Source organism: Camellia sinensis, chromosome 3 (assembly GCF_055761805.1).
Source record: "Camellia sinensis isolate YWXY chromosome 3, ASM5576180v1, whole genome shotgun sequence".
In the NCBI taxonomy this organism is placed as follows: Eukaryota; Viridiplantae; Streptophyta; class Magnoliopsida; order Ericales; family Theaceae; genus Camellia; species Camellia sinensis.
In genome coordinates, this window is record NC_138963.1 from 12057818 (window position 1) to 12129906 (window position 72089).

The 72089-nt window shown below is 37.8% G+C and overlaps 2 protein-coding genes across 9 annotated transcripts; both read right to left on the reverse strand.

The window, feature by feature from the left end:
* Window positions 1-5148: 5148 nt before the first annotated feature.
* Window positions 5149-13697, reverse strand: LOC114323943 (tubby-like F-box protein 2). Of its 8 annotated transcripts, none has more exons than XM_082919072.1 (12): window positions 13285-13696; window positions 12947-13180; window positions 11788-12140; window positions 11603-11694; window positions 9802-9855; window positions 9399-9542; window positions 9149-9190; window positions 8940-8988; window positions 7142-7369; window positions 6478-7004; window positions 6271-6394; window positions 5149-5536 (listed from the first exon to the last, which is right to left on the reverse strand). In XM_082919072.1, exons 2-6 carry the CDS (start codon window positions 13077-13079, stop codon window positions 9509-9511), a joined length of 666 nt encoding a protein of 221 aa, XP_082775198.1. In that variant the 5' UTR covers window positions 13080-13180; window positions 13285-13696; the 3' UTR covers window positions 5149-5536; window positions 6271-6394; window positions 6478-7004; window positions 7142-7369; window positions 8940-8988; window positions 9149-9190; window positions 9399-9508. The 8 variants fall into 8 exon arrangements, with proteins under 8 accessions (XP_082775198.1, XP_082775196.1, XP_082775195.1 ...); XM_082919070.1 differs by having other exon boundaries at window positions 9293-9542; XM_082919069.1 differs by having other exon boundaries at window positions 6478-6546; window positions 6695-7004; window positions 7142-8988; window positions 9293-9542.
* A 10600-nt stretch (window positions 13698-24297) lies between these two features.
* LOC114270373 (putative UPF0481 protein At3g02645) lies at window positions 24298-24873 on the reverse strand. The gene has a single exon (XM_028211843.2). The coding sequence runs from the start codon at window positions 24871-24873 to the stop codon at window positions 24298-24300; it is 576 nt and encodes a 191-aa protein (XP_028067644.2).
* Between the last annotated feature and the right edge of the window lie 47216 nt (window positions 24874-72089).

Genomic DNA, 72089 nt, shown 5'->3' on the forward strand with positions numbered 1-72089 from the left:
GATAAGGATAAAGCTCTAAGGGAGTTTATCTTTATCTATTGGAGAGTCCACGATGAGCATTGGGATAGAGTCCAGGAGAAGCTAGGCTTCTACAAGGATTATGTTAGTGCTGACTATAAGAGTAATGTGGTTCTAACGTGCGCTTTTTGTATTCTGGCTAGTGAGTTAAGCACTATTTGCTGTCTTTGAGAGATAATTGAGTACTGACTTGATCATAGGAGTGCCCCCGGTTGGAAAAACCACCGTCGGAATCTCATCTTTCTGTGACAGGTTGTTCGGGGGCAATCTATTCTGCCAGTCTTCTCCAACTGAGTATCTGATTGGCAGTGTGGTCAGAAAACAGCACACACAATATATATATATATATAAGAAAATAATTTTATTGAAGTATCAAAAACTTTTAAAAAATCTTTATACAAGGATACTTAGTACCAATTACGTTCTGTGGGAGTCAATACTCCTCCTATTGATATTGTTGCACAAAATAAATCTATTGCTCTTAATTTTGTAAGTGGCATATTTTTTTGTTGACAAATTTTTCTATATTCTGAAATTCTATCAACAGAAGACATAATAGTAACAACTGCATTTTTTATTATAAGTACAGAAGTTTCATATACATGCATAGCTTCTTTAACAATCAAGTTTAAAATATGGGCACTACAACGAACATGAAATAAATCACCATCAATAAGTAATTGTAAAGTTGATTTTAAATGGGCTACATTTTGATTATAATATGCTACATTATCTAAACTAATCGTAAATGTAAATTCCACTCATATAATACATTTCTTATTTTTATACTAAGCGAATGACTAGTGTATGGAAATTCAACTAATTTAAATAAAATAATTTTTTTTATTTAATTTTCAATCATTATCAATAAAATGTGCAGTGATATATTGATATTCTAAACCATTATTTGACCACATATTAGATGTTAAACAAACTCTTCCATTCATTTTTTTAAAGATGTCAAATAATTCAATTTTAACATCATCAAATTTCTTTAAAATCCTGTTTCTAGTAGTATTTCTTTAAAAACTTTGATAATGCGGTGCAAAACTTTCGTGAATCATTTCAGTAAAATCGGGACATTCACTAGTAGTAAAAGGTTGTTCTTTTTTAATAATATAATCAACTATAGAATTTTGTACACGTATAAGATCATATAAAAATGTTTGCAAATTACCAGTTGCTGAAGCCCCTAATTGCATTTGATTGCTAATATCATGTTGTTAACTTTGTAAATGTTTGTTAGCATGCCTTTTTAGATGACTAGTATCCCCTGCAGATGCAGCACTAAGTAAATGTGCACAATATTTACATTTGGTTTTAAATGTAATTATACCATCAGGATTATTTATAGATATTTTTTCAAAATGTTCCCAAACACTACTAGATGTGCCCCTAGATGATGATCCAACTATTGGAAGATGGATATTAAAAAGAGAATCAACAGATTCATGTTGTGTACTGTATATATCAACATCGACATAAACATTAGGAATATTAGGATCAACAGTAATGTAAGTAAAATAATATATAAGAACTAACAATTAACTTAAATTATGTGTAAATACAATGAATAAAAAATAATAATAAATATATGTTCACAAATAATTAACGAAAAAATGAGTAGCTAATAAATTTAATTAAACTAATTAATTTTACCGACTGGCGAATACGATACAGAAATTAGTTTCTTCTGATAAAAGTTTCTTCTTGTATAATTGCAATTGCCACTTAGGAATGACACTTCAAAATTAATTGAGAGTTGAGAGAGATTCAGAGAGTTTAAGAGAGAAGTATTTGTGAGATTTATTTTGAAAAATGTGGGATATTTATAGTAGTTTGAAAGGTTAAGTAAATTTGTTTAAAAATATATATATATATATATATGTATGTATATATTCATTCATAGGAATGATGATAGCATTAGCACTACTAGCTAGCATAGGGGGTAGGCTAGCTTAGCCTGGGCTGCTGGCTGGCCTGGTAGGGGGTAGGTAGGCAGGCTGGTCAGTGTACCTTTTTTTTTTCTTTTTTTTTTTCAGTTTATTGTAAGGAAATGACCGTTGTGTTGTTTTTGTTTTTACTTTTATTTTTGCAAGATCAAGCTTTTATTTTTTTTTATTTCTATTATTTTTTTTAATTATTTAACCATTGCAAGTTACTTTTTATTTATTTTTTTTGAAATTTGACCATTGGTGGAGAGGGGCCGGATGGACCGAGCCAATAAATTTTTTGGGTCAGGCCGGGTCGGGCAAATGGGCCCACATGTCGGGCCAGGTAGGCGGGGCTTCAAAACGATGGCCCATGTCCAAGGTCTCGGGCTTGACTCGGGCCCGGGCCCAAACGAGCCGAGCCTACTCCAGGCAGCCCACGGGCCATTTTTACACTCCTAAAGGCAGTGGTGAATGACTCCATTTGAATGAAAGGGTGCAACCCTCCATTTGAATGAAAGAGTGCAATCCTTTCATAGTGTCTCTTTATTTTAAAGGAAAAGTCATGTCTATTCTTCGTGCATTTTCAGTTTAAACTGAACATGTACCAACAAGCCTATATAAAAGGCAGGTCCCATTCCAATTTTTTTTTTGTTTTTTTTTTTTTTGGGGGGGGGGGGAAATTACTTACACCTCCCTTGAGGTTTAGCTAAATTACAGATTCCCCCCTAAAGTTTCAAAAATTACATCCCGCCCTCCAAGGTTTATATTTGCATAACAATTTAACCCCTATCGTTAACTAAACCTTAAGAATGGTTAGCTGACATCACCAAAATATAAATTGATGGACAATGTTGCCCCTGCTGAAATCCCTTTGATAAATCAACAAAATTTATAAAAGAATTACGTTAGATGGAAAAAAAAAATTTAAGTTTTTGGAACCATGTTTGATTTGTTGTTTAGAAAAAAATTTCAAAATTTAAAAAAAAAACTAATTTAATAAAAATAAATATGAAAAAAAAAATTTCATTTGTAAAAATTATTTCTAACCACTCAAAAGATAAAATTATATAAAAATAATAATAAATTTTTATTTTTTTATTTCTTAACCAAATTAATTTTTAATTTTTTTAAAAAAAATTAAAAAATAAATTTCTAACAATCAAACCAAACATATTCTAAGAATTTTTTGACAAGCCATTTCTTGTGTTTTTAACCTATTTAATTATTTGTTAATTTTATGATATTTTCACCATTTGACATTACAACATATAAGAGTTTTAGAGCCCAATTTTTTTGATCTCTAAAAGTGAAAATTTTGTTGCAAAAGACATTTAGGAACTAATTTCTATCATCGTGAGGATAATCACTAAAAAGTCTCACTAAAAAGTCAAAAATAAGGTTTTTGGCGATAAAATTTTGAAAATGTCAATAATAAATAGATCTTTAGGGACAAAATAATTTGGTCTCAAAATGGTTTATTTTTTTAGACAAAAAATTTGATACCAAAAAGAAAATAATTAATCACTAGTGTTCAATTTTCATTACTCAAAATATAATAACGACACTTTTTGCAACAAAATATTTGGTCCCCTAAAAACAATTTTGTCCCCAAATTTTGATCTCTAAAACGTTAATTATTTTGTAGTGATAAGTGTTTTTCCATTTTAATTTTGCATTTCATGACTTATTTAAAACTGATAATTTAGCTAAATCTTAGGAGAATCTGTAATTTAGCTAAATCTCAGGGGGAAATCTGTAATTTAGCTAAACCTCAAGGGTGTATAAGTTATTTGCCCTTATTTGTCAAAAAGGCATTTTAGTGAATTTATGATATCCGTTAACGGCGTTAATTGTGATGGGGCTCAGGGGGGAATCTGTAATTTTGTTAAACCTCAAGGGAGGTTTTGGTAATTCCCTTCCCCCCCCCCTTTGTTTTTTTTTTTTTTTTTTTTCCAAATTCCTCAAGTTCAAGCATTCTTCATGTGCTCTTTACTTGTGCGAGTCTGAATTTTGTGAGTGCAAAACATAATTTTGGTTGTACAATCAAAGAGTGTGCTCTCTTTGTTTGTGGTTGGTGATTGTTGTATCCTAGAGACAGGACATCCATTGTTTTTAAGCACCATTGTAGATGACGAAATTCTGCCATAAAGATACAGTGTTCAAACACAAAAGAAGAAAGTTGCTCGTTCAATTTTTGAAAACTTTTCTTTGAAATTTAGATTCGAGAAAGTTAATTTTAAATACAAAGTGGATGTACACGTGCCAAGTGTTTTTAAGTAATGAAAACTCGAGGATGAGTTTTTCTTAAGAGGGGGAGAATGATGGAGACCGAATTTTAAAATTAATATTTGATTTAGGAAAATACTCTAATTTAGTATAAAATATTATAGAATTATTTAATTATTTCTTGATTTGATATGATACAATTTTTTTATTTTGCTAGTTTTGATTTTTTTTTTCCTGCTTTATTGGTTTCTTATTTTATAATAATTAGATTCAATATAAATAAAAAAGGTAATCCTTAGGGCAAAAGATAATTTTTTATGATTAATAAAATTGTGAGTTAATATACTCTTTTTCTTCAACCTTGGATATTCTTTGAGAATCAACTATTGTTGATCATAACGAATTTAGAGATGAATCTTGCTTCCAGTATTCTTGTTGAAATTAACCAATTTTAAGATTGTTATTATTTCGTGTTTCGCACTACATCAATGTTCAATTGAACACCCAATGGTGGCTATAGAGTCACCCTTGTCTGCAGGAAATTATTCATTATTGGAGATGAAGAATTCATTATATCAAGACACTGCTGGAAATGAGACTTTTAGAGGCGTTTAAAAAACGCCGCTATAACTATCAAAAACGCCGTTAATTCTTTTTGCGACGTTTAATACCAAACGTCGAAGATGCGGCCGTCGCTGTATCTTTATGGCGTTTCGAAAGCGTCGTTATATGAGAATAGGCGGCGTTTTCAAAAACACCGCAAAATGTATTACATAACAGTGACGCCAACATTTAACGACGTTTTAAAAACGTCGTAATACCTTTTTTCTATTTTAAAAATATAACACTATAGTGGCGTTTAAAAAACGCCGTTATAGCTTCATTTTTCTTTTCTTTTCTTTTTTTTTTTTAAAAATTGTGCTAATTCTTTGATGCATAAGCCCTCATAAACACTTTGGCAAGTACACTAGCAAAAGGAAAATAGGCCTTCAACTACAAACACAAATACAAAAATATGGTTCCAAGTAAATTCTGGCCGTGACACAACGCAATACATCACATAGCCATTCAAGAAGAACAAACAAAATTTCATGCCAATGTATTACACAGTACATTCCTGTCTTGTAGGTAACGAGATTGAAGCATCATCTTTTGAGTGCAGGTAACAAAATTTCCCCCACAAAAATGTCGTCATCTTCAGCTCTGGAAACTTTAGGGCCTTGGTTCTCTCTTGAATCAGGATGTCCCTGCTTCGGAGGTGGAGGTGGGTTTTCTCTGTAAGTTCTTTAAAATTTCACCCTCAGGCTTTGACACCCTCTCATCTTCAACATATTCATTACCAATAATTGCTATCCTTCCTGTTGATTTGACAATGTGTTACATGCAGATGGAAATTACAGAGGTCAAGAACAAAGAAAAAGTAAAGCTAAAAACACTAACTAGTGTACCAACAAACATATCAACTAAGACACAAGACATACATGTGCGATCCACCACTTGACCTAGGACTCACTTAACATTGTGTAGTTGGTACATTAGTTAGTGTTTTTAATATTATTGGAGGGGGGGAAACAAGGATACTGCATTCATTACAAAACAGAATCAAATACCACCACACAGAAATGCACATATACAGAAAACAAAATAAGACAGCAAAGTGTGGAAATCCGAAAAAGTATAAACCTCTCACCCTCCCTAGGAAATCGAAACTAACCAATCTGATACCAAATGGCTGACACTATAGCATTATAATCCATGCATGCATTGCATGAAGGTCACATGAATTCTCTAGAAACTTACCCCTGGTAAGAATTAATTAAATCACTGTAGAATTTCCTTTCTGAGAAGAATTTTGAATTCATACCAGTTTGTTAAGAGCAATTATATTCATGCTAATCAAGGTGGCTATGTTCCCATTTACCCATTAGACTAGAGTTAATGTTTTCGTCATGTTCTAAAGCACAGATGTGCTGAATATGCTCTGAAAAGTCTCATGGATTTGGAATTAAATAGTTACTTGGAATATCATGCAAAAATACAAACCAAAGTGACAGTGGCCAACAAGTTTTTTTCAAAAAACAGTATAGCATACCTTTCACTTCTCTTTCTTTCTTCTTTTTCTTGAGAACCTTCCCAAATGATCCAAGGTGAAGATATGACATAATTTTAGCAATTCGATCTAGCACAGAACCATCAACACTGACAGTAACCATTTCCTGCAATATACGTAAAGATGAAAATTAAATAACTGGAATAACACCTAAGAAAATTTGCAATAAAGAGGAAATAAAATACAAACCTCTGGGACCGGGCAGTCAGCATTACTTCTATGCAGAGTGGTTGGAATATCATGGGAAAACCCACCGTCCTACCATACATGAAAGATAATTTAGGTTGAAAATTTTGCTCAAAAAGGTGCGTTTGCTGTTTCAGAGTCCAGCACTTTTTCTCCAATAGTGTAGATGCACAAAATCAGTCATAAATAAATAAATAAAATGAAAAATCGTAGCAACTACCAGATAGTACTGAGAAAATTTGATATGCATATAGCATAACACCTTCATCTTATAGATTACTGGCTTTTTGAAAAACCAAATCATCTATACTAGCCCCAGGCTCATTAGTCACAACTGACACCTGCCAGCCTAAAGTCCAAACTGTATGATAATTAGAGTACAGTCCATAACTCATGAATATGATGGTAAGACTTGGGAGTTATAACTTCTAGGTCTCAAGTTCAACTCTTGGTGAAGCCAAGGCTCTTGTTTTTCGTCCAGTGATGAGGAGTGGTGCATCTCATTAACCCCAAGACAGGAATTTTGTTACCTGCAAGACAGCTTGATTTTGATGTTTAGCCTAAAGATTATTTGAGAAAAAAAAAATCAAAAACAAAAACAAAAACAAAAACTTGGATCACTACTGATTATTGTTCGATCATTTAGCATGAAGAACAGAACAATTACCTGAGGTAATAAGGGAAGTCATCGAAGGTGACTTGCTTTCTTTGCCGTTGATGACGAGTCTGAGAAGCTCCTGCTCAATCTGCTCGGCGGTGACACTGTCGGCGGCGGAGGAATTGTAGCAGCTGGTCCATTTCGTCACCGTCTGTCCGGTGGCCAAACCCAGCCCCACATAGGATTCTAATCCATACCTCCATATGTGTAGGTTGCTGTCTTTTTTTTACCATTCTCCTATCACATAAGCATTAGACAGAACCTTCCCACTATCACAAACCCTCATTGGTGGTTGAAGAGTCATTTGGGTGTGATGGTGGGACACACAACAAAGACTTGAAAGAGTGAACCATGAGTGATGACACAGAGCATAAAATGTACTTGGGAGGAGATATATTGGCTTTGATGGTTATTGTGAGAAGGATATGTCTTAGTCAATCAGCTTTAAAGCATCTAAGCAGCATCTCATGCCGTGAAAAGGATTTTTACCTTTGCCTCTGTTAGGCCCTTTTCTCTAGTTAGATAGATTTTTTTTTTTTTGACTTGCATGTGTATGAGAGAGAGAGAGAGAGAGAGAGAGAGAGAGAGAGAGAGAGAGAGAGAGAATGGGAGAAGTATGAAGCATAAAAAGAAGGAGAAGAGAGGAGAAGATGAGATAAAAAAGGGTGTCAGACTATTGCCATGTTTAGGTTCAAAACAAAAAACCATTGAAGAATGTTTCTAGATTTATATATACATGAACTAATGCAGTAACTACTTATCACCTCTATTTCAAGATGAAAGCACACTTCTTTTTTTTTTTGGTCACAAAAGTGTATGGGACTTCGCATTACAGTTTTGTTACTTGCACAGAAACTAAATACAAAACTGGAGAGATACAATACAATCCTCTAGAATCACAAAACTATAAGACTCATGCGAGAAGATTGTCTAGCTCTCTGATTAATTTATCTGTTTCTAACTTTTTGGCCCTTGTTAATCCCGAGTACATAAAGTCCATGCTTCATATGTATCAAGTAATAACTGAGCATAAGCATTGAATGGCTCTAGAGTTATGGTGAATTGGTTGCAAACAGGGGAGAATGGTTTGAGTTGCTCTGCCATTGACATTTGTGTTATTGATCTATGGACTCTCAAGTTTGTGCATTGACTTTGCTCTGTTCTCTCTTCTCTTAGTGGGTTTTCATTTTCATTGTCATCAATTACTTATATGCTGAGTAGAGATAAGAGATAAGTTAGAGAGAAAAATGTTATGCTCTTCGAATGTAGAGAGTTTGCAGTGGATGAATCAAAATAACATGCTTTCAAAGAATGTTGGAGGACTACAACTGAATCAATGCTAGCCAAAATTCCTAATTTAAGCTTTTTTAAAGAATCTGTTAGAGATGCTCTTATGCTATTTTTAATAACTACTATAATTTTTTTTGTAAATTTAAATAAAATCATAATTTCATACATTTCTCCTCTAATCCGACCAAAGGTATAATTCTACATCCAAGTTAAATATCATACATGATGAAACAGATCTTTCACATTTAGATTCTCTCCATTACTAGAGTTCCATATATTAATGTTCCTTCCATAATCTTTAATTGCTTATTGATTGCATTTCTTATCCCAAAAATTGAAATTGAAAAAAAATAAAGTCCAATGAGAAGGGAAAAAGAAACATAGTTGTTGAGTTATAATTAATAAGATCCTATGCTATTCTGAATACTGAAGCAACATAGTTGTTGAGTTATATTAATATTTTAAGTAATTGAGAAGCAATGAGCCTAATCCTAATTTCTTTCTTCACAAAAATTACCTTGCTGTGGTGAAACGAATTTCTCCATGTCAACGACCAACATATTGGGCTGCAAATATTGTGAAGACTCAAAATCAAAAGTCTATATAACTAAATAATCAACTGCTAATGTCTTTGAGAAAATACAAAAAGAGAGCCCAAACTGTCTCAATGGAATAATGAAAACACTAAAACACTACAAGGGAGTATCAAAGTCTAGAGAAATTCACCTCAACTAGTGTCTGCTCAAACGCAACAGCGAGAAGCTTATCCTAATCAACAAGAAAGATTTAATAATAAAAAGAAATTAGTAAGAGATAATGAGAGAGACGGGTCGAAGTAATCGTTGCACATGAAACATGACAATAACTTACCAACCATCCAGCAATCCCTGGAAGTTCTGTAACATCAAGCCCATGAGTGAAAATAGGTTTCACTCAAGGACAGCAATTAATCGTATTTAGGAGGGTAGACTCGTACCACAGTCCATGGTTTGTACTTCTCCAAGAACCAAGGTATGATAGGAAGGAGAATTTTCTGTGAAACAATGGGCTCCATACAAACAGGCCAAATCTTTTCAACCGCATGGTTCAACCACCGCACAGTTTCAGAAACAAAGAGTACCTTTAGAAAAGTTATAAAAAAAAAAAGTTGAAATTATAAACATTTATACATATTCATACAGGCAAGAAAGTAAATTCTCAGAAGGAATCTCAATATCAGATTTCTGGGAGGAATTTGTGCAAATTAAAGTGAACAAATTTAAGCTTCTAGAATTGTCATTTCAATAGAACCATTTGGCCCAACTAGAATTGTCATTTCAATGCTATAGCACAGGTCCTTATAGGCAAACTAATTGAAAAAAAGAAGCAACAATTCTCACCAGTGATCAGCTACTCCAGGAAATGCACAAGCAAGATACCTAAGAATTGCATGACTGCAAAGCATATCAAATGCATAAGATAGTCAATATAAGCTTAAAAACAGAATGTATAATTTAGAATGTTAAAAGAACAAAAAGATTGAAGAGCATCATCCCAAAAATTTGTAGATGCAGCAGTGACCAACAGTCTCTACAATTCATATATGAAAAAGAATACTAACGCTATGGGAATGTGCATAACAGTGTGTTTAATACCTAGAGTCCAAGTACTACAAAAACTATGCAAAGAACACTTGAACTAACCAGAAGCCATGGAGGAATAAGCAAACTAAACTTTGCATTTTGAGCCAATTCATACCATACATTCCGCACATATACAGGGACAGAAAAATTATTATTTCTGCATAAGATTTTGGAATTATAAAAAATATCAATTGGTCAAACCAGACCACAAAGTCCCAAGAATTACCCGTTTCAGTGCTTCTAGAATCAAATTTCTCAATTCCCCAGAGTAGTCCAATCAGAAGAAGAAAAATGACTCATAGCTAACCAAGAAGAAAAATGACTAAGAATCATTTCCTTCTATCTGAAATCCGTTTCTCTGTTGGCGCGGTCATAATAAATTTCTTTGGCTCCATTTGATGCTGTGGTACATTTACATTAGAAGATTTTTTGCAGTCCTTAAGAATGCTTTACAGTGTTTTGGCTTTATTTTTAAAAGTCTTTTAGAGGTGATTCACCAAAACAGCACTAATCAGTGAAGTAACAACTAAATGGAAATGTTTGAGAGAGGGGAAGATCTAAACTAACATGAGACGTGATATTAATGAAAGATATAAATTTATTTAATTTAATTAAGCATATAACCCTTAACAGAGCTGCATGGCGAAAAAGGTTCATGTAGCCGACCCAATTGATTGGGATACAAGACTTAGTTTGGTTTGGTTAGCAATTCAGTTGCTTTGGCAAAAAAAGAGGAAATGAAATCTTTTATCAACGTGCAGAAACAAAAAAGTACCAAAGATTTTTGCAACAATCTCTTCTTTTCAAATTCTTAATTGAAGCATTTTATTGGAAGCCACACACCGCCAAATGGAGCTTTAACTAATGATATGCAAATGATACAATACAAAGGAAATGAGTTATATCCACAGTCAAATAGCTTGTAACTCTTATACTACAAGGACAGCAAGACAAAAACCAAATAACTACAGCAAGGGAAGACCTAAAGATTAACTGGGAGGACCAGATTTACATGAAAAATGTGTCATCTTTCACAAAAAAAATGGATGAAGAAGTAAATAAGAATGAAACGGAATTTCTTGCATATTTCTTCCTTCTTTTTCTTTTTTTTTTTTGAAAAGTGACGAAGAATTTTATTAAGCAAAAGCTAGAAAAGGAGACGGGACAAGGAGTCCTCGGACAATGTAAAAGATCAAAACAAAAGCCACAACTAAACAAGAGTTGGTCAGGGAAAAAAGGTGAACTAAACAAAAGCCACAACTAAACAAGAATTTCTAGCATTACATTTATGCTAGAGGAGCAAAACTACGTATCTATTGGCTCCGTTTTACTGTAGCAAACGTCTTATAAAGGGAAAAAAGTGACATCCATGGTCACAACCCGGAAAGTAACAAAAGAATCCATAAGTTTATGTGCCCATGAGCAAGGAATCAAGAAAAACTTATGTCGAGTAACGATGACATAAGCATAAGTTCAAAAATCTATAGGTCCTTAATTTAGGTGAATCAAGAAAAACTTAAAGTGTCAAGTAAGGATGACATAAGCGGGAATAACTGACTTATAAGGCATCAGACCAAAGTACAGACGATATATGGAAGTTGTTCTGTCCCTTTTAATAACGCCTTGAATAGGAGAATCCCTCGGCCCAGGCTACATAGAAATAAGAAGCAAAATTGCTCAGTTAGAACAATATAATCATAACAATGAAATAAGAATAATAACAAACATATGAACAAAAGTCACCTGTTTCAATGAAATGGGAAAGGTCAGTCTCCCACATTCCTCTGGAGTCTTGACAATCTCCTTTGTAGTATCCCTCCATGATTTGCAAACTGATGCACAAAAGACAACATCGGTCCTTGCAGGCCAGGTTGTTTCGCTCTCTTCAACCCTCCGAATTATATTCAAAAGCAATTCCGGAGGCAAGTTAGCCCACTTTCCTTGTTCAACTGGCTCAGAAGGGGCTACATCAGGGGCAATATGTGATCGGGTTCGGTTACACCAGTGCTTGCCTTCCACCCTTCGTTTTGATAGACTCCCCATTCCATCTTTCATCTCCCTCAGCTCGCGTACAATGCTTTTGAAGGACATCTCACCTGAACATACCAATCAATCCTTTCCTTCAATTGTCCAGCTTCAACCACATCAAAAAAGAAAAGACCAAAAAAAAATAAAAAAATTTCCCTTTTCATTACCTGGTTTTTGTTATGTATTGTAATTATCTTGATTTCAAGGAATAAAAAAACAAAATCATAAAAATGTTTCAAAGAAATCAAGCTGCAAATGAAAACTACTTGAAGAAAATTGAAGCAAATTCACAAAATTGAACAAAGCAAATAATGTAGCATTACCACAAAAAAAAAAAAGAAAAAAGAAGCAGCTATAACATTTCTGTGAATCTCCCATCAAAAGAAAAACAGAAGGTGCGAACTTTCACAGTCATGTGTAACTTCTATGGTCTATTTATCGATCCATTTCTAACTTATCTAACGAATTGTTCTAGCAATTCAACAAAAATGCACACAACAAAGGTGAGAGATAAATCAATTGCAGCCTCAAAAATCCAACAGAATCAGCACAAATTACAGCAAACAAAAAATTTAATTAAAAAAAAATGAACGTTAAGCACCAAAAACAAAAACAAAAAGAAATCAGATCTAGAGAATACCAAAAAAAAAAAAAAGAACAATCAAGCATTAATTACAGAGGAGAGAAGAAAATCACGAATTAACAGAACTCTGACCAGATCGGTAAGAGAGAAGTAGAGAATTCGGCGATTGAGACTCTGGAATGTTCGGATCGGAGATAATGAGAAGACAGCATACATAAACATACACAAACATATACAGAAGTTGATGAAAAGAGGTTTTTACTGAAACAAGAAGGATTCGAAGGAGCTTACCAACATATCTGATTCGAAACCCCCATATTTGGATCAGGTGTTCCTTGAAACCTTCAGATCTGGCTTTAATTAGTTCGAAATCCTTCAGATCTCGTCTCTTGTTCTTTTCTTCAACGAGCACCACCACCGCCATCCTCTTCCACCACTGTAGCTGTCGATCTGCGGCGATAATGAGAAGACAGCAGCGGCGGTGAGTATGGATGAGATCGGCCGAGGAGAGAGAGAGAGATGAGTCTGGTGATAGAGAAGAGTGAAAATGAGCGAGAGAGAAAAAAAAATGAAATCGAAATCAAAATCACTGAGCTTGATGCAGATCGACTCGATGCAGATAGGTTTACCTCTCAATAAATGAAATCGATTCTGAAGCTTGATGTAGATAGGTTTACCTCTCAATGATTTCTATGTAAATGGAATAGGTAAATAAATTAAATCACCGAGATGATTCCAATCGATTCCTATTCTGAAATCACTCTGAGATTTAAGGGATCACCGGGCTGAAGCGAGAGAGTGAGCGAGAGATTTGAGGCATCTTCTTTCTGAGACTGAGTAAAGAATGAGAGTCTCAAAAGCGGGAGAGAGAGGGTGTGAGATTATAACACAAATAACACATTCGGAGGCGTTTTCTATCAGCTAAACGGTGCCGTTTTGATTAGCACAAAAGGCGACGTTTATAAAACGCCGTTAAATATTAAAAAAGGCGACGTTTAAAAAAACGCCAATATATAAACTCCATTAAAACAAACATTTCTTGTAGTGAGAGTAAGAGCTGTTGCTCCAAAATCCCTTTGGGGTGTCGAATCACATTCATTGGAAAATGAACAAAAAAAAACTGAACCGGTCTTGATTTGCAGAAAGAAGTTTTGTCTACGCCTTCTGCTACACAAAGTTTCTCCAATACAGGTTTTAATTTCAAGGTACCAATTGGTTGCTTGTACTGTGAGGTTCCGATTATTTTTTTTTTTTTTCAATTGATTTTGTTATATGAAGTTTGTAGGTTCTTAACTTATTAATGAAATAGTATTTTTGTACATGGGGTGAGACTCTATACATCATACCTTTCTTAGATCTCGTAGTGGCGGGAGCATTACGCACTGGGGTGGTCTTTTAATTGTTCATCAAATGTATTTAATTTTGCTCTGTATTTCAGCAAAATTATAGATTTTTATCATGCTCATCAAACGAAACGGATAATTATCCAGTAATTCCTGAATATGAATACGTGGTATTCCATAATATTATAATTGGTGGAGAAGGTGGATAAGTGGGGTATTGTGTTGGGTGATTGGGGAACATGAGAGAACATATTGAATAATGATTGGTTAAGGAGTATAGACACTTAGTATTTCAGAAATATTAAATAATTTTCCATTGTTCAAAAAGATTGAGGTTGTTTTGAGAAATTGGTATTTTAATTTTTTACAAAAAGTGTAAAAAATTAAAGAAAATGGTTGATTTTTTTTTTGGTGACGTTTTGATTTTTTTGACTATTTTATCATATTGCCAAAATAGGCAAGTGGGTGTTCAGAATTTGCTTTTTTGTTGGCTCATTTTTGTATTTAGGGAATTTTTTTTAAATTTTTTTGAGAAGTTTTATGTTTTTAGATTTTACTAGACTAGACAAATAGAAAATTTAAAAATTTAAAAAAAAATTAGAAAATACAAAAATAAACAAAAAATAGTGGCCTTTTTTTGTGGAATTATTTATTTATTTTTTTATCTACACAAAACAGAAGAAACCCCCCCCCCCCCCCCCCAAAAAAAAAATAGTACTAATCTTGAAAAAAATTACTATAGACAAAAACATGCAACTTTTTTCCTTGTTTCCAAATAGCCATTACTAGAGTAACTCCAACTACACTCTCTATCTTTCACTAGCTAAAGTACGAAAAAAAAACACTTTTTATTTTACCTAATTACTTTAGCTATTGTGTTCTCCAATTACACTCTTTATTTTAGCTAATCATTCAAACTAACTTAATTAATTTTTAAAACAAAAAATACTAATTATTGATATTTTACTAATGTAAATTTGCAATAATAATAAATTTGCCCATACAAGCATACAAAACCTGTAGAATGAGGAGAAAAAAAAATACAAAATACAAAATAAGTTATTCCGTAATTCATCAAATGGAATTGAAAGAATATATAAAATTGCTACACACACATATACATATGTAAAATATATAAAATCCTAAATCCACGACATAAATATACAAAAATCAAAAACATATACATACATATTCGTTTGGAGAGCCTATGGGGCTCTTTAATTATAGCTAGCAAAAAGGTAGGATGGTAAAGTAGCTAACCCAATAGCCAACCTATTGGAGCCCAAAATTAGAGTTACATTAGCTGAAATACCTAACAAGCCTTTTTTAGCCATCCCCTTGGAGATGCTCATCGTTCTAATGTGGTGTGTTTAACCAACAAAATTTTAAAGAAAATGTTAGGTAGAGTTTGGTTTGTTTTTGAATCGTGATTTTAACAAAGAAATTAAGTTATTTATTTATTTTTTTAAATTCATGAGCAAACACACAAAATTTAAAACTCAATTCAAAACTATTTTCATAACTAAACACACAATTCAAAAACTTTTTTCGAAACTCTTTTTAAAAAAAAATCAATTTTTGTTCTTTAAAATTATTTTTATTTTATATTTTTTGAAAAATATAAAATTTCAAAAAATATTTTGTTTATTTTTATTTTTGAAGAAAAATATATTTTTAAATTTTTTAAGAAAAATATTTTGTTATTTTTTTAAGTATTGGCTAAATAATTTGTTATGATTTAGATAAATATGGGCAATCCATAATTTTTTTAATTAAAAAATAAATATTTAAAAAATTATAAAAAAAAACTCAAAATACAATTTTAAAAAATATTTAAAATATTAAAAAAATAAAAATAATTAGAAAATAAAATTAAATATTTAAAATAAAAATTACGTATTTAAAATAAAAAATACAACTCATTTTAAATTTTTAAATATTTAAAATATTTAAAAATATATATATATAACGCACACTTGTAGTAAAAACAACACACATCATAAATAAATAAATATTTAAAATAAAAATATTTTCCCTAAAAAAATAGAATTAAGAATTTTTTAAGGGTGAGACACCAATGAATCCAAGTTTGTGAACTAGTGCACTAATTAGTCTTGCCTTTTTTTTGTTAAACCAAAAGGTCCTAAAACAATCAGATTGACACGTTTGTCATCTTCCATGCACGTTTTTATGTGTTTAATGGGGGCGAATCAGAAATTTTGTTGTGGGTGAAATTATATTTGTGGACATAAAGGGCACTATAGGCATTTTTTGGTTTCCCTCTTTTTGATTGAATGTTTGATCTGCATTTGGAAACATTGTCAAGAAACATTCTCACATTAAAACATTTCCATGTTAGGGGATTGGAACACTATGTGATTGTGGGTTTTCCAAAGAGTTGTTCCCACAAATTCCACATTTGTGTTTTTGATTGAAACCCTAATTGGAGGAACCTCTTCGCCGACGGACCACCTTCAACAATAGCCGATCAAACTTTGCCAGTGAGGGTTTGACGTTGTGGTCTCTGGAGACATACATACAGACACAACGGACAGTATTTGTTGTCGTACACGCCGATTACGTCATTGCTGTAATTTCAAACGTCGACAGTGAAAGGCGAAGGTGTGTAATGTCTGACACTTTAATTGTTGATGTGCGTTGCAATTTGTTACCCTTTATTTATATTCAATTTTGGTTTTGTGGCTTGAGTCGTTGCATATCCTAATTGGTTGATGTAATGTGCAATGTGAGATTTGGGGTAAATTTAACATTGTGATTTTGATATATGACGATTCACGCACATCGAATGTGTACGATTAGAGGTGATGTTCATATGGTTTTAATGTTATGGTGTTGGGTATTGAATGTTAATAGTCAGAGTTATCTATTCGTTTATGGTGAAACGGGTATGTTGATATTGTTGTGTATAATTATAGTCGGAATAATGCCCTGTTTGGACGTAGCATTTTGTTGTTGTGGTAATTTATACATGTGGGTGTTGTTAACATCATCCATTGGTTGTGCATGTTGGTTTTAAAGTGAGATTGACGGGGAAGTGGTTATGTTTCCCGTGTGTTGTACCAATATGTTCAATGTGGAAATATGTTGTGTACTGTAAGTGTGTGTCTTGCAGTATGGCATTTCATTTCGTAATGTTTGTGATTTATGTTGGACATGTTGTAATATGCTTAGTGTGTGATGTGGTACATCGTGATGTTTCCTCGCAAAAGCAAAATTGATTCTCATGTTACAAGAAAACAACATCAGCAATTGAAACCCATCTACCGTATGTGACTCCACAAAAATCAAACACACAAAAATTGAAATGTAAAACATTACCCTCTCAATCATTACACACAAATAAGCAAAAAGGAATCCACCAAAATCGTAACAAGGGTAAATGTGTAAACTCCACCCATGTCAAAGGAAAATATTCCTTATGAATTAAATAGGACCAAATAGTTCATAAGAAAAAACATAGGATTAAGTGGATCATCATTCCCTAATTTGGGATTTATCGGTAAATTCTCCTAAATTTTATCACAAACGTGTAATTATTTTTTCTAAATATATACTGAATAGTTATTTCTCCATTATTCCTTCAAGAAATTGTAATTAAAATTTTAGAACTTATCTCTAATAATAAAAAATAAAGTTTTAATTATATTAATTTAAATTCCAATATTTGAGTAATTTTTGAATTTTTTTATAAAATAACAAATTAAACCATGAAGCAGGGCTCACGATATGTATTGAGAAAACCAAATCAAATAATAAAATCCAATAAAGTAAATAAGTCTAGTCGATAGGACCGGCCCACAAGCCTTTCATGTTAATATGACCCAATGATATTGTTAGGGTTGTTTTGGGAAGTGAATTGTAAATTGTTTTTTTTAATTTATTACCAAAAAAAAAAAGTAAAAATAGATGGTGATATGACCCCATTTCTTAAAATGGCCCCTGGCCCAATGCTACTTCTGTGTGGAAAATAAAAAGGGGAGTTACGGGCCAGTCCTTTGGACCGGACTTAATACCCATGAGACTCTGTTCCAAAATAAATTAGCCCACCTTTCCATTTTACCCCTGATAACCCACACGTTTGACTTCTCTACTTTGTGCACATTTCACTGTCATGACCCACCATCGCCCCTTCCAGCCATTGTCTATCATTTCCGATCACAGGTGATAACCTTTGGCGACCTCTGATGATCACCTCCGGCAACCTCCACTGTTGCCACTATCCTCTAACCTCCGACAATATTTTTTTTATCTGTTTTTCATCTCAAGTATGTCACTACGACCACCACCTCCTCCTCAGATCTATTGGTAACAAAAGAAAATGAGAAGAAAAATGATGAAGAGAATGAAGGAGAGAGACGAGAAGCCATTACCAGAAAATAGTTCTCATTATTTTTCACATTCACAGATCAAGACAAAGAATCAAAAATCAGATTCAGTGATACATTTATCACTGTTTGTTTGTAAAAAAATATTACAGAAGGAAAATCAAGCAATCACCATTATAAACCAACACAAGAATTAGAGATACATTTAGTGATAAATTTATTATTGACTGTTTGCACAAAAAAAAAAAATGCAAAAGGAAAATTTAATCATCACCGTAACAAATAATAAATTTATGGAGGAAGATGGTGGCAATGACGATGTCAGATTCAACGATAAATTTATCATTGACTGTTTGTAAAAAAAATTACAAAAGAAAAATTACCATTACAAATGATAAATTTTTCAATGTTTAGTTTATTAAGCTCTATACAAAAACAAACATATTCAACAAATTTACTGATAAATTTATCATTGGTTTAAACAAGATAGGAGCTCCGATCGGCATTGAAAATACCTAGATGAACTCATAATCGTTTTGATCTAACACCATGAACACCTCTCTCGTGTCTTCTTTTTCATCTCGCTTGTCCATTATTAACGGTTACAAAGCTCCAAACTCATCAATGTCGACACACCCATCTCTATTCATATCGATTTTCTTGATCTCTCTCAGATCTAACACCATCTCTCTCAAATCCAAGGGCCATAGAGGCATCTCTTATGTTCACCAACACCAACGAATAACCGTTCGATTGCCGAGTCTTCGTCACGAACTTCCTCACCGTCGTCGAAGCTAAGACCCCTTCACCTCCGCCTAACATTACAGTGGCACAATCAATGGCTCTTGCAACACAAAAGTATTCATAACAACAAAGGTAAAATTAGGATAAAAAAATACAACAAGACTTCCTGGTGCATGAGATAGAAACTTAGGATGTAATAAGTAATAGATTCAATTATTAGGGCCGGTTGAGAAAAAAACCCAAAATAAAACTATCCCAATTGGGTAAGCCCAGACTTAAAATTGGGCTCCTACTGGAGCTGGCAAAATTATGACTTCGTTAGGGCTAATTTTCTAACGAATTTGGAAGCCAACATAGATCTGGTTTGTAGATGTATGCCCAGTGACTTTGTATGGTTGGATTTTTTTATTTTTTATTTTATTTTATTTTTTTTGAGCGTAGAGTTGTTCAAATTACTCAGTAAAAAACTGAACTAAATAGATTTCTTTGGGTTAGGTCAATTTGATTTTTGAGTGTATGAGTTTGGTTCTGTGTCTTCAAATCATTAAACTTATAGAATTAGGTTAGTTATTGGTCAACAGGAAAACCAAACATATATATTTCAAAATTTTACTTATATTAATATGTGTTCACTTAATTGGTCTATTATAATGGACTTGAATTCAACTAATAAATTCCCACATACAAGAATCATTAGGTGAACGAAGAAAGTTCTAGAAGTATAAAGTTTGAGTCAGATTTCACAGTTGATTTAATTTGCATCAGTTATATTAATAAATTTAATTAATATTGGTTATGTTTAAGTTTGAGTTTGATTTATTTTGTATTAGTTTGCATTAAATAATATTTTGCTCTAATTTTATTTATTTATTTATTTTTCTTTGTTCTAAATCAACAATGGACAACATGTTAAGTGGGTGCGTCCTCATAGATGTGCTATGAAATGTCTAAAATATAAAATCTGATTTTGAGTGTTGATGTTGTTTCTCAAAAATAATTGCGTATTGACAGATGCAGTACATTTATGGTCAGTTTTTAAAATCATGAAAAACATTGATCCAACACATCTTTTATATTTATATACCTATATTATTATTAACTAAAGGTGTCAATTGGTGTAGTAAAATATTTACTATTCTTATGCCAGGTGTAGTGTTTTTTATTTTTAAAAAAAAAATTGCACAAAAAGGTGGGTAAGGCTTAAACCCACGACTATAGGTTTAAGGTAGGAGGACTCATATAATTTAAGTACAGTACACATTAAAATGTTAATTTTATTATTATTATTATTTATTCTTATTTATTTGAATTATACATGTATCGCATGTGCCACCAGTAAGTATTAATTAATGGGAAGGAAATTTATTTATGTATAACATTATTCATACAAGAATGAGAGATTACATATTAATCCATACACTCCATGTTTTAGAAACACATGCCTTAGACATTCTGGTTGGTACAATTCTTGTTGAAGCGAAGGCTCCGTTTGGGATATACATTTGGGTTAAAGTAGTCATTGTGGGCTCGCCTTTTTCCGCGCCTCCCACCTTCGGAAAAGGGTTTGAAAAGAAGGCCTCATAGTTCGGACTCTACCTGTGGTTCTAAATCTAATCTCACAAAGTGCAATGTGAAACTGATAAACACTAAAGAGTCCAAATCCAACAAATCATTTTGGAAAATCAATTTTGAATCAAATAATGCCAAAACTGGACTGCTTTGCCAGATTACAGAGTCGCCACCTAAATATTTTATTTTGGGAAAATTTAGGAAACCCTGACTCGTGCCAAAGGCCACGTGTCCGTCATCACCAAAGTTTTCTCGGCTCGGGAACTTGGGCACGAGAGGGGAAGGTCCTGAAATAAGCACCCCCGCTCGCCCGATCAAAAGATCGGCCTCTACGAATCGTGATATGTTCTTTTATAAACCTTATGTGTTCTTGTTCCGGTTATTAGCTAACTTTCCTATGTGACGCACACAAGCAAGTATAGACTAAAATCGCAAGCATTGGAATGAATTCAACTCATGTTTGTTTTCGAAAATGGTTTGAATTTTCCACCCTCAAGTGGGCTTAGAAATGCAGATTTGCCACCTCAAGTGGGCTTAAAACATGATTTGCCACTTCGCGAAGTGGGCTTAAAACTCACATTCGTTGAATCGTTCCAATTCAAACAATCAAGCCTTCATCCACAGGCAATCATGCAGTTTAGCATTTAAGCACATAGCCTCATTGCAAGCATGCGAAAAATGGCAATATGGCAATCACACTCATGTAAGTATGCTAAAGCGTAAAACTTACTGAGTACTCTAAGCCAAAACAAAAACTAGTTAGAAAGATGCATGATCTTAACTATACAAGATGCCTAATGCAACACATGAAATATGAAATTAATAGGCTCGGCTACTAATATGGCATACGAAGCAACTTGAACAACATGCGATTAAACACGTATTCAAAGAAGTATTGAAATGACTATGCAATTTGAATGATGCGCCAAGCTTTGATGCAAGCAAGACAAATGAATAAATGCAAACATACGAGCATAAGGTATGCTAATCGAAACATGATCCCTAATCTAACCATCAAAAGTGGATAAATAAAAGGAAGAAAGATGCGGGGTTAGAAGACATGCAAACACGCACGCACACTTATTATAACATTACGCCCTCGTGAAGGAGGGTCCGAATGAATAAGCTAACTAACTACGCGAATTAAGCTAAGTTATTACAAACCAAAACTAATTAACTATTCTAGTTAACAAATTGTTACAAACCGAATTGAATAACTAGCTATGCTAAGCTAATTAAATAATTATTACACTTGAATGAATGAATTAGCTACTACTAACTAATTAAACAAAGCAAGTAAATGGCCTCGAGGGCGAGGGACGCATGCATGCTCGGTTGGTTTCCTTTCGAAAATCTACCGCCTTGCCATCGGATGCCTCTGTTTGCACATTTTTTATCACTGAATATTGCGCTAACTCCCAGAACATCTCTTCTCCACCTTAGGAACACACTGAGCAAAATTCCATTTCTGGGCGGTCGGCTAGTAATGGTCGCTGTCGGCTACCATTAGTGGCCGGTCGGCTACTGCTGGTGGCCGGTCGGCCACCCCTTCCCCGAACATCCCTTTTTTGCTGCAATAGAGAGCAAACAGAGGCAAAGTAGTGTATTCTCAAGGAGTGTATGTACTGCTACCCTCCTTCTCATCACACAAGCTCAAAGGAGTGCAACTCTTGGCCCTCAAACCATCAACCAAGCATTTCCATGCATGATAGCCAAAGAACCAAGCTTGTACAAGCTTAATGAGTGCAAAACAAGACTCAATAAAACCACCACTCTATCATGCATGCTCAAGGGTAACGGTGACCAAGGGAAATGGCACATTTCATCACTTTTGAATATGAAATCTCCTATTTTCCTCGTGTTCGAATTAACGTCCGATCCGAACACATGCAATGCAACATGGAAGATGCTTATCTTGCCTCTTTTACTTGTTCATTTTTATTTACTCATTTTAGCTTACCAATCCTTTCTTTAATTGATTAGTCCAAAAGTGAGTGTCCTCTAATGGAAAGAGGGCTTAAACCACGAGTGCCTCGAGCATGAAAGAGACCTCATGCCGTTGGTTAGTAAAAACCCTCAAAAGAGGATTAAAACCATTAAGCACAAGTGTCTCAATTTCATACTTAAGCTAACAAGAGGTTCCAAGCCCCTTTCAAAATAAATGAAAGAGTGAAGAATAGAGGGAGATTGCAGAGATTTCAGTGCTGAAATGGAGTGCAAACAGGCACTAAAACATGCAAGCAACTCATGCAATTCATGTTTAAAAGCCTAAAACATTAAGCTAGTGAAGGAGATTGCACTACAACCACACAATACAAGCCTTAAAGGACCAAACCAGCTCAAAACAGAGCTAAAACCAGTCAAAATAGTAGCAAAAACATGCTGAGATTGAGGTACAAAATGCTAGAAAATCATGCTCGCATGTTAAGCTATCTAGGCTTGCAAGTGAGGCACAAGGAGGGAAGGCTACCCCCTATGATTTTGGACTTCAAAACCAAGTTTTTACCACTAAAATAACTCTGAATTTCAATGGTTTAAAGGGCCAAAAATTTTGATGTGAATATGCTAAAAGATGGTACAAAAGCTTACACAATAAAGCAACAAGAAGGGTGGACTACCCCTTTACACAAAATGACCTCAAACCATCATCTGAAGGCTAAAAAATCAGAGTTTTTTGTAGTTGAAAACAAGGCCAAAAATAGTAGAGAAAGATGGCAAAACAAGTAGTCAAAACAAAGCCTACAAGGTTAGTCTTATACCTCTTGAAGCACACCACAAAACAGCCACAATTTCAGGCTTAAATCTCCTTCAAAAAACTCAAACTAAGCTCCAAGGGACCTCAGCTCCAAGGTAATCAAGTTTGGTTAAGAGTTAGTGTGCAAAGGTGTAGAGAAAATTAACTACAAAGCACAAAACAAGAAGAGAGAGAGAGAGAATTCTAAAGAGAGAGAGAGAGAGAGAATTTTGATCCAAAATGTCTAACCCTCCAAAATAGGGGAGGACACCCCCTATATATAGAAAAACAAGATTCAAGCTTGTATTCATCCCTTCATACACGTGTATGGAGATGCATTTCAGTGAACAACAGCTGGCACAGCTAGCAAACAAATATATAAAAAAGGAAAAACATGGTCGTCGGCCATCACCGATGGCCGACCGGCCATCAATGTGGCCGACCGGCCACCACGGATGGTCGGTAGGCACAAGCCATGGCTGATGGACTGTGGGGATGGTCGACAGGCCACCCTCTCCTCCAGACTTGAAACAACAAGCTCTTGGTCCTCAACCAAGCATAAAGCAGACAAGTTTAGAAGCTCAAAGGCAATGTGCTCGGTCGAGAACTTTAGGCACTCAAAATGAACACGAGTGTACAAAATCATCGAGTGTTCAAATGATGACGTCCAAGTCTTGAGGATGGTCAAAAATGGGGTGTCTACAATCATATAGAACAAAATTATCTATTTTATCAAATAGGACAAAATGTCACATTCAATTTATAATCATTTCATTTTTTCTCTCACAAAAGTCAAAAAAGCCAAAAAAAAACTTATCTCAAACGATACTTTTTAACCCCAGGCTAAAATAACCAAAAAGCTAAAAGGCCAACTCACATTCCAAACTAATCATCCTCATTAATTAATCATACACGGGCGATATGGATATGGAAAGTATGTGTGATGAATTTAAATGCAGTGACAACAAAAGTGACAAAGCCAGCAACGAAAGCCATGAACGTCCATGGACTCGCAAAGTATTTACGCCTTAGACGTGCCATAAAATCAGACCAAAAAACCTTGTTGTGGCGATCAGCAACACTGATTGTTTCAGCGAAATAAGACTCCTTAACAACTTCCTTGCAGAGATTGTTGAAGAGCTTGGTCGCATCTTCACGGGCGCCTAGATGGTTACGTATGATTCCAATCTTATGAAGCATATGAACATCTCCGTCACTGCTTATGAGGGTATCTATAAAATTGACATATGATGTAAAGTAACGACGAACACATGGGCGACACTGCTCGTAGGCAATGAGGTTTCTCAAGAATGGCTCAGTGAACTCGTAAAGGAACAAAGTTGGGATTACAAAATGAGGTCGACAAATAAACTTGGAAAGACCTTTATATTCACTAAACCTGATCTTAAGCTCTTCTCTGACTAGGGGTTGATTGGGTACAAACTTGATTCCTGCGAATTCAAAGTCTGATGCAGAAGGCATGGACTATTTAAGATCGTGAGTCTTGGTTTTTTGTAAGAATCGTAGAGGTTGTGAAGAATATCAAGGATATGAAGATAATTAGCTTTCTTACTCATCTTCTATTTTGTTCTTTCATTGATTTTTGATTCTGTATTCAAGATGTCGCCGAAAATGAGAAGACATAATCAATAAAAGTAAGATTTATACACGGTATAGGCGAGACTGTAAGCCCAAACAACCTCTGGAGAACGAAGAAAGGAAGCTAGTTCTCGAGCAATAACAAGTCATGTCGGATGTATTTAGCAATCAGAATGCTGCTGCCCAAAATAGGATCACGGCTTTTCTTGCATTCCTCATATTAAAACTTGTAGAGAAGTTTGAGTATGAAGCAACCATCGATCACCAACATCTCTTCGTTGAGCTTATCATAAACTTTTTCCGTATGGCATTTCTTGGCTTCCTCTAATGACTCTCTCATTTGAGTGAGACATTCGAGCATAATCAATTGACGTTGATTTGACCCCCCTCACTGGTGCTTCGACAGAGGAAGGAATTCACATAACTGGATTTGATATTGTGTACTGGTGATTTGAGATTGTTTCAGTCCTCACTGTGAAGAAGATCGATAGAGACAAGGCGAGGGGTATAGGCACTTTCGTTGAGCTTACGAAGCTCATTGGGGACATACTCTTGTCAAATATTGAGGAGGGGGGGATGTTGTCTAAAAATTCAAGTCCAATGAAGAGATGAAATCTAATTTCAGACTAGTCAATGAATGGCTAAATGAGTGGTGTGAATTTGCTACAGAATGGAAGCCAAATATGCACCTAGAGCAAGAGAGATGTTTATGGTTAAGATGTTATGGCGTCCCACTAAACCTTTGGAACAGAGACACATTAACCCAATTAGGAGGAATATGGGGAAAGGTCCTAAATCTCGATAGTAATGCTTTCCAACCAGTGTCCTTTTGCTATGGCAAAGTTAGGATTACAACTAAATATATGGAATAGATTAACAAAGAAATCCATCTGGAGTGCAAGGGCAAAATCTTTCCAGTCTTAGTTTATGAAGAACAAACTAATACTGAGAATGATTATAATTCATCCATTGATTATGCACAAGATAGTAGCTCCAATGTGATAGCCAGACAAGAGCATGAAGATCCCAAAGGGATTGAGAAAGATGAAGTTGACCTAGCAAAGAGAATGGAAAGAAATGATGCTAAGCTGGCATCTTTTAATGATGTGGACCCTGTTCAGAGGGTATAACAGACCTGTGGCAGAGCTCAGATGGACAGAGTAGTTGAAGAATCTAAAGTGGAACATCACTGTGGTAGAGAGGAACAGGATACGGTAGTTGCAGAGACCAAAGATGGCATGGGGAGCAGCTATGAAGATGATGTACGCATGGCAGATCCATTAAAAACAAAGGCGGTTGAACTCAGAACACTTGCCAATAATGACAATCAAAGGTTAGAAGGCCACCTGTACACACCTGGTTTTATTAGGAGCCTTAGTGCATCTGCAGGGCTTAGAGTTGGCATAGACTTGGAGATTGATTTGGGCCACATCCTTCATAAGCCTGGCCCATCAGTTACAAGCATTAACAGAGTTATTAATCTTAGCTCTACTAATGGTGGATCACTTGGGCCCACAAGGACCAAATCAATTTCAGACATACCACATAATAAAGGGGCTTAATCTTGGAAGTGTAAACCCAAAACTAAAGTCAAGCTAAAAGGAAATAAGAAAGGTAAGTCTAAGGACTCACTCGATCTGAAATCATCCTCATCTTTGTCAGGTTTCATGGGCATAATGGGGCTTCCTCTAGTAAACCTCCACCAAAAAGGGCCATATTTAGAGCTGCTATTGCAGCTATGTCACTTTCAGCTTCATTTGAGAATGGTGATAGAAGGGGAAGATATATCCTAAATGAAGCTCAAGCTACAATGTAGATGGGGAAAGTTCTAGGGCTCAACTTCAAAGGCAAGAAATCTGATATTCTCCACAAAATAGCTGAATTAGAGCTCAAAGACAAAGAAAGAAATGGAGAGGAGAAAGGTGGGCAATAAACAGCTTGAACTCAAGTGATTTTGTGTTCAATTTTGTTAATTAATGAAGCTGCTGTCATTGAATGTTAGAGGCTTGGGAAAAGCTGAGAAAAATGGAAGAATAAGGAAATTAATTAGGGAAAGGCAAGTGGAAATAGCATTCTTTCAAGAAACTAAGAAATCCTCAATTTCAGAGCATGAAGCTAGAGCCCTATGGCCAAGAAGTGGTATGGAATTTATATCAGTTGATTCAGAGGGATCTGCTGGAGGCCTATTATGCATTTGGGATCCAGAGATCTTCAAGTTACATAGCTGCTGCAGCAATACAAGATTCATTCTACTCTCAGGTACACTTCACAATTCTTTTGAATGTATACTGTTAAATGTATATGCCCTAAATAATGCTAGCAGTAGAAACAAATTGTGGGATTGTCTTGTTAACTTCAAAAGAATCTTCCCTAACCCATGGTGTATGGGTGGAGACTTCAATGAGATAAGAAATATTGGGGAAAGGATTGGATGCCCTAGAAGGGACAAAGAGATGAAAGAGTTTAATGAATTTATTGATAGAAGTGAGCTAACTGACTTACCTTTGCTTAGAAGGAAATATACTTGGTGTAATGCATAGGAAAATAAGAAGTGGAGTAGGATTGGCAGAATTATGCTCAGTCTTGAATGGTTCACCAAATTCAAATTGAAGTTATTGGGGCTTCCTAGACTTCTCTCTGACCATTGTCCACTTCTGATAAGGGAGGATGAGAGGGATTGGGACCCAAAACCTTTCAAGTTTATCAATGCCTGGACCTTGCACCTGTAGGCACCCCATTTTTGACCGACCTTGAGACTCAGACGTCACCAGTTGAGCGCTCGGTAATATTGCATATTGTGCTCGTTCAGAAGTTTCAGAGTCTCGGCTGCGAGCCTTGCCTCCGGACTTCCGGACTCTTTTGTGCTTTGCCTCGGTTTGCGAACCAGGCTCCGTTTTCTCTGTTTTCTCTTCCCAAAGGGAGGGAGAGGTCTCGTAGATCATCTCTCAGTGGCCGTAGGCTACGTTTTGTGGTCGTAGGCCGTTTTGCCCGTTTGGAGTCCGGTTTCCGGTTTTTCGGAGCCGTTGGCCGTGTGCCTCGGTTCGGGACTCCTTAACTACCTTCGTTTGCTCTAGTTTTTGGCATGCATCTTATTTACTCCCTTTTGAGGGACACTGCGGTCCGAGAGACCAACTTTGTGGTCGGACACCACTTCCGGTACCTAACAGCCCACTTTCGGGGCCCCAAACTGCGTGTTTTGGCTCCGGAACCTTCATTCTGCATTTTTGGGCTCTGACCCAAACTTGATATAGTCATATTTTGAGGTCCTTTTCATGTTTGATTAAGGACATTTTGCTGTTTGAGATCTCCTACTGCCAGTTGCTTCTTTACCCCTCTTTTAGGCCTTTTCTTGCATGATAGTTTAGGCCTACTTGTATTTATTTTCGTGGCTTGTCATAAACTACAAAGTGTCTTATTTTTAGCCCCTCTTCAACTTTTTTGAAGGGCTCTCTTTGGTTTGAGATCTCCTACTATCACTTGCTCCTTTATCTCCCTTTTAGGCCAATTTTGGGGGGAAATTTGAATTTCATTTCCCCCCCATTCTTCCCCCTCTTTTCCACCCTCTTGTGTCTATATAATAGACCCCCCAGCTGTGTTTTAGGGGTTAGAAAATTTTGGTTTGGAGCTCTCACATTAAATCTCTCTCTCTCTCTCTCTCTACTCTAAGCCTTAAAAAAACCTTTTGATTCTTACACCATTTCCTCACCATCACCTAGCACCACACCACCACTCCATTCCAGAAGCTTGGAGGGTCTTCTTAGAGCTTAGGAGGCAGCATTTCTTGGTCCAAAAGGCTGTCAAAGATTATTCTTCAAGGGTAAGTCCTCTTCTCCCCTTTTTGACCCTTTTCTTGGTTCACATCTTAGCTCTTTGTGCTTGCATGTTGGGGCTCCGACCTTAACTGAAAATATCATTTTTTGAGCTCTATTTCATGTTTGTTTAAGGGCCTCTCACTGTTTGAGGCTCCCCTTTTGCACTTGCTTCATTACCTCCTTTGTATGCCATTTTCTTGCATATTATTTTAGGCCTATATGTAAACTGTTTTGAGCTCTAGTCCGAACTGTAAAGAAGCTTATTTTGAGCCCTTATTCAACATTGTTGAAGGACTCATCACTGTTTGTGGCTTCCATTTGCCACTTGCCTTTATATCCCTCTTTTGGTCTCATTTTTGCATGATTTGTTAGCCCCTTGTGTTTGTGTTTATGGACTTTGGTCCGAACTGTAAATGGACTTATTTTGACCCCCTCTTCATGTTTCATCAAGGGTCTTTTGCTGTTTGATGTTTCCTTTTTCCTCCTTGTGTTTAGACCTCTTTTTAGGCCTTATTTTGTATAGTATTTTGAGCATGCTTGTGTACTGTTTTTGGCTCGGCCACCAACTGTAGAATACCATATTTTGGGCCCCTCTTCAACATTGTAGAAGGGCCCTTCTCTTTTTAGGGACATTAGCTGCCACTTGCTTCATTATCTCTCTTTCGGGGCCATTTTTGCATGCTAGCTTAGCCCCATTTGTGTTCACTATTTGGCCTTTCTTAAAACTGTAAATATGCTTGTTTTGGGACTGCCTTGAATCTGTATTCATGCTTCATGATCAAATAATGCATGCTTTGTATAGCTATAGGTCATTGCGTATGCCTAGTTTTGCATTTCGGGTCTTATTTCATGCATCGGGTGCCATGTTTCCATGATTCGGGGCTGTTTTGCATCGTATTTCAGCGCTGAAATTTGCATTCTTGTATGCCATATTCCATGCCTTGCCATGTCTTGTTAGAGTGGCATTTGGTGCCTTAGGGTCGGTCCTCGGTTTCCGTGCACGTGTGCACGCATCTCGAGTGTCTCATTTTCATCTAATGGCCTCTTATGTGAGTGTGGCTGAGGTCCACTTGTGTTGGTGTAAGTCCATTATGCATTGTGTATGCCATTTCATTTCATAGCATTGCATATGCTAGGTTGTATGTTAGCACATTGTGTATGCCATGTTACCTCGTGCATCGTGTATGTCATTTCATAGCATTGTGCATGCTAGGTTGTATATTAGTTGCATTTCATGCATATCATGCATATTGCATCGTGCTTGGGATAGGGGTTAGCCCGAGTACGGGAAACGAGGTACGTTTCGTACTCCGAGTGACGGAACGTGTCTCAATTCCCGGTCGCCGACACTCCGGGTTATCCATGATGGAGTTTAGGCCCTGTTATGTTTTTCATGTGCATTCATTCTATATTGAGTTGCACAAGTCGACTCCTCGGCCATCATGCATCGAGATGCGTGATTGGTGGCACGAGGATCGAAGCATGCATACATTTGTGAAAATACATTGCTATGCCCCTTTCCTGCTCTCTGTTGCAGCAAATCAAGAATTAGCAACCTTCCGGAGCTTGGCGCGCTTTCCAAGAGTAATTGTAAAACAGAGGCTAATTGGGGCATCCCAGTGGATTTCCGCGCAAGGCAGCTCAGACATGCATCATCCATCATCTGAAGAAGAGTCAAGGCAGTCCCTGGCTTGCATGCTAGTTTATTATTTTTCTTAGTTAATTTGTAAATTAATTAGGAATCTGTATTATTTGGACTGTATTATTTGGACTGTACTATTTATTCGGACCCTCTGCGCGAGGGCACAACTGTAATAAGTGTGCATGTGTGTGTTGTATGTCTTCCAACCCCACGTCTTTCTCCCTTTTATTTATCTGCTTATGATGGTTAGATTAGGGCATGTTTCAATTAGCATACAGTATGACAGCATGTTTGCATCATTCATCTATTTTGCATGCACCGGGCTCGGCGCATCATACTAACTGCATCGTATTTTCAATTCCAAGTTGAATACGTGTTAGCTGTAGCATTTCATATGCCATGTTTAGAATAGCCGAGCCTGCTATAGTTGCATTTTTGCATGTGTTGCATTAGGCATTTCTGTATAATTAGGATCATGCATGGATTTCTAATTAGTTTCTGTTTTGGCTTGGAGTACTCGGTAAGTTTTATGCTTTAGCATCCTTGCATGCGTGTGAGTGACTGCCATGAATAGCATGCTTACCATGAGGCTATATGCTTATGTGATATAACTGCCTGAATACCTGTGGGTGAAGGTTGGGTTATTTGAATTGGAACAATTCATCAAATGTGTGTTTTAAGCCCACTAGATAGTGGCAAAATCATGTTTTCTAAGCCCACCTGAGAGTGGCAAATCCACGTCTTAGCCTACTTGCGAGTAGCATCATCAAACCATTTTCAAACAAACAAACATGAAATGTTTTGTTCCAATTCAGGCGATCCAGTCTATACTTGTATGTTGTGCGCATCACATAGTAAATCTAGGCTAATAACCGGAATAAGAACACACAATGTTTTCAAAATTTGATATCATGGTTAGTAGAGGCTGATCTTTGATCGGGCGAGCGGGGGTGCTCACGAAGTGACCTTCCCCAATCGTACCCAAGTTCCCGAGCCGAGGCGACTTTGGTGATGACGGACACGTGGCCTTAGGCAAACGAGTCAGGGTTTCCTAAATTTCCCCAAAATAAAATATTTAGGTGGCGACTCTGTATCTGGCAAAGCAGTCCATGTTTGGCACTTTTTTCAAAATCTGTTTTCTCAAAACGATTTTCCGGATTTGGACTCTTTGGTTCAGATTTAGAACCGTGACAAATTGAGAGTCCGAACTGTAGTGAGACCAATATCGAACAGAACGGGGACTCGTTCCTCTCCTGGGGCGTTCGGGAGACGTCTACAGCACCCCTCATTTCCTTATTTTTTGGAAAGCACCTGGAAGGAAACTACTATCAATGGAGGACCTAGGTATACTCTTCTGCAGAAGCTAAAGTTATTAAAGCTTGCTCTTAAAAAGTGGAACTGTGATGTCTTTGGTAACATTTCTTCTAAATTGAAAGCAGCTGAGGAAGCGTTGCATGTATTGGATCTCACTACTGAAGACAGATCACTAGTAGAATCAGAAAGAGAAAGCAGGAAAGTGATGAAAGGTGAAGTATGGAAACTAAGCAAAATGATGGAACGGATATGACAGCTGAAATCCAGAGTTAACTGGACACTTAAAGGGGACAAAAACACTAGGTTCTTCCATGTAATGGCCAGTTGTAGACAAAACAGAAACGTCATCAATTCTATATCTGTTAATGGTGGTACTCATGAAGATCCTGTCAAGATCAAGCATGAGGCCTTTCTACATTTTAAGAAATAGTTCACAGAAGATTGGGCTAAAAGGCCATCTTTAGGTGGTGTGTTCAAATCAGTTACAGAGAGTCACTCTTTCCAAGAGTTAGAAATTGAGTTCTCTAAAGCTGAAATTAAGTCAGCTATTAAAGAGTGCAATGTCAATAAAGCTCTAGGTCTAGATGGCTTCAATCTGCTATGCTTTCAAAAATTTTGAAAGGTTATGAAAAAAGAGGTTCTCATGTTCATGGTAGACTTCCACACCCACCAAAGACTTGCTTATGGGCTTAATAGTTCCTTCATCACACTTATCCCTAAAAATGAAAATCCTGTGGGATTGGGTGACTATAGACCTATTAGTTTGGTGGGCTCCGTTTACAAGATTCTCTCAAAAGTCCTAGCACATAGACTGAAAAAAGTTCTTCCTGAAGTAATCGAAGTTACTCAATCTGCTTTTCTTGGAGGAAGGAATATTTTGAATGGTGTTCTCATTGCCAATGAAGTTGTGGATAGTTAGGAAAAATCCAAAAAGAAAGGTATCATCGTTAAACTAGACTTTGAAAAAGCTTTTGACTCAGTTAATTAGAACTTTCTCCTTTCTATGCTCTCTAACTTTGGTTTTGGTCCAAAATGGGTTGCTTGGATGAGAAAATGTATCTCTACAGTAAGGCTTTCTATACTAGTTAATAGATCACCAACTGCAAAATTCTCTCCACAAAGAGGGTTGAGGCAAGGTGATCCCTTTTTCCATTTTTGTTCAACTTAAGGCTTCATTTGGGAAGTGGGTTGGCTTTTTGGCTTTTTGGCTTTTTTGGCTATTTTAGCCTGGGCTAAAAAGCTTGGTTTGGGAAGGGCTTTTCGACTTTTTGATTTTTTTGGCTTTTTTTGTGAGAGAAAGGTGTAATGATTATGGGTTAGATGTGATGTTTTGTTTGTTGTGGCTAAAATAGCCTATTTTGTCTTTTGTGGCTAAAATAGCCACAAACTATCTTCCCAAACCTAGCCTTAGTAGCAGAAGGGCTCAACATACTCATGACTAGAGCTTACGTGCATAATTTTATTAAGGGTATGAAAATTGAGAGGAAGGACGTAGTTATTTCTCATCTACAATTTGTTGATAATTCAATTATCTTCTGTGAAGCAGATATGGAGCAATTAGTAAGCATTAAAAGGGTACTTAGATGCATTGAGCTACTCTCTGGGCTGAGAATAAACTATCACAAAAGTGTTTTATGTGGATTTGGTGTTGATAATGAAGTCTTATTAGCCATGGCTGACCTCCTCAATTGCAAAGTGCAAGGCCTACCTCTGAAGTTCTTAGGTTTGTCGCTAGGTGCCAACCCTTGGAAAAAGTCCACTTGGAAGCAGGCTAGAAGAGAAGGCTCCTGTCCTTTGCAGGTAGACTCACCTTAATCAAATCAGTGGTATCCAACCTTCCTCTCTATTACCTATCCCTATTCAGAATGCCTTAGGGGGTGGCCAAAGAGCTAGAGAAAATTGAAGCTTCCTTCCTATGGGAAGGTATTGAATTGAAGAAGAAAATCCATATGGTGAAGTGGGCAGAAGTAACAAAAAGTGCAAGTCTTAGAGGCCTAGGAATACGAAGAATTATTGATGTCAATACTAGCCTCTTGTTAAAATGGTGGTGGAAGTTTGGTTGTGAGCTTAATGCTCTTTGGAGAAAGGTTCTCTGTAGTAAGTACCTAATTGATGAAGATAGGTGGTAGCCAATCTTAAGGCCTTCTTACAAATACGCCAGGGTGTGGAGTAACATCATGTCTATTACTATCCACAAGCAGCCCCTTTGCAAATTCTTTCTGGACAACTTTCTAATTAAGGTTTTTGATGGAAAGAGAGTCAAATTATGGCTTGATAAATAGTGTGAACATTTGTCTCAAAGATGAATTCCCAAGTCTCTACAGATTATCAACTAATAAGGAAGACACTCTACCCTTGTTCTATTAAAAAAGATCATCCTTAGGGAATTGGAACTTATCTTTCAGAAGAGCTCCATATGAGTAGGAAGTGGTAGAAATTGCTAGGTTGTCCAGTGCATTAACTACTGCCCCAACCCTCAGAATTTGAGAGGCTGATAGACTTATCTGGCTTGGTTCAACTTCCGGTTCTTATAAAGCAGCTAATGTGTATAATTTTAGCAACGCCTCCCTTGGTCCTAGTTACAATATCTATAAGTTCAATTGGAATAAAGATATCCCTCCCAAAATTCAATTCTTCAGCTGGTTGGCATGGAAAGATTAAATCAAATCTGCTGCTTTCCTTCAAAAGATTGGGATTCTTAATGTTAATGCTTCTACACTATGTACCTTCTGCAAATCAAAATCTGAAGCAGCCAGCCATGTGCTATTATTTTTCCCATTTTCTTGGAATGTCTGGTCCGAATTACTGCAGTGGTGGGAGTTTCAATGGGTGATACCAAGCTCAATTGATAGTCTCTTTCATTGGTGGAAGGGAGGTAAGTTTAAAAGTTTGGACAAAAGGATTTGGAGGGCTCTACCATTAATTACCCTCTGGTCACTCTAGAAACAGAGGAATGAGTGCATTTTCAATGGAGTACAGCCCAATTACTGTGAGTTGAGTGAGCTTATAAAGGTAAGACTTGCATTATGGATCAAAGCTTCAATACAAGACTTCCACTACTCAGTGAACGACTTAATATTCAATCTTAGTCATGTGAGGCCCTACGTCTGAGTGTGTCAAGGTGCTTGGCTGATAGGATGCTTGGTATGCTGCATGCTACTGTCAGGTCTGCTGGGTATGCTGTGTATGCTGTTTGGGTGGTCATCTGTAGCATAGAGGTGTAGTGTTCTTGCATTGGCATGATCCTGCTATTCAATCTTAGTCATGTTGCTGTTGAATGCTGCTATCTTGGGCTGATGCATGCTGCTGCTGTATGTTACTTCTGTCTGTGGCTGTTCTGGTCTGTGGAGGTTCTATGGGGTGATAAATGTTGATTTTGCTGATGGAAACTCAATGGTTTGGAGCTGGTGTAGAATGGTGTTACTTGTTTGTTGTTGTTTTGTTTGTTTGGCTTTTGAATTATTTTGATTGGCTTCTCGACAATCTTGGGTTAAATGCTTGCATATGATTGTGCTTCCTTTGTGGTGCCAACTTAGTTGGGATTGTGGGGGCTAGCTATGATGCTTGTGCACTTCCCTGATTTGTTGATGTATCTTTGCATGTAATTTGCTTTTTTCATCAATAAATCTTTTTTTTTTGTCGATAAAAATAAAATAAAATAAAATAAAAAACGAAGCTCATTGGGGACCCTATAAATGCTAGCAGAAGATGTTAATTCAGTCTTACTTGTTCCTTCATCAATTATTTTACCAACAGCCAATGTTTCTGTATCGATCTTGGGTTATGCTTAATTTGGGCCAAAATGGTTTAGGATTTATGGGTTTGAGCAAAGAAAAACCCACTATTTATAGATGGTATTGGGCCATTTTAATATCTTTTATTTATTTATTTATATTTTTTAATATGACTTTTTGTCTTGTTCATGAATGGAGCTTAATTGCAAATTCATGGACTTGGTGGTGAGTTAATATTTGGAGACTCTCCATTTTCTCTAGTTTAATTGTCATTTTTTTTTTTTGTGTGTAATTTGTAAGGTTCTAGTGGTCTATAAATAGTTCATCTCATCTACTCTTTTCTATACCAACTATTTTTTATACTTGAGAGATTACTAGCCAAAGAATGGTGTTTTTTCTTGATGGAGCTTTGGGTTCACCATCTTATGCAGAGTTGGCTTGAACCATATGACAAGTGGTCCGGCTATTGTATCCTAGAGGGGACAAGTCATAGTTTAGTGATTGCTGCATCGGTATTTGGGTTCTTCCTACCGTAGTGGGCTTGATCTCCTTTAAAAAAAATGAGATATCCGTGCCTTAGCTTGATCTATTTGTATCTTATTTTCTTTGCATTATTTATCAATAAAATATAATTTTTCTGGTATTTTCACCAACAATTTTAAGGAGATAAAAAATGGAACAAGTACCAGAAAAATCAATGACGGAATTGGAGATCTTAACAAGCCTTTCAAGTTCAAGAGAGTTCATTTTAAGAGGTGGAAATGAAAAGTTCTTTTTTACCTCAACCTTTTGAAAGTTGCTTATGTTCTTTCCGAGAAGAACCCAAACAAAATCTCAACCGAGGAGATGAATGATGAAGATTACGAGGCAGATGAAGCAAAAGTGACTTCCTACAATACATATGAGTATAAATGTCACTTTTATCTCTTAAATTGCCTTGCTGATTAATTTTATGATCATTACTATGACACCATTTACATTTTGTTGTCTATTAATTTTTGACATGTTCGCTTGTGTCATATTAACAGTAAATATGTGGGAATCATGAGTAGTTTAGGATTAATTCCTAAAGTGAATTATTTATTTATTTATTTTATTTTTTTTGAGAAATGTGAAGTTTGCAGTAAAGAAAAAATTACCAAGAGGCCTCATAAAAGTGTTGAGAAAAATACCGAATTACTAGACTTATTTTATCACTTTTATTGATGATTTGTGTGAGTTTGAAGGAATTTTAACTCATGGTGGTAACCGATATTTTATCACTTTTATTGATGATTGTTCAAAATACACAAACGTATACTTATTAAAAAAATAAAGCGATGCTTTTGAGAAATTTAAAAAATTCCTTCTTGAAGTGAAAAATCAATTCGGTAAAAAGATTAAGAGAATAAGAAGTGATAGAGGCCTGGAGTATGAATCTCCTGGATTTAACTCTTTTGTTCAATCATTGGGAATTATTCATGAGTCTACTGTTGGAACAATCTTCTGTGTAGAATAAATAATGTGAAACAAAACAAACAAATAAAAATAAATTACTTACATAATTTATTTTACCGAAATGTAAAAGTACAAAAAGATCAAGTCAAGTGTGTGACACTCTGTCCTTAAGACAGATTTGCCCCGCTACGGTGTTTACGGACTAATGGCGTCTATCTCCCAGGATACAATGATCTTTACAAAATGTAATAGCATTCCAAACAATTTGTATGGCGAACAAAACCTGTGTTCTATACTCTCCAAAATTTTTCTAAAATAATATGAAGAATAAGTTGATGCAAGAGAGCAAAATGAAGGCAATAAAAATGAATTTTCAAAATCAACAAATGCTGGAACATATATGGTATTTAAAGACCCGAACATGTGTTATTTTCAAGCTGGAACAAATTGGTTTTGAAACCAACAGGGGCACTACTGTTTGAATAGATAACTGTTGGGCAGTTTTTATCTGTTTGAAATAGCAACAGTTATAAACCTGTCCAGAAAAATCGAACAGGTATGAAATTTGCCGAATAGATACAGATTTGAATCTAAACAGATATGCAACTGCTTTGAACAAATACAGTTCAAATTTTGAATAGATCTGGTCACTATAGAATTTGTAAACTGCTGGCAGTTTTTGGCAGATTAAAAAACCTGTTTAACAGTTGGGAATTTAGTGGAATCTAGAGGCATAATTTTTGGACAATAAATTTGAATTCAAATTTGAATTAATTCCAATTTGAAATTCAAATAATTTCTGCAAGAATTTGAAAAAATTCAAATAAATTTTGTCCAAAAAATTAATGTTAGAACTGACCCGACCCATAACCCACACCCGCGCCCAGCACGGCTCAGTAGATCGGACGGACACCGGCGGCGACGCTGCGTGCGCGCGTGTATAGTGGTTTGAGCCAAGGTTCAATTTGTCCATAACTTTTCCCTTTTACAAACTTGAGGTGCCCCTTGGGGCCCAACCCAAGTGTTGTCACCTAGAACTTATATACACACATAAGTTCTTTTTAAGTTTCAATATGAGACAATCCATTTCAAGGAAACTTACATTTACTTCTTTAATTGTCCATTCCACGAACCTGAAAACAACGTCAAGTTCTCATTCACTTATAAATGGTTTTGACGTACCATCTTCACCGTGTGACTTGCCATACAGCAAGGAACACGTCACCTCTTCAGACTCACCCCAAAAGACGTTTAGGACCCACTTAAAATTGGGCTCAAAGTCTACCCAAAATAAACCTATAAAAACCAAAATTTCCAATAATCCCCCACATGAATGGAATTTGATGGAGAGAAAATGCAACAACATGATCTAATTATAGAGAGTACAGGAGTTGGGAATATTCTACAAAGGATAGGTAGCTTTTGGCTTTGAACCTTCCCTTGTAAGACACTATCGGATTTACTAGCTAACCAGTGAATATGATGTCTTGAACTGTTCAGCCGTTTGTGTAAACCAAGACAATAGAACTCACACAGTATATTACTAGACACAGTTTAGTTCTTATTATTGTGTTCATTTTGGCCCTGAACAACTTGGTCTTTCATGAGTGCTCTAGAGAATTGTAGCCCTTCACAAATCTCATAAGACCGGCCCAGTTCACACTCATATAGGTGATTCTTATGAAGAGTATTCTACTATACTCCACTAGGTATACCTAGATATAAGAATCATTAAACGTATTACTTAACCTAAAATGCTACAGATAGGGGTGTGCGCGGTGCGGGTCGGTGCGGTTTGAGAGAAAAATAGAAACTGTATGGCGGGTGGCGGATTGATAAAAGTGTCACTAGAATTTGCCATTTTCCTTATCAAAAACCGGCGGTTTGGTTGGCAAATAATGGCGGATTTGCCTTGGCGGTTCGGGCGGATTGGCGGTTTATAAAAAATATAATTCAAATTACAAAACTTAAATCAAAGAGTAAAAAAGACGAGAGATATCGTGATGTTAAGCATCTTGCGAAACTTTCTTCTGATGCAGCAAATGTAGCAACAACATGATAATATCAACGACTATGCCATCAGTTCATTACAAGTATCTGTGGAAGCTACAATGATGAAATACAATACATAAAATTCCCCTCGAGCAGTAATGTAATACTATATTCTAAGGTATAGAACAACAAGCAAATTTAAGTAAAAAAGAATTTTTAGAATCCTATAAAACATGATTTAATAGCGGTGCGGGTCGGTGCGGTTTGGAAGAAAAATAGAAACCGGCGGATTGATAAAAGTGTCACTAGAATTTGCCATTTTTCTTACCAAAATCGGCGGTTCGATTGACAAATAATAATGAATTTGCCTTGGCGGTGCGGTTCGGTGCGGTTTTGGCGGTTTCGGCGGTTTCGGCGGTATTATGCACACCCCTAGCTACAGACATCACTATTTCATCATAGAAATGGGTAGGAGTTTGACTCCCTAGTGATCCTTATGAGTCATACACAACTCGGTTGTCCCTTTGAACCTAGATCTTGGGATCTCTAGTCAACTAGGTTGGGTTGCCGTTGTGGTAACTCTTATGGAATAGGCTTAAGTCTCATTCCCGTCGATGAATTTTCAACTAACTCTCTTGCTAACCCTTTGGTTAGTGGATCCGCTATGTTGTCTTTAAACTTCACATATTCAATGAAAATAATTCCATTAGAGTAGTTGTCTCACAATGTTGTGTCAACGACAAATGTGTCGTGACTTACCATTATACATATGACTCTGTGCTCTACCTATTGCTCTTGATTGGTTTTTTTAGGTTCTTCATGCATCTCAATCTGGTCTTAGATTTGTGAAATGAGTGCTAAACCACTAACCAAGTATCTCTATTGATTCCCAGGTTGATAACTTGGACAGAGCAGACCAAAGTGGCCAATGGTTTTGTGGCCTTAAATTTTTAACCAAATATGATTGATAATTTGTTAAACCTCCTTTCGTGGATTTCATTTTTGGGTACATGAAGTACTACTACCAACACCTCCTCCTTATTGTTACTTTGGTAATAGGAAATCTCAGATCACCCATAAACTCATACAACTCTTCGTAAAAGCTGGTTACTGTTTACACTTGCTCCCTACTCATAATGATACTGTCTTCCTTCTTCGTGCTGTTTTACGTCTGAAGTTGGCAGAAATTGTAATTCCCTATTTCCACTTATGTGTTTCATATTCCAACGAAATTGTTGTCATTGTGAATTGATATAAAAATGCTATGGATCCCAAGTAAATTACCAAATAAATTACCAAACCTCTCACATGGGTGTGGGATCCACACACATGTGATTTGTGTGGGTCCCACACCTATGTCAGAGATTTGGTAATTTGTTTGGTAATTTATTTGGGGTCCCTAACATAACTCGATTATTTATGCAGCAGTGAAATTGTTACTCGTTTTACTTTATTTATTTTAATTATTTTTTCTAAATTACTGCTTCCAAACATTATTCAAACTGTTCCTTCAGGCATGGCCATAGGCTTACAGTACTACATAAATATTTCAAGACTACAGAAGAATCAAAAATCAAGACTCTTTGTAGGTAATTTATATATCAGCCCATTACCACATATGACTCCAGACAAATGGTTCACTTCATCTATCTAACGCAAGGAAGGTTACAAAAAAAATAAACAAATTTACATATCTGATGCATCATTAGTAGTGTCTTCTGAAGAGTTGTTTGTACTGTCTGATTCACTGTCCTCGTCCATTGTTTTATTAGACTTCCCTTCGTCTACCACCAATTTCTCATCGATGAGCCAATCAACGTTCTGCTTCATAGTACCGACTTGCCTCTCCAAAGTTGACAACCATGTCTCCACTTGATTCAACCTTTCGTAGATGACTTCTAATTACTGCAATACGGGAGCAACATGAGCTTTAATAATAGATTCAATCTTCTTCGAATCACACATTTTGATGGTGCAGTTTAGTAGTGACTGTTGCGATTAGACGTGTAGCGGATGCTATGATTTAGCATCACGGTAGGAAAAAATTCGACATATATGGATCCCAAGTAAATTACTATTTTACACTTGCTCCCTGCTTATAATGATACTGTTTTCCTTCTTCGTGCTGTTTTACGTCTGAAGTTGGCAGAAATTGTAATTCCCTATTTCCACTTATGTGTTTCACATTCCGATGAAATTGTTGTCATTGTGAATTGATATAAAAATGCTATGAATCCCAAGTAAATTACCAAATAAATTACCAAACCTCTCACATGGGTGTGGGACCCACACACATGTGATTTGTGTGGGTTCCACACCTATGTCAGAGATTTGGTAATTTGTTTGGTATTTTATTTGGGGTCCCTAACATAACTCGATTATTTATGTAGCAGTAAAATTGTTACTCGTTTTACTTTATTTATTTTAATTATTTTTTCTAAATTAGTGCTTCCAAACATTATTCAAACTATTCCTTTAGGCACGACCATAGGCTTACAGTACTACATAAATATTTCAAGACTGCAGATGAATCAAAAATCAATAGTCTTTGTAGGTAATTTATATATCAGCCCATTACCACATATGACTCCAGACAAATGGTTCACTTCATCTATCTAACGCAAGGAAGGTTACAAAAAAAATAAACAAATTTACATATCTGATGCATCAGCAGCAGCGTTTTCTGAAGAGTTGTCTGTACTGTCTCATTCACTCCATTGTTTTATCAGACTTCACTTCGTCCGCCACCAATTTCTCAGCGGTGAGCCAATCAACGTTCTGCTTCATCGCGCGGACTTGCCTCTCCAAAGTTGACAACCGTGTCTCCACTTGATTTAGCCTTTCGTAGATGACTTCCAACTGCTGAAATACAGAAGCAACATGAGCTTCAACAATAGATTCAATCTTCTTCGAATCACATATTTCGACAGTGCGGTTTGGCAGTGACTGTGGCGATTAGACGTATAGCAGATGCTATGATTTAGCGTTTCGGCAGGAAAAAATTCGACCATATATGTACATCAAGGTGTTTTCATATATGGTACATAAATAAAAACATGAATTATTACCTAAAAAAGAAGGATATTACCTAAAAAAATAAATAGAAACATGAATCATTAGGTTTAAATAAGATAAATATTAGCCATTAAATGAATAGATTGTAAAATTAAGTAAACAAAATAACAGTTTCATTTGGTTTAATTTTAAATTTATGATTTAAGTGGGAAATTGTATTTTGAATTTTGAAAAGAGAAATGAGTTTTGAAAAAAAAAAAAAAACTTATTTGGTTATGAATTTTGAAAAAAGTTTTGTGTCTTGTGTTTTGAGTTATATTTTGAAATTTTTTGGGTTTATTTTTTTTAAATATTTAAAAATTTTCTTAATTTTAATGACAACACTTTTCGCAACAAAAATATTTGGTCCCTAAAATATAATTTTGGTCTCTAAAATCTTAATTTTTTTATAGTGCATAATTTTGAACCAATAAAATTCATTTTTTGAAAAAAAATTCAATTTCATAAATTGTACTTTCGAAATAATTATATAAATACTAATACTCTTACTAAAAGTATGTAAAAGGTGAAATATGATTGGTTGTAAAAAATTTAATTATATTTACGCCTCTAATAATATTTAGACACATATACATTTAATTGTACAAAATTATGAAAATTAATTGTATTTAATGATAAAACCCAAAAAAAAAAAAATGAAAAGACTCCAACAGGAATTGAATTAAATTTAACCAATCGACATGGGGAATGGAGTTAATGTTTAGGGAAAGGATTAAATGACAGGTTGACCTGAATCTAGTTGGGAAGAAAAAATTCTAGGGCTGAGCAAGTGATCCGTGAAATTCGTAATCCGATCCAGTCCAGTCCAATCCGATAGGTTTGGATTGGTTTTTTGAATCCGCGGTTCGGTTCCGGATTGAAGAATTAAAAATCCGTAGTTTACGGATTGGTTCCGGATTGAACCACACGGTTCCGGATTGGAACCGATCCGAACCGTATACAAATAGTCTATATTTTTATTATACATTCTCTCCCATAGTATCTTCTCTTAATTCTATATAAAATCTAAACTCAAACCTAAAACCGTATAATATATTCTTTTATTACTCTTGTTTGTTGGTTTTTAGTTTTAAGTTGTAATGGTTTAAATACTTATAGTGAAACCAATTTTCTTATGGTTGTTTAAATTTTAGAATAGTATGTCGCTATTATAGAAAAATATGTTGCTATTGTGGAACTAATATAGTGCTATGTTTATATTTTTATAAAATTAAAGTGTTATAAATATATTTTTGTTATTTAATTATGTGAATCCGTGGTCCTAAACTGATCCAATCCGTATTTAAATGGATTGGTTCGGATTGGTTCCATAATTTAAACGGATTGGATTGGTTCCAATTTTTTAGGAACCGTAGATAACGGATTGGTCCTGGTTTTATCCCAATCCGGTCCAATCCGGACCATGCTCACCCCTAAAAAATTCATCCATATTTGACACCTTAATAATGACATATTTTAGAGAGAGAGATGCACCCCTTAATCTGTCATTAATAAGTTACCCTCACAATAATATTACAGTAATATTTTAAATTTATAATAAAAAAATAACATTTTAAGTTAGTGAAAAGCACATTGTATTTTTTTTTTCCCCCTTTCTTGTACTTCATGAAAGCTTGTTAGTATGATTAATAGAATTTATTATTTTAAATGAGGTTAATATATTTTTTTGAAGAATAGCCCATAATTTACCTCAACGGTGAATCTATAATTAAGCTCAACTTAAATGGGGTGTAAGTAATTTGCCCTTATTTGTCAAAAGGACATTTTAGTCAATTTATGATATCCGTTAACGGCGTTAATTGCAATAGAGCTTCGATGTAATTTGTTAAACCTCCTTTCGTGGATTTCATTTTTTGGGTACATGAAGTACTACTACCAACACCTCCTCCTTATTGTTGCTTTGGTAACAGGAAATGTTAGATCACCTGTAAACTCAGAAAACTCTTCATAAAAGCTGGTTACTGTTTTACACTTGCTCCCTACTCATAATGATAATGTCTTCCTTCTTCATGCTGTTTTACGTCTGAAGTTGGCGGAAATTGTAATTCCCTATTTCCACTTATGTGTTTCGTATTCCAATGAAATTGTTGTCATTGTGAATTGATATAAAAATGCTATGGATCCCAATTAAATTACCAAATAAATTACAAAACCTCTCACATGAGTGTAGGACCCACACACATGTGATTTGTGTGGGTTCCACACCTATGTCAGAGATTTGGTAATTTGTTTGGTAATTTATTTGGGGTCCCTAACATAACTCAATTATTTATGTAGCAGTGAAATTGTTACTCGTTTTACTTTTTTCATTTTAATTGTTTTTTTCTAAATTAGTGCTTCCAAACATTATTCAAACCGTTCCTTCAGGCACTGGTATACCCTTACAATACTACATAAATATTTCAAGACTGCAGATGAATCAAAAATCAATACTCTTTGTAGGTAATTTATATATCAGCCCATTACCTCATTTGATTCCAGACATGTGGTTCACTTTATCTATCTAATGGAGGGAAGGTACAAAAAAAATAAACAAATTTACATATCTGATACGTCATCAGCAGCGTCTTCTGAAGAGTTGTCCGTACTGTCTGATTCACTGTCCTCATCTATTGTTTTATCAAACTTTGCTTCGTCCACCACCAATTTCTCTTCGGTAAGCCAATCAATGTTCTGTTTCATAGCGCCGACTTGCCTCTCCAAAGTTGACAACCGTGTCTCCACTTGATTCAGCCTTTCGTAGATGACTTCCAACTGCTGCAATACAGGAGCAACATGAGCTTCAACAATAGATTCAATCTTCTTCGAATCACTCATTTCGACGGCGCAGTTTGGCAGTGACTATGGCGATTAGACGTATAGAGGATGCTATGATTTAGCGCTTCAGGCAGGAAAAAATTCGACCTTATATGTACATCTAGGTGTTTTCATATATGGTACATAAATAAAAACATGAATTATTACCTAAAAAAGAAGGATATTACCTAAAAAATAAATAGAAACATGAATCATTAGGTTTAAATAAGATAAATATTAGCCATTAAATGAATAGATTGCAAAATTAGGTAGACAAAATAACGGATTCATTTGGTTTAATTTTAAATTTATGATTTAAGTGGGAAATTGTATTTTGAATTTTGAAAAGAAAAACGAGTTTTGAAAAAAAAAAAAAAAAAAAATTCATTTGGTTGTGAATTTTGAAAAAAGTTGTGTCTTGTGTTTTGAGTTATATTTTGGAATTTTTTGGGTTTATTTTTTTTAAAATGTTTAAATTTTTCTTAATTTTAATGACAACACTTTTTTACAACAAAAATATTTGGTTCCTAAAAAATAATTTTGGTCTCTAAAACCTTTATTTTTTGTAGTGCATAATTCTGAACCAATAAAATTTATTTTTTGAACAAAAATTCAATTTCAGAAATTGTACTTTCGAAATAATTATATAAATACTAAATGCTCTTACTAAAAGTATATAAAAGGTGAAATATGATTGGTCGCAAAAAATTTAATTATATTTACACCTCTAATAATATTTAGACACATACATTTAATTGTGCAAAATTATGAAAATTAATTGTATTTAATGATAAAACCCAAAAAAAAAAATGAAAAGACTCGAATAGGAATTGAATTAAATTTTATCCTTTCATATATTTTTTTGATCAATTTAATCTGTGTCATTTATTGTTATCAACCATCATCCCATAGTGTACATGCCACACGCCTAGTTGTCCATTGAATATTGATGGATAAACTTCAGGCTTTTATGAGGATGAATCTTTTTAAGATAAGATTATATCAGATCTATTATTACAAAATAAACTTTAAATATGCATTCACTCATTAATCACATATATTATTTAACAATGGATATAGGATTGGAGAAGTTATGAACCTAAAACATTTAAGACTAGACTCCATTTATTAAAAAAAAATGAAGACTAGACACAATGCTCGAAGAAATTTAATCTAGAACATTCAAATTTACAAACTCTTTCTCATTGGATTTCCAGTTGATAAATTTTTGGTTATGTGCTGCAATCTATTTCTTCTTGTCCCTTCATTGGAGTTTCTTTTCATCACTTTATTCTTGAATCATCTCTAATATGTGATCATCCCAAACAACCCCAAACAACCCAAACAACCCCATAATGCAAATCTAACTTGAAGTCGACCCACCCCAACTCCATGGTTATCCCACCCAACTCACACTCTTTCCTTGTCAATTTCATTCATCGGACGTCGTACGGTGTTTATTGTGAAAGATGCATATCCTTTTCCTTCACGTGTATTATTAAATTTGTTCATTCAATTTTGAATCATACTTTGCGCGCACTCAATTTATTCATTTATTGAGGGTTATTTGATGTGAAATGATAAAAGGTTTAGTTATAAATTAAGTAAAAATGATAAAAATTTATCTTATTTTGCCTATTTTATTTCTCATCAAAAGTGATGAGATTGGCTGGTAAACAAATTAATTGATTATAAAATTTTCATAATATTAAGATTGTCTATTAAAATCAAAATTAGAAAAAAAAAAAAAATTCTCATTCTTGTTTTTTTCTTTCTTCATATGCTTTACTTTCTTAATCATTCTAGTAGTAAGAATACATAATTATTCTCACTCATAATTATTATTATTTTTTTTTTATCTGTTATGCTAAACCAACTAATAATTACTTCTTTATTTCGATACAAAATCTCATTATGATTAATAACAATGAACCTTACGTTTACAAGTAATAAAATCACATTAAACACATTGTATATACTAAATTTGTTGAATGATACATGCCAATTTTATGATGAAAAGTATATCACTTAAAATATATGTGAATAAGATTTATAAATATTAATAATTAATATTATAAGATTTTAGTGTATTTTTAATCTAAAATACACCGAATTGTAATTGTGACGTACAATTATGATCAATAATAATGAACCTCACATTTAGAAGTGAGAGGGTAATTTATGTGAAAATTGGGCCGAGCTAGGTAATGGGCCGTTATGAGCCGCAGTACAAAGGGCCGAGTGAAACGGCCATATAAGTTACTCCGGTCGTGCAGATATTTTGAAGTTAGTCCGGTCCTAAGGCCGTGAAGCTAGTCCGGTCCAACAGAAGATCGAAATTAGATCGGTCTAATGGTACTTTGGAATTAGACCGGTCTTGGAGTTACACCGGTCATGACATGATAGTTCGGTCTAACCACGCCATGGGTTGTGCATGAGAAGCTGACGTAAGAGCAGTAAAGGAAGAGCTAGTTCGGCTTAGTCTGCGGCTATGCACAGTCATGTTTACTTCGGTCATATTGGAGTTCAGCCATAATAAAACCATCTCACTTGGTTTAAGTAGTAAGGGGGGTGTTGAAGGATAAGTATTATCTTTCAGGAGTATGAATCCTATGAGGACTCTGCATGGAGGAGTAGAAGTCCTACTAGGATTGTGTCACACGAAACCTATAAAAGCTCACAAACATCACCTTTGGAGAGGTAACACACAATTTTACTTTTTGAATACACAGAGCTTTTGTCTATTTGTCAAGTTTACTGACTTAGGCATCGGAGAGGTTTCCGGCACACACCCGCCGGCTACCTCACGTTTGTGTTTTCAGGTGATAAACCGACGACGTACAGAGGAACGCAGACTTGATCAACAGGATTATACAAGAAGGTTTATTTCTTTCCCGTACAATTGGCGCCGTCTGTGGGAATAACAGACAGGACAAAACCTCTTGATCAAGCTATACCTCTTTAGGAACAATGGCGCACATTGAAGAATTACCACAGTCCGCCATCGACGGGCAAACACCAGATGGGGGGGCCAAGCGTGAAGGATTACCTTCTATCCCTCCCATGGCGGACTTTGAACCCCAACGACACAACGCCAGGAGAGACACTAGGGGGAGGCGAACTCACAGCCCCCGTCACTCTCATTCACAAAGTCCTGACAAGCAAAGGCGGAGGATTGATCCTCAAATTCTGAAGGACCGGGTGAAGGAGCAAGACGAATTAATAAGGAAGATGGCGGCCGACATGGAAGCCTTGAAACGCCAGATGAAGGAAAACAGAGTGGCGACAGGAGAGGGGCTCAAAAACAAGACGCCCCCTCGCCGCTCAGAAGACCATGGAAGGTATTCAACGCCATCACAGGCAGAAAGTAGAAGCCCCAGGACAGGCGATACTCAGTCTGGAACCTCCAGAACTCTTTACTCCAGGTCTGAGAGAACAAGATCATTGAGGTCTTACACAGAAGGGAGTACCTACCGACCCTCACACTCGCACCAAACATCATCCAAACAGACGGAGTTGCCCAAATCATCCGATTTGCGGATCATGCTGGAAGAAAAGGCACGATGGAAGAAGGATACCAGGGCGCGCGACCCTCGCAGAGTTTCTGCCCTTCAACGATTGGCTCCTCGATCGCATGAAAGCGTCAAGGTTGGAATGCCATTACCATGCCCTGCCTACGAACCAACAGACAAGGCATTAGCAAGACTGCAGACCTCACCGTTCGTTCCGGCAATCGAAAACGCGCCCCTACCTACAGGCTTCCTTCAGCCCAAATTCACTACGTATGAGGGAAAGATGGACCCCTACATTCACCTAAGCCACTTCCGCCAGGTTATAGCGGTATATCGGCGAAACGAGGCTCTAATGTGCATCCTTTTCCCGTCAAGCCTTGGCGATCTAGGCTTGACTTGGTTTGAGAAACTTCCAGAAGGCAGCATAGCCTCTTGGGCGCAATTGGCAGAGGCGTTTGTCACAAGGTTCATAACAAACACTCCCCATCAACATGGGCAACAAAGAGACCCTAAGATCCTACAATAGTCGCTACTGGGAGACATTCAACCAGATTGGGGACTACCCCACCAATCTCGCCATTGCGTAGTATAAAAGAGGCCTTCCAGTCGGGAACAGACTAAGGGACTCGATCACCATGACGCCCCCCATTACCATGGAAGCCTTGATGGAAAGAGTGCATTAGCACATCAGGGTGGAAGAGGATGGCGCACGTGCCAAAGCAAAATCTGGCACGACCACAGCACCAGAAAAAAGACCTCAGCAAAGGTCAACACGGTAGATCGACCTAACAGAAACAGACGTGGCAGGCGAGACAATGGAGAGGACCAGGATAAAAGATGACTGAGGGTCCGCACGGCCATGACCACAGTATTCAAGAAATCGATCTATCGGATTCTGAGCGAAATACGCGATGAGCCTTTCGTCAAGTAGCCAGCTAAGCTAGGAGAAGCACAGAAAGACTATGACAAAAGATCACGGTGCACCTTCCATAAAGAAAAGGGGCACCGCACTAAGAATTGCACGCCATTGAGACAGCACCTGGAGGAGTTGGTGGCAGCAGGACACTTGGATAAATACATTGAAGGAGGGACGCAACCAGCCCCCCAGGATCATAATAACCCCAACGGGATGCCAGTCGACGCCCCACCTCAAGGCATCATCAATGTGATACATGGAGTCTTTGAACCTGAGCGTGTATGCGAGCTCAGGGGATCAATCAAAAAGGCTGAACACTTTAGAGAGGTGCTAAGTACCCAACCTGCAATCAAGAAGGGGAAGACAAAAGCCACAAACGTCATGTCCTTTTCAGATAAAGACTTAGAACAGATATATTGCCCTCACAATGATGCCCTAGTCGTCACTCTCCAAGTCAAGGGTTTTGACGTCAAGCGGATTCTGATTGACCAGGGTAGTTCATGTGAAATCATGTACTACGAAACATTTAAACAACTGAAGCTACAAGACAAAGACTTGGCGCCTGCTGTATCTCCCCTAATTGGATTCAACTCCATGCCAGAATGGCCTGTCGGCAAAATAATTCTTCCAGTTAGAGCAGGAAGCGTGACGAAACAAGTGGAGTTCTGGGTATTGAAGGTCCCCTCCACTTACAACATCATCTTGGGCAGAACTTGGCTGCATGCCATGCGATCAGTGGCGTCATCCTACCACCAAGTAATGCGATTCCCCAACGATACCGGGGTAATTGAAGAAGTCTATGGAGATCAGATCATGTCAAAGCAATGCTTCGCCACGGTAAATGGCAGTCGCGCTGCCAAAGGATACGTTCATTCGGTGGAAGAACTTGAGAGCAATGAGCTATTCGCAGATGTCGGCAAAGCGGCGGATCAGAAAGCAGTGGAGGACTTGGTAGAGGTAAAAATAGATGAAAAGAACCCGGATAAGTTCTTTTTGCTCGGTTCGTCGTTGTCCAGCACTGAGAGATTAGAGGTCTTGGAATTCTTAACCTCTAACATTGAAGTGTTCGCCTGGACACCCTACGACATGCCGAGCATTGATCCAAACTTCATCTGTCACCAACTCAATGTCCACCCATCCGCCAGACCAGTCATTCAGCGCACTCGCAGATCGGCACTTCACCATGCCGAAATAGTGGTGGAAGAAGTAGGTAACCTGCTGGAGGCAGGAGCAATTAGAGAGGTGCACTACCCAAAATGGATCTCCAACACGATCGTAGTGCCAAAGAAGAATGGCAAGTGGCGTGTCTACGTCGACTACAAAACAGTCAACAAGGCGTGCCCAAAAGATAGCTTTCCTCTACCCCGGATAGATCAACTGGTAGACCTAACGGCGGGGCACAACCGACTTAGCTTTCTGGATGCATACAGAGGCTACCACCAAATCGCCATACATGAACCAGATCAGGAGGTCACATCCTTTACAACTCCGAGAGGACTATACTGTTACAAGGTCATGTCCTTTGGCCTGAAAAACGCAGGGGCAACATTCCAACGAATGGTCACCAAGATGTTTGAACCATTGTTAGGAAAAACGATGGAGGCTTACATCGACGACATGGTGGTCAAAAGCAAGGATGAAAATGACCATCTCAAGGACCTAGGAGAAATGTTTGAAATCCTGAAGAAGCACAAGTTGCGCCTCAATGCATCCAAGTGTGCATTCGGAGTAGGATCTGGAAAATTCCTGAGCTTCCTTGTAACCAACCGGGGTATAGAAGCAGAACCCTCCCAGATCAAAGCAATCCAGGATTTGGAGAGACCAAACTCAGTAAAAGAAGTACAGCATCTCACCGGCATGGCAGCCGCGCTCAATCAGTTCATAAGCCGATCGTCAGACAGACTACAACCATTCTTTCAAGCTTTAAAAGCCAAGTTCGAATGGGACGAAGAATGCGACCAAGCTCTGGAAAGCCTGAAAGAATACATGTCCTCTCCACCATTGCTGGTCACCCCAATACCAGGAGAAGAACTCTTCCTATACCTTGCAGTCTCTCAGCACGCAATTAGCGCAGTGTTGGTCCGTGCGGAAGGAATTCAATATCTGCCCATCTATTATGTCAGCAAGACATTGCTGGGAGCCGAAACAAGGTATTTGCCACTAGAAAAACTGGCATTAGCCTTGATGATGGCCTCCAGGAAATTGGCACACTACTTTCACGCCCACACCATAGTCGTCCTCACAGCTTTCCCACTAAAAGCTTTGTTTGAGAGGGCGAACTTTTCTGGGCGAATTTTGAAGTGGGCAGTAGAGCTGGGACAATTTGACGTCAAGTTCCAACCTAGAACCGCAGTAAAGGCCCAATCTTTGGCAGACTTCGTCGCAGAGTTTACTCCTGGAAGTCATCATATCTGCCCAGTCGACCTAACTGACATAACCGAACTAGGGATAGAAGTTGACGCCGGAATAGCGCAACCCCTAGCAGAAGGTACTCAGTCAGACTCCAAGGCAGACCAGACTAAAGACAGCAAGGAAGAAGCGAACCAAGCTACAACAAACCAAGACTCACCAATAAATAAAGACTTGGTTCAATCAGATAGCGAGAGGCAGACAGCAAGCATGGACCTTGAAGAAAACACCAGCAACATTCTTGACCCCACGACATCATCCGACCCCTCCACTTGCTGGAAGTTGTTCGTTGGTGAGATGTGGAAGCTCTTTGTGGATGGAGCATCCAACCGGCATGGTGCAGGACTTGGCATAGTCCTCATCTCACCAGATGGCCTGGTTGTGGAGCAAGCAATCAACCTTGGCTTCCCAGCATCGAACAACGAAGCGGAATATGAAGCACTTCTAGCAGGACTCAAATCAGCATACCACATGAAGGCCACCGAATTAATGGTCTACAGCGACTCACAGTTGGTGGTAAACCAAATTTCTAGCGACTATGAAGCAAAGGATGATAGGATGGCCAAGTACCAAGAATTGGTCAGAATATAGATCAAGAAATTCGAAGTAGTAAGGATAGAACAAATTGGCAGGGAGGAAAACAGCAGAGCAGACGAACTAGCAGGCTTCACCTCAATGGCAGAAACCTCCATCCCTCATCCACTACTGATCGACTACCTACCTAGACCAAGCATTGAGGACCCTGAAGCAGAAGAGGTATGTTGCGCAGAACTAGGTCCCTCTTGGATGGATCCCATCATCTTGTTCTTAAAAGACGGCATCTTACCAGAAGAGAAAAAAGAAGCCAACAGAATAAGAGCGAAGTCGCAGCGATTTTGGCTCTCCCCATCTTTGGCATTATACAAAAAGTCATTCTTAGGACCTTACCTAAAGTGTGTTCATCCCAGCAAAGTAGAAGCATTCTTGTTCGAAATACACGAAGGGGTGTGCGGAAGCCATCAAGGTAGAAGATCGCTAGCTTACAGGGCCATTTCACAAGGATACTGGTGGCCATACATGCAGGCAGACTCAGACAAATATGTGAAGAAGTGCAAGAAATGCCAGAAATTCGCACACCAAATACATCAACCAGCTAGAGAACTCCTACCATTGACTAGCCCATGGCCTTTCGCAATGTGGGGCTTGGACATAGTAGGACCACTTCCAACAGCACCTGGAAACAGGAAGTTCTTTCTCGCAGCAATAGACTACTTCTCAAAGTGGGTGGAAGCAGAAGCATTGGCATCAATCAAAGAAAAAGATGTGAAGAAGTTCGTTTGGCAGAATATCATCACTCGGTTTGGCATACCAAAAGCCCTAATCTCAGACAACAGCACTCAGTTTGACGGTAGAATCTTCAGAGGCTTTTGTGAAGAATACAAGATAGAGTTCTACAATTCTACGCCGGCATATCCCCAAGCAAATGGTCAGGCAGAAGCATCAAACAAGGTAGTATTGGATAGACTAAAAAAACGGTTAGAAAAAACCAAAGGCAAGTGGGCGGAGGAACTCCCTCATGTTTTATGGGCTTACCGTACTACACCACGACGATCAACTGGAGAAACACCATTCTCCTTAGCTTATGGCATGGAAGCAGTGATCCCACTGGAAGTTGGTCTCCCCACAATTAGAAGCGAAAATTTTGATCCTGACTTGAATGGCGAAGCCATAACTTTGGAACTCGACCTTGCGGAGAAAAGAAGAGAAAGAGCACTAGTTCACATTGCCTCGTATCAACAAGCGTTATCCAGGAAATACAATAAAACAGTTCATCCAAGACAATTCAAGGTTGGAGATTGGGTACTGCGCAAAGTGATGGGAAACACCTTGGTGCCCGGAGATGGCAAGTGTAGACACCCCATTTTTGACCGTCCTCAAGACTTGGATGTCACCGTTTGAACACTCGGTGATTATCCATGTTTGTGTTCGTTTGGAGTTCCCGGAGGCCTCGGCTCGCGTGCCTTGCCTCAGGATCTCCGAACTTGACCGTTTAGTGTCTGGTTTTGCACCAAACACTTGCATCTTGCCTTTGAGAGGAAGGGTAGGGCTTGTAGACCATCCCTACCCATCACCGGCAGTGGCTAGATGCCACCGGCTGGTTTTTGCTGCCACCGGCAATGTAGTTTGCCGGCCGGCACTCTTTGTTGCCGGTCAGCACTATTTGTTGCCGACCGGCACTCCTTTTGGCCAAGATAGCATTTTTGGCCGGCCGATTGCTGTTCATCTGCTTTTGCAGATATTTTTAGACAGCTGTCTTACTTTTGCTCCCCTCCATACACGTGTATGGAGGGATCCCCCTCTTGTAAAGCTTGTCTTGTAAGCTTTACAAGACAATATAGAGAGAAGCTCTCTCTAAGGAAAAAAGGAGAGGCTTGGTTAGAGACTTAGGATATTTTGAGAGCAAGAACAGCCATTGTTAGGGTTTGAGTTCTAGGGTTAGAGTTAGATACACACTCTATCTCTCTTTCCCTCTCTTTTGTTCACTAGGTGCTTTGTGCCTTACTATTGCACCCAAACACCTAGTGTTTCACCTTCCTCTTGGAGTTGAGGTTCTAAAGAGTTTGTTTTGAAGTTTTGGTGTTGGATTCAAGCTCAAGGAGGCCATTGGAGCACCATTTGTGAAGGGGTCTTCAAGGGTGAGATTCTAGTCCCTTTTTCCCCCATTTTTGCATTGATTTTATACCTATCTTAGAGCTGTTTTTGTGATTATTGTATAACATAAAAAAGTTCTGTTTTTAGGCCCTCTTTATTGTTTATTAAGAGTGTTTTGTTGTTTGAGGGTTGTTGACCACCCTTAGGCCTCAAAAGGCCTCATTTTAAGCCATTTTGTGTTAGCTCCGGGATTTTGGTGTTGGGGTCTCTTCACCACTGAAATCTTGAGGGATTTCAATGGTGAAGATGATGCTTCGAAGTCCCAAGAAGGAGAGGGCCACCCCCTCTCCTTGTTGTCCTTGAAAAGGACATATTTTGGCCTCTTAAGGAAGCCTATGCTTGAGTGTGTGTTGAGCATGTTTGGTTGTTTTTCATGCTTATATATCCATAATATAACATGATTTCAAGTTGGTTTTGGAACTCCATGCATGCTTAGCATAGTTGCCATGTAATGCCTTGTTTATGCCTTAACATGTCTTAGGTTGTTAGCCTTTGTTGGAGCATGTTTTAGGCTTAGTTTTGTGAAGATTATGTGCTTATCTTGCCATGTTCTAGGTCTGTCCTAGGTTGTTTGGGTTGATTTTGGCATGCTTGATATAGCTCCTTTGTATTTGGGCTTGTTAGCCTTGAGTATGTGCATGTGTAGCATGCCATCTTTGCATTGTTTTGGTGATTTGGGACCATCCTATATGCCATTTCAGTCCCATTTCCATGCTTGTTTGATTGCCTTGCATGCCTCTTTAATGCTTTGGAAGCATGTGTTGCATGCTCCTTATTTTGACCATTTGTGCATGCCTTTGTTTCGAGCCATTTAGATGCCATCTAAGTGGTCCTTCGGGCCTTACATTAATGTCCCAAAACTTTGTTTTTGGTCAATGAGTTCATGCCATGTTTGGTCTTGCTTAGTGTAGTCCAATGTTCCATTGACTTGCCTTGAGCATTTGGGCCATTTGTTGCATGCTTGGCTTGATTTATTGCTTGGTTTGGCACCATGTTTTGGCATGATTTCAATGCTTATGCTGCATGCTTTTAGTCCATGAATGCCTCTTTCAAGTGTGCTTGAATGTTGCTTGATTTGGGCTTAAGTGTTGGTCCTTATGTGCATGTGTGTGTGTATGCCATTTAGTCCTCACTCTTTAGCACTTTGGCCACTGTTTTAGGCCTTATTAGAGTTGCCTAATTCATGTATAAGTCCATCTTGCCATCCATTTGCATTGCCATATGTATGCTTGTATGCTTGCATAAGTGCCTTGCCATGCCATGTTGCATCCTTAGCTTGTATGCCTAGGTTGCGTTGCATCTTGCATGCATTCCTTGTCCCTCGACTTGGGTGATAGGGATTGGGAGTTTTGTTTGATTGGTTTGCATACATTTGAAATCAAAGTTGCATACTTGGTTCTTTGGGCCATCATGCATGGAAATGCGTGATTGGTGGTCCGAGAATCGAGGCACATGCCCCTTTGAGTCATTGCAATGATAAGGGATATGGTTGATGCATACATGCCTTGAATTGTGCTGCCATGCCTTGTTTTGCCCTCTGTTGCTGTGAGTTGCAGGTCCAGCAGACTTTCTTTGCCGACCGGCAGTGTAAGGTGCCGGCCGGCAACCTTTTCTCTGCCGACAGATTCAATTTTGTGCCGATGGACATATACCAGTGCCGGTGGTGATTCCACTCAGCCGGTGGTACTCCCCAGTGCCTAGGGATGCAACCCTGAGGTTTTGACAGCCTCCAGAGGAGTGAAAGAAGGAAAACAGAGGCAGCTTGCGCATGGCAGCGCGCTTCCCGAGGCGTTTTCCTGTTTTAATTAGTCTATTTAAATTGTTAATTAAATTAGGCAATTTGTAATATTAATTAGCTGGTGTAGTTAATTAATTTGTAATATTTATTCGGTCCCTCCGAGCAAGGGCAAATCTGTAATAAGTGTGCGTGGGTGGTGTGTATGTCTTCCAACCTCACTTCTTTCTTCCCTTTTACTTACCCGCTTTAATGGTTAGTATTAGGGCACGTTTAATTTAGCATACCCTATGCTATGCATGTGTGCATCCATGCATTTGTATTGCATGCATTAGGCTCGGTACATCACGCTAACTGCATCAATACTTCAATTCCCAAACTGAATACGTGATAATTGTGCATTTTCACATGACATGTTTAGGATAGCCGAGCCTATTCTAGCAACATTTTGTATGCGATGCATTAGGCACTTAACATGGACTTGGATCATGCATGTTTGCTAACAAGTTCTTTGTTTTGGCATGGAGTACTATGTAAGTATTTCCGCTTTAGCATATCGCATGAGTGTGAATATTGCCATGACAGCATGCTTAACATGTGGCTAGATGCTTATGTGTTAAACTGTTTTGAATGCCTGTGGGTGAAGGTTGGATTGTTTGAGTTGGAAAAACTCATTAAAATCCGTGTTTTAGCCTACTTGCGAGTAGCAAATTCCAAAGCATTTTCAAACCGAACGGATATGCAATGTTTATTTCCAAATTAGGCAATCTAGTCTATACTTGTTTGATGCGCGCATAACATAGTAATTCTAGGCTAATAATTGGTTTAAGAACACACAAAGTTTTCAAAAACGGATATCACGGTTAGTAGAGGCCGGTCTTCGAACCGGGAGAAAGGGGGTGCTCATAGCTGACCTTCCCCGATCGTACCCAAGCTCCCGAGCCGAGACAACTCCGGTGATGATGGACATGTGGCCTTTGGCACCGAGTCAGGGTTTCCTAAATTCCCCCATTTTAAAATATTTAGGTGGCGACTCTGTATCTGGCGAAGCAGTCCATGTTTGGCACTACTTTTTCAAAAATCTGTTTCTCAAAACGATTTGCCAGATTTGGACTCTTTGGTTCAGATTAAGAACCGTGACACAAGTCGAGTCCGAACTGTGGTAACCCCAAATGAACAGAACGGGACTGACCCTCCCGGGGCGTTCGGGGGACGTCCACAGCAAGTTAGGGCCTAATTGGGAAGGACCTTACAAAGTGGTTGGATTAGCAGGCAAAGGGGCATACCACTTAGAAGACGAGGACGGCAAGACAATTCCCAGGCCGTGGAATACGGCCAATCTCAAATTATTTTATTTTTAGCTTTTTCTTTTAAAAATCGGTGTAATTTTTTTTTTCCTTAATAAAACAAATCGATTCTTTTCAGCATAAATTGTTCTCTGTAAAAGCTAGCCTTAGTGAAGTTAGGTATATTGCAAACATTATTCTAAGTTGGCCGGAAAAAACTAACTTAGAGGTTGGCTGGATTAAACCAACACCCCTCCTAAGCCCAGGATAAGGATCCAGGCTGCAGGACGTTTGGTCGGAATAACCAAACACTTTATTCTAAGTTGGCTGGAAAAAACTAACTTAGAGGTTGGCTGGATTAAACCAACACCCCTCCTAAGCCCAGGATAAGGATCCAGGCTACAGGACGTTTGGTCGGAATAACCAAACAATATATTCGAAGTTGGCTGGAAAAAAAAAACCAACTTAGAGGTTGGCTGGATTAAACCAACTCTTGTTACTCTTTAGCCAAAGTAAGTTTAAAGCTAAAGAGTGGTTGGCTGGATTAAACCAACTCTTTGTACTCTTCAGCCAAAGTAAGGGTATGGCTGAAGAATGGTTGGCTGGATTAAACCAACTCTTTGTACTCTTCAGCCAAAGTAAGGGTATGACTGAAGAATGGTTGGCTGGATTAAACCAACTCTTTGTACTCTTCAGCCGAAGTAAGGGTATGGCTGAAGAGTGGTTGGCTAGATTAAACCAACTTTTGTTACTCTTCAACCGAAGTAAGGGTATGGCTGAAGAATGGTTGGCTGGATTAAACCAACTCTTTGTACTCTTCAGCCGAAGTAAGGGTATGGCTGAAGAGTGGTTGGCTGGATTAAACCAACTTTTGTTACTCTTCAACCGAAGTAAGGGTACGGCTGAAGGGTGGTTGGCTGGACTAAACCAACTCCTAGTACTCTTTAGCCAAAGTAATTATGTCGGCTAAAGAGTGGTTGGCTAGTAAGCGTAGTTAGATTGACCAGCTAAAACCGGAATAACAGTTGGAACAAGAAAAAATGATTTCCATTGATCTAGTTCAGAAAGATTACATGGGAGGGGCACCTAGGCCGGTTACAAGTCAAAGCAAACAAAAGAAAAAGAACAATTACAGAATCAGTTGAAGAAATTCTCCAGATCGGCGTCAACATCAATAGGAACACCAGTGTCTGAGGTTAAAGCAGTCTCAGTTTGAAGCCCGGTCTCTATCGGAAGCACGGTTTCGGTTGTGAAGTCTTCCGCCGTTAGCTCCAACCGAGCTGATTGATCATTTGTTTGCTCATTGACAGCCGGAGTTTCAGTTTGCTCATTTTCTTCATCAGAAGACTCCCAAGAAATTGCTTCTGGAGATCGGCAGCATACTTCGCCAATGAATCCGGTATGAAATACTGTGGAGCATTGTAGACCTCGGTGTCAGGATCACTACCGAGCTGCTCCACAGCACCCCTCCAGCCACATTTGAAGAAAAGGTCCTTCGTAGCTTCGCACTGCTGGATATATAAGGCTTCACCTTCTTTGAAACCTCGGCTTTCAGCTTCCCCCAGCTTCTTCTCAAGCTCAGCTATTTCGGCTCTCTTTTTGCGTTCAAGTTTGGCCAACTCGCGCAAATATTTGTCTTTCACCGTTGCTGTAATTTTTTGTTTTTCTGCTTCAGCCGAGCTAACAAGTCCGGTCAAGCGACCGTTCTCGGACTGTAGCTCGGCTATCTGCTTCTTGGCTTGCTCCAGCTCAGCTGTCTTTGCCTCGGCATCTGCCATGGCCTGCCTGGTAGTCTTGCGGAGCTCCAGCACTTTCTTATGTGCAATGTTGTTCTTCTGAATGGCCTGCAAAAGAGTAGTGACTCTCTTTAGCCGGACTGACAGTTGGGAAAAGTTAGACAAAGGAAAGGGAGAGCCACTTACCAAGATCATTGATTTTGTTGATGACTGGATGGCCTTCAGTTCGGTGTTTAGTTGTTTGTTGTGGTGCTCCATGTCTTTTGGAAGGCAAACACTCTTGGCTAGATTGAAAGCCATCAAGTGATCCTTCTCAGCAACAACCGAGTCAGTTTCCTAAATATCTCGATTTTGAAAGGTAAGACTTGGAGCCCATTTGGAGGAGTCAGCTCGGTCAGAATATTCCGGTTGAGGGTTGGTTGAGGGCTGGGCGGAAGAATGGTCTCATCCTCGTCAACAAGTCGTTGCTCGGTTTGGCTAGTCCGGGCACGCTTGTTCGCCCGAGATGAGGATGGCTGTTGAGAAGGGAGGGCCACAACGGCAGGTTGCGTTTGGCTTGGTGGCGGTACTTCGGGTCTGTTGGTCTCAGTCAAGAGGGCCCTGACTCTGTTTCTCTTGGCCATTTCTTCTTCAGCAGTCAGAGGGATTAGTCTGATTTCTGGCAAGGTTGGGTCCGGTTCTGGGGCCTCCTCTAGCAGAAAGTCGGTCACTCTCGCTTTTCGGCGGCCGCTGTATCTATAGGTCGGCTCAAACTTTAGCAGCTTGGCCCAACTACGTTCTGGGTACCGTAGTGCGGCGCGCAAGGTCGCTAGATTTGGGTAGCTGTATAGAGAATGGAGGTGGGCAGAATCTGCGAAAGAAGACAACTGTTAGTTCGGCTGAAAGATTGAAAAATCGAAATATAGTAAAGCACGCAAGAAAACCGAAGTAAATATACCGGGTTCTCCTTTTTTCCAATTAATGCTTCGGCCAGGAATCTGGGCTTGGTGATCCTCAAAGTTCCCAGACACCCAGAAAAAATCGTCGTCATTCAAGTCTTTATCCGGTGTGTTTTTTATTATTTTCTCACAACGACGGCGTATTCTAAGATAGTACACCCAGCCGTCTTCCTTCGAACCAATGGAGTATTGGTGAAAGATTTCGGCCAGACCGAGGTTGAGACCGGCTTGGCGGTTTAGTTCGGCTATTCCCATTATTATACGGTATGAATTGGTGGATAGCTGGGTTGGGCATAGTCTGGTTTGCCTAAGAAACTCACAAATTAAGGGTTGGACTGGAAATCGTAGTCCGGTTTCAATTATGGACAAAATGGTGAAGGGGACAAAGCCTTCATTGCCCCAAGGAATGACATCTTTTTCGGCTAAGATCAGGTGGACGTTATCGGGTATATTGTAATCTTTTCAGAATTCGGCTAGGCCGCCCGGAGTATTTACTAAAAACCTATACTTCTCCATTTATTGTATAAATTATGAATAAATTAGTTCGGTCCAAAAATTGTGCTCAGTAGCTCGGTTGAGCGCGCAGAGGAGTGCCTGGGCAACCTAAGTCTGCAAAGTGGAAAACAAAGGTGTTAAGCACAGATCGTTGACCGTGCTACAAAATCAAAGTAAAAATAAAGTCCTACTTCAGCCTATGGGGGATGCTACAGGGTTTCTCGGTTCAGCAAAGTACATGGTAGCTCGGATTGAGCAAGGGGTTCGATAGATCGGTTTGTGTTTGGGATTGGTTTTATACGGTTTGAACTATGGGTTTTGTTACCTTGGTCAAACCTATAGGGGCAGCTTTCTTAGTTCGGTTTATAAACTAGAAAAGCTGGATTAGCCCCGAAGACTTAACTCGGTCGAAGGCAAAGGTTTCCAGTTTGCTTAGTTCAAACTTAATTCGATTCGTTTATCTCGGTTAAAGTAAATTAGAAGGTGGTGTGACTTGGTGAAACTACTAGTTTTGTGTGAAGTGTTAGTCCGGTGGGTAGCCTGGCTATGCAGGCACCAGCCACAAACAACTTTTTAGTTCGGTTATGTTGGGGTTGTGGATCAAAAAGTGATGTTCTACAGGTTTCATGAAGTTGAGTGGTTCTATTACATGTTTTGCAGAAAAGACGAAGGCTAAACAGAAAAAGTGTTTGCCAAAAGCACACAAAACAAAATATGGATTGAACCAATACGAAAACAAATAGAGCAAAAAAAATGGATTTGCTTACCAGATTGAAGTAGAAGACCTGGAGATGGAAGCAACAACAGTAAAAAAGGAGCACGAAGCAAGCTTCACAGTTGCAAAAGTTGGAGAGCAATGGAGCTCGAAAGAGAGAATGAGGGAAATAAGAAATGCAGTGGTGAATCCAAAGATGAGGAGATTGTTTTGTGAAAAGGACGAAAGTGGAAGGGCGGGAACTATTCAAATTTTGCGATGTACGAGGGCTGCGGGACAGCTGCAGAGGGCCAATCGGTGCCTGCCACGTGTCATTGGAATAAGAAGCGATTCAGTTGCTGTGATTGAAGGGATGTTTCAACCGAACAGCTAGAGCCCGGTGTGAGTTTCGCTCGGATTGGATAGGCTAAAGAGTTTTAGCTCGGTTGGAAAGACTAAAGAAATTTAGCTCGGTTGGAAAAGCTAAAGAGTTTTTTGGCTCGGCTGGATAGGCTAAAAAACTATAGCTCGGCTGGTTGACAGGTAATCCTAATCATGCTACGTAGATGGAATTAAGGGGCAATTGAGAGGTAATTTATGTGAAAATTGGGCCGAGCTAGGTAATGGGCCGTTATGAGCCGCAGTACAAAGGACCGAGTGAAACGGCCATATAAGTTACTCCGGTCGTGTGGATATTTTGAAGTTAGTCCGATCCTAAGGCCATGAAGCTAGTCCGGTCCGACAGAAGATCGAAGTTAGATCGGTCTAACGGTACTTTGGAATTAGACCGGTCTTGGAGTTACACCGGTCATGACATGATAGTTCGGTCTAACCATGCCATGGGTTGTGCATGAGAAACCGACGTAAGAGCAGTAAAGGAAGAGCTAGTTCGGCTTAGTCTGCGGCTATGCACAGTCATGTTTACTTCGGTCATATTGGAGTTCGGCCATAATAAAACCATCTCACTTGGTTTAAGTAGTGAGGGGGGTGTTGAAGGATAAGCATTATCTTTCAGGAGTATGAATCCTATGAGGACTCTGCATGGAGGAGTAGAAGTCCTACTAGGATTGTGCCACACGAAACCTATAAAAGCTCACAAACATCACCTTTGGAGAGGTAACACACAACTTTGCTTTCTGAATACACAGAGCTTTTGTCTATTTGTCAAGTTTACTGACTTAGGCATCGGAGAGGTTTCCGGCACACACCCGCCGGCTAGCTCACGTTTGTGTTTTCAGGTGATAAAGCGACGACGTACAGAGGAACGCAGACTTGATCAACAGGATTATATGAGAATGTTTATTTCTTTCCCGTACAAGAAGTAATAGAACTAGAACCACAATCGTATATATCAAATTTGATGAATAATATATACTAAGTTTATGATGAAAACTAAATCACTCAATTTATGTAAGAGCATATTATATACATCTAGTTTGTTGGATGATTCATAATCTACTGTGAATGTTTCACACTTAAATTTGGGATAAGGTTGGAATGTTGACAATTGACTTATTAACATATTGTATTCCTTTGCCATCTTGTATTTTGTGAGTTTCCAAAATTTGTTTACATGTATTTATTTTATTCAATTGAAAGGAGTAACAAAATCGTGCATAGTCAGTATGCCTTTCGAATTTCGGCTAGACAACATTGAAACCACCATTTTTGAATTATTGTATCATACAAAAAAAAAAAAAAAATTTACATATCTGATGCATCATCAGCAGCATCTGATGAAGAGTTGTCCGTACTGTCTGGTTCACTGTCCTCATCTATTGTTTTATCAAACTTCGCTTTGTCCTCCACAAATTTCTCATCGATGAGCCAATCAACGTTCTGCTTCATGGCGCCGACTTGCCTCTCCAATGTTGATAACGTGTCTCCACTTGATTCAACCTTTCGTAGATGGCTTGCAATTGCTGCAATACAGGAGCAACATGGGCTTCAACAATGGATTCAATATTCTTCGAATCACTCATTTCGACGGCGCGGTTTGCCAGTGACTGTGGCGATTGGACGTATAGAGGATGCAATGATTTAGCGCCTCAGGCAGGAAAAAATTCGACCTGCGATTAGACGTATAGAGGATGCTGTGATTTGGCGCCTCAGGCAGGAAAAAGTTCAACCTTATATGTACATTAAGGTGTTTCATATATATATGGTAAATAAATAAAAACATTAATTATTACCTAAAAAGAAGGATATTACCTAAAAAATAAATAGAAACATGAATTATTACCTAAAAAGAAGGATATTACTTAAAAAATAAATAAAATCATGAATCATTACCTAAAAACAAGGATATTGCCTAAAAAATAAATAAAATCATGAATCATTAGGTTTAAATAAGATAAATATTAGCCATTAAATGAATAGTTTGTAAAATTAAGTAGACAAAATAATGATTTCATTTGGTTTAATTTTAAATTTATGATTTAAGTGGGAAATTGTATTTTGAATTTTGAAAAGAGAAATGAGTTTTGAAAAAAAATATATATATATTTGGTTGTGAATTTTGAAAAAAGTTGTGTCTTGTGTTTTGAGTTATATTTTGAAATTTTTTGGGTGTATTTTTTTTAAATGTTTAAAAATTTCCTTAATTTTAATGACAACACTTTTCGCAACAAAAATATTTGGTCCCTAAAAAATAATTTTGGTCTCTAAAACCTTTATTTTTTGTAGTGCATAATTCTGAACCAATAAAATTCATTTTTTGAACAAAAATTCAATTTCTGAAATTGTACTTTTGAAATAATTATATAAATACTAATACCCTTACTAAAAGTATATAAAAGATGAAATATGATTGGTCGTAAAAAATTTAATTATATTTACACTTCTAATAATATTTAGACACATACATTTAATTGTGCAAAATTATGAAAATTAATTGTATTTAATGATAAAACCCAAAAATAAAATAAAATGAAAAGACTCGAATAGGAATTGAATTAATTGAATTAAATTTTATCCTTTCATATATTTTTTTGATCAATTTAATTTGTGTCATTTAATATTATCAGCCATCATCCCATAGTGTACATGCCACACGCCTAGTTGTCCATTGAATATTGATGGATAAACTTCAGGCTTTTATGAGGATGAATCTTTTTAAGATAAGATTATATCAGATCTATTATTACAAAATAAACTTTAAATAGCCATTCACTCATAAATCGCATATATTATTTAACAATGGATATAAGATTGGAGAAGTTATAAACCTAAAACATTTAAGACTAGACTCCATCTATTAAAAAAAATTAAGACTAGACACAATGCTCGAAGAAATTTAATCTAGAACATTCAAATTTACAAACTTTTTCCCATCGGATTTCCAGTTGATAAATTTTTGGTCATGATCAGCTGCATTGAAAGGAGTAATAATGTAACGCTCTCAAAATAAACCCATAAACCAAACAATCTTAACATGCTTAGACATAAGAGAATAAAGCATAATTACATTTCATCAGAGTATTCATTACAAAATGTATTACATGTTGACAACAAAAGTAAATGTCCCACAGGCTTACAACTTTCCAAGCCAATACTTGGTTACAAAAGAGGATAATAACTCTACACAAAATAAGCCCTTTGCTTGATATACATGTAATACACAAAGATAAACAAAAGAGAGCCTTCAACTCTCACAAGCATCCAAGCTATGATCTCGGAGGCGGCATACTACTTGAACCTGAAAATGATGTCCCATAAAGGGTGAGCCAACGCACAGTAGAGATATGCTAAACATAATATGAACAATAGCTAAAACATCAGTATTTGATAAATATTTATCTCACATAAACCAATTCATAAACCATTGTAATTACATGACAAATGTGTTCATGTTTCATTCCGTTTTCCATTTCTTAACCCTGGCTCAGAAACTGGCCATATACTTTAAGTGAGATTATATCTCATATCAATAATGCTCCCAATTCAATTGAGATAACAATTCAACTTAAGCGCTTCCATAATTCACAAGAGGTACACATATTTGCTGTATCAATAACACATTCAAACACTTCCAAACTTTACAATAGATACATGTATTTGCTATATCAATACCTCAATAGATACACACACTTGTTGTATCAACACTTCGATAGATACACGTATTTGCTGTATCAATGGAGTCCATCCCCTATCTCCTCCCACATAACATCGGTTTAGGAGTCCATCCCCTATCTCCTCCCAAACCGTGGAGTACACCCCCTTTCTCGTCCCACACAACACAATGTATATAAACACATATCATATACATAATCAATCAATATATAAATTTGATGTATTGTTCCAACCGTCATATTCGATGACATATTCAATTGATTAGTTTTAGTTCGCCTAATCATCATGCATTGTCTACAACAATCAAGACTATCCTCCACCGATAACCCAAAGCAGTTATTTCTAGACAGATAATAAATGCATCAACTGATAAATTTATCAATATTTTCAAGGGTGAGTGATTAATAAATCTAACTCCACCATTCCATCTCATATTATGCCAATTCCATTAATTCCAACTCAATTTCATATTTCCATAATTCCCAAATTAATTACATGAATTAATTTGCCATAACAATTTAGGGCTTTTTCCCTCATTTCTCAATATTGACCCAAAGGCCCAAAATAACTTCAATAATTTCAATACTACCATTTTAAGACCCAAATTACACATTTATGAGTCAAAACCACAAAATCCCTCTTTTGAAAATAACACATTTCAAACCCTAATTCTCCAAATCAACCCATCTATACAAATAACTCAATATCTATGTTAAAGTACATAAGAATGAGTAGGAATCTCTACCTTAAATTCAGAGCTCAAGGGAGAGGATGATGAAAAACTCAAAGTGCTCCAAACACCAAACTTTTCGAATCAAAAGGAAGAGCAAAACCAACTCCACACTTTTTGCAAAGGACCCAAAGTAGAAGATTAATAGATCTAGGTGATATTGAAGAGAGAATTTGAAACCGAGAGAGAGAGAGGCTCTCAAATCTGGGTTTGGGAAAGTAAGGGAGAGAAAGAAAATCAAAAAGTGATCCAAAAAGGGGAAATCCCAAAGTGATATACCAGTCGCCTCGCTCGAGCGTTGTCACGACCCCAAACCGCCCCTAGTAGTTTGGTGCCGTGATGGCCAGTAATCCGAGATTACCAAAGGCCAACTTTCGAAATCCACACACAACAGAGTATAATTATATGGGGCTCACAAGCACGGAAGCGATATATACAATCAGATTAGTCTATAAGAGCAGTGCATAAGTTAGATGGAATGGCATACAACTTTACATAGCTTTACAACTTAAATACAAATAAAATGGAGTACCAAAAATACATATTACGAAAGGGCTTCACAAGCCAACATAGACAAAATACATGAACTACAACTAAAAGCATAATCTTCAGGATTGCCGACATCCTCACTGCCGACATAACATGCATACAAAACACACATCTTGATCAAAAGGCTTCTCAAGCCGACGTATGCAACATACAAGTATTCCAAATCGAGAAGCATAATTTTCAAGACTGCCGACGTAAATACAAGTCAAGCCGACATAATCAAAAATCCAAAACAAGCTCCAGAATCACATCTAGGCGTCATCGCCTTCTTGCTCATCACCTACATATATATAGAGAGGGTGAGCTTGGATACTCAGTGAATGGTATAAATAATAAAGGGGTTTGCATGAATAGCAGCCGAAGTCCTTTCAAAACAATACAAGACAAAACTTTATACAGCAGGGAATGGACCTCGTCCATCTAACAAATCTTCAAAGCTTCAAGGGATACTTACTGGCATCACACATTACAAATAATAACATTCCGGCAAACATATCCACACGGTAAACCGTCAGTGGCAAAACAAGACCAAGCAAGAGTGACATCTCAAACAAGGGTGCTACAAAAGTTTAGAGTCCTCTAGCACAAGGGACTTTCAAGACAAGATGTGCTGCGAAAGTTTGGAGTCCTCCAGCACAAGGGACTTTCAAGACAAGATGTGCTGCGAAAGTTCAGAGTCCTCCAGAACAAGGGACTTTCAAGATAAGATGTGCTGCGAAAGTTTAGAGTCCTCCAGCACAAGGGACTTTCAAACGAGACGTGCTGCGAAAGTTTAGAGTCCTCCAGCACAAGGGACTTTCCTAGAAGGTCATCAAAACAAGATCATGCTTGATATACAAAATAGGGACAATTATTCATGCTTAACAAATACTTTCAAAACAAAGCAAAGCAAAGTCTTTATCAAAACATATAACATAGCTTTATTAAAAATACCACTCACCTAGTTCGTCAAACGTCGGGGTCAAGGCAAGTCCAAGTGCTACAAACACATGGCAAAGTCTATTGAATGCACTACTCAAAACAAGTCTAGCACACATGCAAATGACCTCGGCATTCTTCAGAAACTAAGTCAAATCAAATCAAAACACAATTTTTTATCTTTGGAAAACACGCTGGGCAACTACCAGGTCTAGGCCGAGGTCCCACACCTCCTTGCCGAGGTGTGGCCTCGATGGCCACATTCAAAAGCGAAGTCAGGAAAATCTGGGTTTCCCTCTTGACAACATGAAGAACATGAAGAACATCAACATGAGGAAGATGAATGCAAAGATCAAAACTTGCTATTACAAAAGCTGAGATTTCATGCTATGAATCCAAAAACATGGACCTGGGTACCCATACTCAAGGATCTTATCAAAACAAACACAAAAACATTGGCCTTAATGCAAACCTTCGGATTAAACGAGGCTTTTCTTCAAGAATGCATGAAAACCATTTTCTCTTTCTAAAACAAACTTTAAATCAATGCATGACGTGCCGAACAGGTTTGATCGCACAATGCAGCTAGATAATCAATAAGAACAACAAAAATAGGTTAAGATCCTAACCTCAAAACTCGAATCTAACGGTTCTAGCTCCAACGATCAAGCTTGGAAGTTCACTCTCTCTCTTGCTCAAACTTCTCCTCCTTCATCCTAGAGTCTCTCTCTCTAAAAGGCAAGATTTGATACAAATGATATGTTTCTCACGACAATCACTGACTTAATCCCTCTACTGGGACACGTGGCATCGGCTGATTGGCTCTAACCAAAAACATGACTGACTGACAAGACAAGACAAGACCATGACAAAGTGTACTCAACAAGCTAGGCGGCAAGAGCACTCCGACGAGTAACGACATCGGCTAACAACAAGACTTCAGCAAGCAAGGGGCAAGGACATCGGCTTGGAACTTGACTAAGTTGTGCCACACCTTGACCTAGATTTGCCACACCTCGGTCCAGGTCATACCATTCCAGGAACAAAATCACTAAGTGCAAGGATCAAGGATCTAGAACGCTTAGATATGAACTTCTCGGCCTAGATGATGCACATCTCGGCCTAGGTGACGCGCACCTCGGCCTAGATGGTGACATCCCGGCCAATATGCCAGGGTGAAGATGGAGGTCAACCGAAGTGGTTCCAAGATAGTTCCAAGTGATAAAGGTCTCAAAGGTGTCTAGGCTTTAGATGACCTCGGCAACACACCAGACAAGAGCAAAGCATGCAAGCAATCATTCAAGAAAAACAAGACAAGATTTGCAAATGCACATATTAAAACAAGATCATCCATAATGCGTGCAAGTATGACTAAGTTAAAATGAGGGTTGTTACATCCTACCCCCTTTAAAGAAGTTTGGTCCCCAAACTTGAGTTACCTTGTTCCAAAAACAATTCTGGATGTCGGACTTTCATTTCCTCTTCCATTTCCCATGTTGCATCCTCTCCGTAATGCTCCTTCCATTCAACTTTCACCATTGGTATCGACTTGCTTCTCAACTGTTTCACCTGCCTATCGACAATTCGTATCGGCTTCTCTTCGTAGCCTAAATCTTCATTAATTACAATTCCAAAATAGTCGATCACATGTAGCGGATCTCGAATATACTTCCTCAACATCGAAACATGAAATACATTATGGACTTGGCTCAATCCTGGCGGCAAAGCAAGTCTGTAAGCAGCGAGGTTAACCTTCTCAAGAATTTCAAAAGGCCCAATGTAACGGGGTGCTAATTTACCCCTTTTCCCAAATCTTGTAACTCCTTTCATCGGCGAAATCTTTAGGAACACGTGGTCCCCGACTTCAAATTCCAACTCTCTTCTTCTTTGGTCGGCCTAACTCTTCTGTTGACTCTGTGTGGTTTTGATTCTTTGCTGAACGAGCTTAATCTTCTCGGTTGTTACTTGAATTAACTCGAGACCAAGCAGAGCTTTGTCTCCTACCTCAGTCCAACATATCGGCGACCTACACTTTCTTCCATACAGTGCCTCATACGGCGCCATGCCAATGCTAGCTTGATAGTTATTGTTGTAGGTAAATTCCACCAAAGGCAAATGTACTCCCCAACTTCCTTGGAGGTCCAATACACATAGTCTAAGCATGTCTTTAAGTGTCTGAATCGTCCTCTCTGTTTGCCCATCAGTTTGGGGATGAAAAGTTGTGCTAAACCTCAACTTGGCTCCGAAAGCTCTTTGTAGGCTCTGCCAAAATCTAGAAACCAACTTCGGATCTCGGTCTGACACAATCGACATCGGCACTCCATGAATTCTAATAATTTCATTCACATACAACAAAGCAAGTTTATCGGCGTTGAAGGTGGTCTTAACAGGCAAGAAGTGTGCTGACTTGGTTAGTCTATCCACAATAACCCAAATCGAATCCATCCCCTTTTGTGTCTTCGGTAAACCAACCACGAAGTCCATGGAGATGTGCTCCCACTTCCACTCAGGAATCGGTAAGGGTTGAAGAAGTCCTGCTGGCCTTTGGTGTTCTGCCTTCACTTGTTGACAATACAGACACTGCAACACGAACTCGGCTATCTCTCCTTTCATGTTCGGCCACCAAAACGTCTGCTTCACATCCTGGTACATCTTGGTGTTCCCACGGTGAACAACAAACTTGGAACCATGAGCTTCCTGCAAAATTTTTCTTTTCAACTCTGGAATGTCGGCCACACACAATCTTCCTTCAAACTTGAGCACTTGATTTTCTATGGTGTACCCTGATCTCAGCCTTGTGATAATCTCATCGGCTACCTTCTTGAAGAATTCATCCTCCATTTGCCTTGTCTTTACCTCCTCAACAATAGTCGGCTCCACTGAGATCGCAGTTAGACAGACCAATTTTCCAACCATCTTTCTGCTCAAAGCGTCGGCTACGGTGTTAGCTCTACCTGGGTGATATTGAATTTGCATATCGTAATCTTTCAACAACCCAAGCCATCTTCTCTGCCTCATATTCAATTCCTTCTGAGTGAACAAGTACTTTAAATTTTTATGATCTGTGAAAACCTAACAAGAAGCTCCATACAAGTAGTGGCGCCAAATCTTCAAAGCAAACACCACAGCTGCTAATTCTAAATCATGGGTGGGATAATTCTTTTCATGTGGCTTCAATTGACGAGAGGCATATGCTATGACCTTACCTTTTTGCATTAATACACAACCCAGACCCTTATGCGAAGCATCACTGTAGACATGAAACTCTTCATTACCTGATGGTAGTACAAGAATTGGTGCTGCGACTAATCTCGTCTTCAACTCCTAGAAAGCTACTTCTCTATCCTTAGTCTATTCATAAGCCATTTCCTTCTTAGTCAGTTGTGTCAACGGAATTGCAATCCTTGAGAAATCCTTTACGAATTTTCTGTAATAACCAGCCAATCCCAGAAAACTACGAACCTCGAACACATTAGTCGGCCTCGGCCAATTCACAACGGCTTCAATTTTACTAGGATCGACCGAAATACCCTCTTCTTCAATCACATGGCCCAAAAATGAAACAGTGGAAAGCCAAAACTCACACTTGTTAAATTTAGCATACAATTTTCGATCTCTCAAAGTCTGTAAGGTAAGTCTCAAATGCTCCTCGTGTTCGGCTTTACTCTTAGAGTAGATCAATATGTCATCGATAAAAGCAACCACAAACTTATCTAGATATGGCTTAAAGACTCTGTTCATCAAATCCATAAAGGCTGCAGGGGCATTGGTCACTCCAAAATTTATTACTAAAAACTCGTAGTGGCTATACCTCGTCCGAAAAGCGGTCTTCTCGACATCCTCAGCTTTGACTTTGAGCTGGTGGTAGCCCGATCTAAGATCAATTTTGGAAAAGACTCGTGCTCCTTGCAACTGATCGAACAAATTGTCTATCCTTGGCAACGGGTACTTATTCTTAATGGTTACCTTATTCAGTTCCCGGTAATCAATACAAAGACGAAGTGTACCATCCTTCTTCTTAACAAACAAGACGGGTGCTCCCCAGGGTGAAGTACTCGGCCTAATAAAATCCTTATCTAGCAACTCCTGTAGTTGAAGTTTCAATTCCTTAAGCTCGGCGGGGGCCATCCTATAGGGTGTTTTAGAGATGGGCTGGGTTCCCGGCATGATGTCAACAGTAAACTCCACCTTTCTATCAACTAAGTGACTAGGCAAATCATTTGGAAAGACGTCGGGGAATTCATTAACCACTAGGACGTCGGCTAACTCAACACTTCCATTCAAATTACTTAATATGCTACACAGATAACCTTGACACCCTTTTTGGATCAATCTATAGGCTTTCATGGATGAAATTAAGTAAGGTAGGGATACTACCCCTTTTCCCTGAAACGTGACCTCGGCTAGGTTTGGGGGTTTTAACGTGACACTCTTAGAAACACAATTTATGGATGCGTGATTTGCCACTAACCAATCCATCCCCAATATAACATCGAAATGAGTTATGTCCAATGGCATTAAATCAGCTAACAGTTCAACATTCCCAATCACAACAACACATGCTCGATAGATGGATGCAACATTCATAGATCTCCCAGATGGAGTAGATACAGATAA

Excerpts from the sequence above, each read along its gene's own strand:
- LOC114323943 (XM_082919072.1), bottom strand. The coding sequence starts at position 13,079 with ATGGCGGTGGTGGTGCTCGTTGAAGAAAAGAACAAGAGACGAGATCTG. Across the intron at positions 9,856-11,602 it reads TTTGGTCTGATGCCTTATAA|TCATGCAATTCTTAGGTATC; the intron begins GTCAGTTATTCC and ends TATGCTTTGCAG. Across the intron at positions 9,543-9,801 it reads CCTGGAGTAGCTGATCACTG|GTACTCTTTGTTTCTGAAAC; the intron begins GTGAGAATTGTT and ends ACTTTTCTAAAG.
- LOC114270373 (XM_028211843.2), bottom strand. The coding sequence starts at position 24,873 with ATGCCTTCTGCATCAGACTTTGAATTCGCAGGAATCAAGTTTGTACCC.